Source organism: Mus musculus, chromosome 3 (assembly GCF_000001635.26).
Source record: "Mus musculus strain C57BL/6J chromosome 3, GRCm38.p6 C57BL/6J".
NCBI lineage: Eukaryota > Metazoa > Chordata > Mammalia > Rodentia > Muridae > Mus > Mus musculus.
Window position 1 is genome coordinate 100,377,794 of NC_000069.6, and position 72,089 is coordinate 100,449,882.

At 45.8% G+C, this 72,089-nt stretch overlaps 2 long non-coding RNA genes and 1 pseudogene across 2 annotated transcripts; all 3 read left to right on the forward strand.

Moving 5' to 3' along the window:
- On the forward strand, window positions 35,754-36,984 carry Gm12464 (predicted gene 12464; annotated as a pseudogene).
- Window positions 40,144-44,285, forward strand: Gm32471. Its single transcript, XR_375895.3, has 3 exons — window positions 40,144-40,453; window positions 40,683-40,776; window positions 42,159-44,285. It is a non-coding gene; the product is annotated as a predicted gene, 32471 (long non-coding RNA).
- A 4,326-nt stretch (window positions 44,286-48,611) lies between these two features.
- Window positions 48,612-59,961, forward strand: 4930406D18Rik (RIKEN cDNA 4930406D18 gene). The gene is made up of 3 exons (NR_040543.1): window positions 48,612-48,866; window positions 50,728-50,944; window positions 59,743-59,961. It is a non-coding gene; the product is annotated as an RIKEN cDNA 4930406D18 gene (long non-coding RNA).
- Window positions 59,962-72,089: the final 12,128 nt, after the last annotated feature.

Sequence of the window (72,089 nt, forward strand, 5' to 3'; positions counted from 1 at the left end):
AGAAAAAATACTTTAAATTTTTATCTTTTATGAGATTTCAATGTGTGTTTTTGTTTTAATGAGACAGCATGTCTCTATATAGCCTAGGTTAGTTTTGAATGCAAGATCCTCCCACCTCAGTCTCCTAAGTACTATGATTACAGGTGTGTCCTATCATGGCCAGCTTTGAACTAGCAGTGTGCATGACGATATGCCTGGAGATGCTGGACGGTGGTGGGAGCTGCAGATCCCAGTCAGTCAGTTATACAAGAACTGAGATGAAAAATGAAACTCTTCAGACCACTGTGTGCCTAAGCTATGATATCATGGATGTTTATATCTTTCTTTCCTGGCATTAGACACATTTTCTTTTTTTTTTTTTTTGACACATTTTCAAATTATGATCTTTTCAACTTATGATGGGTTTACCAAAATCTAACCTTTCATAACAAAGGAGCAACTGGATGTAAAAAGGGTAGTCTATCATGATTAGGTGAATGGGGCTTATTCAATGAATATAGAATAAGACTAACATTCAAAACCAATCAAGGTATCTACCATGTAATATAAACTCAAAAAGAAAAATCATAAAATCAACCAAAAGGCATGGGAAAAAAATAGAGAAAGGAAAATACTTATTTAGGGTACAAATTCTCAGCAGTCTAGATGTATAAGTGACTTTAGCCTGATAAAAAGAATCAGTCAGGGGAGGGGGGGTGTGATTAGCATTTAATTTTGAAAGACTAGATATTTCCCCTAAGACCATAAAAAGACGAAGATGTTCAGTCTTATCTCTAATCAGCATGTCCTAGCCAGCAATAAGCCAAGGAAAAGAAGTAAATGCATATAAATTGAAGATGTGAGATGGATTTATGTTGAAATTATCTTTGTTGCAAATCAAAACAACCCTGAGATTCCACCTCACACCAGTCAGAATGGCTAAGATCAAAAATCCAGGTGACAGCAGATGCTGGCGAGGATGTGGAGAAAGAGGAACACTCCTCCATTGTTGGTGGGATTGCAAGCTTGTACAACCACTCTGAAAATCAGTCTGGCGGTTCCTTAGAAAATTGGACATAGTACTACCGGAGGGTCCAGCAATACCTCTTCTGGGCATATATCCAGAAGATGTCCCAACCGGTATGAAGGACACATGCTCCACTATGTTCATAGCAGCCTTATTTATAATAGCCAGAAGCTGGAAAGAACCCAGATGCCCCTCAACAGAGGAATGGATACAGAAAATGTAGTACATTTACACAATGGAGTACTACTCAGCTATTAAAAAGAATGAATTTATGAAATTCCTAGGCAAGTGGATGGACCTGGAGGGCATCATCCTGAGCGAGGTAACCCAATCACAAAGGAACTCACACAATATGTACTCACTGATAAGTGGATATTAGCCCAAAACTTAGGATACCCAAGATATAAGATACAATTTGCCAAATGCATGAAACTCTAGAAGAATGAAGACCAAAGTGTGGACACTGTGCCCCTTCTTAGAATTGGGAACAAAACACCCATGGAAGGAGTTACAGAGACAAAGTTTGGAGCTGCGACAAAAGGATGGACCATCTAGAGACTGCCTTATCTAGAGATCCACCCCATAATCAAGATTTTGCTGAAAGGACCCAGATATAGCTGTCTCTTGTGAGACTAGGCCGGGGCCTAGCAAACACATAAGTGGATGCTCACAGTCAGCTATTGGATGTATCACAGGGCCCCCAATGGAGGAGCTAGAGAAAGTATCCAAGGAGCTAAAGAGATCTGCAACTCTGTAGGTGCAACAACATTATGAACTAACCAGTACCCCGGAGCTCTTGACTCTAGCTACATATGTATCAAAAGATGGCCTAGTCCGCCATCACTGGAAAGAGAGGCCCATTGGACACACAAACTTTATATGCCCCAGTACAGGGGAACGCCAGGGCCAAAAAATGGGAATGAGTGGGTAGGGAAGTGGGGGGGAGGGTATGGGGGACTTTTGGGATAGCATTGGAAATGTAATTGAGGAAAATACGTAATAAAAAAAATAAAATTATATACTTCAGAAACCTTGAGGAGTCTACAAAAAAAACTTACTGAAAATAATTAATCAGCTTAGCAAAGCTCAAAGTAAAAGCTTAATATATAAAACATTGCATATATTATATATATATATATATATGCCATTGAAAATGGAAATTAAAAGTATGTTTTACCGTAGCATTAAAATATGAAATATTTTGGAACTCCTTTAACAATATACATGCAAGATGCAAGACCCATACTATGTTTTCACTATGTTGAAAAGAGAATTTATAGACAACCTAAAAACAAACAAACAAACCAAAAAGCACAATACACCCAAGCCTATTGGGCTGAAAGGTCTAATATATGCATCCCCTATTTTACTGTGCTTCACCTTATTAATTTTTACAGATCATGAGCTGTTTTTTTTTTCAAATCAAAGCTTTTTAGTAAACCTGTATTTATTCATACCATTTTCCAATAGCACCATTCACTTTGTGTTATGACTTAGTAGTTCTCACAAAACTAGCAAGCTTTTATTATTATTCTGTAATGGTCTACTGTGGTCGATTATCTTTAGTATATATTGTGATTGCTTAGGAGCACACAAACTATATTCATACAAGGTGATGAACTTTGCCTCTTAGTGTGTCTCTTTTCTCACTGCTACACTGACCAGTTCCCACCCCTTCCACTTCTTACTCTCTTTCTCCTTGGGCCTTCTTATCCCCTGAGACACAATAAGATTTAAGTTGGGTCAGATAATAACTCTGCAGTGTCCTTCAGGTATCCACATGAAAGGAAGACTCTTTAAATTCACAACTACAAATTATTAAACTCAGTGAAGAATGTGTCTCAAGAGCCAAGATGGGCCTCTTGTGCCAGTTGGCCAACCTATGAATGGAAAAGAAAGGTTATGAAGGAAATGTAAAGTGTTATTCTAACTATGCTGGTTGGTTTTATCGAGTTGACATAAACCTAGACATATCTGGGAAAGGAGATCTAAATTGAGAAAATGTCTCCATCTGGTTGCCTATAGACAGGTCTGTAGCATGTTTTCTTGATTAATGAAGGCCCAGCTCACTGTAGGTGGTGCTATTCCCGGGAAAATGGGCCTGGGTTCTATAAGAAAGTAGGCTGAGCAAGTCATGAGGAACAAGTCAGTAAGCAGCACCCCTCCGTGTCTTCTGCTCTAGTTCCTGCCACCAGGTTCCTGCCTTGAGTTTCTGCCCTGACTTTTCTTAGTGATAGAATAAGACCTGATAGTGGTAAAATGAAATATTTATTTTCTTACCCATGTTGCTTTTAGCTGTGGTGTTTCTATCAGATCCATGGAAAGCCCAAATAAGACAGGAGTTAACACAGGAGTGTTATGAAAGAGAAGTGGCCTTGTGGATGTTGTGGAGAATACTTACTGATCTATATCACACCAGCTACAATCTTCCCACAACCAAGGTCTTATCCAAAGCAAAGCTCTGGCCTTTAAAATTCTATGATGACTGAGAGAACCAAAGGAGCTGCAAAAAAAAAAAAAAAAAGACTGAAGACTAACTGGCAACCAGATTGGCTCTTAGGATTTCAAGAAAGACACAGGGGTGCAAGTCAGAGCAGCAAATGTTACCGTGGAAGCTACAGCAAACTACAAAGGAGACTCTCAATGTAAACCAAAGATGAAGAAGGATGCCATATAGCCCTACACAAGTTCCAGGGCACAGGCTGACTCTCTTGTTAGGGGTTAATACAACTGGTGACTTTAAGTTAAAGTCGTTATTCATTTACCATCCTGTAAATCCTAGGACATTCAGTAACTGGTCTGCATCTACTCTGGCAATGCTCTCTCTCTCTCTCTCTCTCTCTCTCTCTGTGTGTGTGTGTGTGTGTGTGTGTGTGTGTGTGTGTGTCACACTAAAGCTCAGATGACAGCTCACCTCTTTACAGCATGCTTTATTATGTTAAGTCCACCATTGAGACCTACTTCTCAGAAAAAGATCTCCTTCAAAATATTACAACATTAACAATGCCTCTGACCACCCAAGGGCTCTAGTGAGAATGTACAATAAATTATATTAGTCCTTTTGATGCCTGTTAAGGTGATATACATTCTAATCAAGGACTAATGTTGATTTTCAAGACATTATTTAAGAAACATACCATAAGAAAATAGTTTATGGATGACGACTGATCTGGGCAAAGTAAACTGAAAGGCTTCTGAGTAGGAATCACCATTCTAGAACAGTCGTGAATATTATTAAAGAACTTTTCTGACTCATGGCAAGAGGTCAAAATATCAGCCTTAGGAGGAAGTAACCCAGCTCTCATGGTTATCTTTGAGGGGATCAAAAGTACCATGGGAGAAGTGACCTCCGATGTGGTAGAAGGAGCAAAAGGTGGGTTCTAAATATGGAGCTGAATTGCTGCAATCACAAGCAGAAAACTTCATTAGCTAAGAAGTTGCTTCTCATAAGCAGAGGGAGCAGCCTCTACAGTGGCTCTACGTGAGGACAGGACTCTTGGAGGTGGAAGAGGTACTGAGAAGCAGCTTAGGAAGCTTAGCTCATTGTCTCCTTGGTTACCAATCCCAAGAGACCTCAAGCAAATCCCCATATTGCTTTTCAAGGTTTGTTAGTGTGGCTTTTGGAGATATTGTAATGCAATACTCTGCTTCTTCTGAGCTGTGCATAACACCATGATTCTCTCTCTGGAACACATCTGCAGTGGTCTTCAGTTGTGGTTGTGGGTTACATTTGCACTACAAAGGCTGTTCTAAACCTTAGTGGATTTCAGTCTTGTGGAAGGTTTTATAATCCAACAAGAGCTGGACCCACTTTCCAGAGTGTCTGGAATATAGCTCAAAAAAAAAAAAAATCAAAGCTTTTAGGAAATAATCAGAGGACACTCATGCTGTTGGTCCAGAGACCTCATTTGAGAACCTAAATCACCTCTCCACCTACACAATTGACGCAACATAGAGGGTTTGCTCTGTCTCCTTTATCTAGATAAGAATTTAGCAGAAGGGATAATACTTTTTTTTAATGTTTTGGGATGTTTGCTTGTATGCCTACCTATGTACCCCATGTGTGACTCACACCTGCAGAGGCCAGAAGGAGGCATTGAATCTCCTGTGACTGGAGTCACAGTCACTTATGAGCCACCATGTGGGTTCTGCAAGTAGAACTTGAGTCCTCTAAGAGAGCAGTCAGCATTGTTAACACTGAACCATCTCTCCAGCACACCCTGACCCTGCTGCCACCATCACCAAAGGATAAAACGTTGAGACGGAATATACTCCAGACAAATATGCTGCAAACACTGTTGAATCAGCAATGGAAGATTTAAAATTTTACATCAGTTTCATTGATGTAACAATTGCTTAAGTTCTGGAAGACGTTTTGCTGCAGGTAAGCAATATTACATGCCCGAGAAAAACCTTTCACTAAAGAAAAAAACCAAGCAGTGAAATAAACGTGAGTGTAATATTCTTTTAGGAAGTTCCCAAGACTAGGAACAAAACAAAACAAACAAAACAAAACAAAACAAAACAAACTGATGACTTCCTAAAGGCACAGCTGACAGCAAGCTATGTTTGAAGCAATAAAGCAGTTTAATTGAGACATATACATTGCTTCCAAACATACTTTAAATCATACTTTTAAATGTGTAAACATTGCTTCTGTGTGAACTGGAAAACAAGAACAATTGTGTGACTAGTTATAGTGCCACATTTTCTTCACCTTTACTTGTTTGGAAACAAATGAAGAATACATCTGAGGTATGCCTGCTATATTGTTAAAATGGCAGTTTTCATAAACATCTACACATTTAAAAACAACTCCAGTCAAAATCCTGTTTGAGTTTTGTTAGAAATTAACAAGTATAAAAGTTATATAAAACATAAAGGACTTAAGCTAACCAAAACAATTATGAAATGATAGCACAAAAATGGGGGGGCGGGCTTCTATTGCTCAGTCAAAGATGTGTTTTAAAAGTATAATACATAAATACATAAAGATGCATGATAAATATAATTATCATGTCGGCATGACACCAACATCAAGTCATACAAACCAGTCAGTGGAACCAAATAGAGACACCAGAAAATCAATCCATAAACAAGGTCCTCTATCCAGACTTCAGTATCTATAGGTTCATATCCAGAGACTTGAACAACCCAGGGGTTAGGTATCCACGGGAGGGCTGAATACCAAGAGACAACTTGAACATGGAGCTAGATGACTTTCAATCAAACCTTCAAAGGCAATGTGCTATAGAAAGGCATCTTCTATGGAAAGATCTCCCATGCTCATGGATTGGCAGGATCAACATTGTAAAAATGGCTATCTTGCCAAAAGCAATCTACAGATTCAATGCAATCCCCATCAAAATTCCAACTCAATTCTTCAACGAATTAGAAGGAGCAATTTGCAAATTCATCTGGAATAACAAAAAACCTAGGATAGCAAAAACTCTTCTCAAGGATAAAAGAACCTCTGGTGGAATCACCATGCCTGACCTAAAGCTTTACTACAGAGCAATTGTGATAAAAACTGCATGGTACTGGTATACTGACAGACAAATAGACCAATGGAATAGAATTGAAGACCCAGAAATGAACCCACGCACCTATGGTCACTTGATCTTCGACAAGGGAGCTAAAACCATCCAGTGGAAGAAAGACAGCATTTTCAACAATTGGTGCTGGCACAACTGGTTGTTATCATGTAGAAGAATGCGCATCGATCCATACTTATCTCCTTGTACTAAGGTCAAATCTAAGTGGATCAAGGAACTTCACATAAAACCAGAGACACTGAAACTTATAGAGGAGAAAGTGGGGAAAAGCCTTGAAGATATGGGCACAGGGGGAAAATTCCTGAACAGAACATCAATGGCATGTGCTGTAAGATCGAGAATTGACAAATGGGACCTAATGAAACTCCAAAGTTTCTGCAAGGCAAAAGACACCATCAATAAGACAAAAAGACCACCAACAGATTGGGAAAGGATCTTTACCTATCCTAAATAAGATATGGGACTAATATCCAACATATATAAAGAACTCAAGAAGGTGGACTTCAGAAAATCGAACAACCCCATTAAAAAATGGGGCTCAGAACTGAACAAAGAATTCTCACCTGAGGAATACCGAATGACAGAGAAGCACCTGAAAAAATGTTCAACATCCTTAATCATCAGGGAAATGCAAATCAAAACAACCCTGAGATTCCACCTCACACCAGTCAGAATGGCTAAGATCAAAAATTCAGGTGACAGCAGATGCTGGCGTGGATGTGGAGAAAGAGGAACACTCCTCCATTGTTGGTGGGATTGCAGGCTTGTACAACCACTCTGGAAATCAGTCTGGCGGTTCCTCAGAAAAATTGGACATAGTACTACCGGAGGATCCAGCAATACCTCTCCTGGGCATATATTCAGAAGATGCCCCAACTGGTAAGAAGGACACATGCTCCACTATGTTCATAGCAGCCTTATTTATAATAGCCAGAAGCTGGAAAGAACCCAGATGCCCCTCAACAGAGGAATGGATACAGAAAATGTGGTACATCTACACAATGGAGTACTTACTACTCAGCTATTAAAAAGAATGAATTTATGAAATTCCTAGCCAAATGTATGGACCTGGAGGGCATCATCCTGAGTGAGGTAACACATTTACAAAGGAACTCACACAATATGTACTCACTGATAAGTGGATATTAGCCCCAAACCTAGGATTCCCAAGATATAAGGTACAATTTGCTAAACACATGAAACTCAAGAAGAATGAAGACTGAAGTGTGGACACTATGCCCCTCCTTAGAATTGGGAACAAAACACACATGGAAGGAGTTACAGAGACAAAGTTTGGAGCTGAGATGAAAGGATGGACCATGTAGAGACTGCCATATCCAGGGATCCACCCCATAATCAGCATCCAAACGCTGACACCATTGCATACCCTAGCAAGATTTTATCGAAAGGACCCAGATGTAGCTATCTCTTGTGAGACTATGCCGGGGCCTAGCAAACACAGAAGTGGATGCTCACAGTCAGCTAATGGATGGATCACAGGGCTCCCAATGGAGGAGCTAGAGAAAGAACCCAAGGAGCTAAAGGGATCTGCAACCCTATAGGTGGAACAACATTATGAACTAACCAGTACCCCGGAGCTCTTGACTCTAGCTGCATATGTATCAAAAGATGGCTTAGTCGGCCATCACTGGAAAGAGAGGCCCATTGGACACGCAAACTTTGTATGCCCCAGTACAGGGGAACGCCAGGGCCAAAAAGGGGGAGTGGGTGGGTAGGGGAGTGGGGGTGGGTGGGTATGGGGGACTTTTGGTATAGCATTGGAAATGTAAATGAGCTAAATACCTAATAAAAAATGGAAAAAAAAAAAAAAAAAGAAAGGCATCTTCTCAGCAAGCAGTTCTCAGTCCATCCACTCTCTGCACCACGGCAACAGTTTCAGTCGATGACCTCATACCCTCTCCAAAACTAACTCAAAAATGAGCCCCGGAGAGAAATGATCTGAATAGAATTGAATGCTTCAATAGAAAACTCGGAAGCAGCTCAGACAAAACAAAAGACAAACCCTTTTCTTTCCAAGATCTTCAGCATAGAAAGGAATAAACTGTATAAGCATTCAGTACTGTAGGTGAATGTTAAGTCTTCTGCTCAGAAGAGGGCAGGTGGAAAAGAACTAGATCTGTGGAAACAGGAATCTGATCAATGGTTGGCGGCTGGGGAGATGGTTATGTGGTTAAGAGCGCTTGATGCTCTTCCTAAGGACCCAAGTGTGGTTTCCAGGCCCCTATACATCATAAGGCTCACAACTACAGATAACTCTAGATCCAGGGGATCTGACACCCTCATTTAGTCTCTGCAGGTACACCACACCACCCACACACACACACACACACACACACACACACACACACACACACACACACAGACGATAGATAGATAGATAGATAGATAGATAGATAGATAGATAGATAGATAGATAGATAGATAGATAGATCTTTAGAATATAAAGTGAAATGTAAGAGGCTAGGTGGGTGAAAGAGAGGGAAAGAGGGATTAGACAGGGAAAAAGACAAGTGTTTGTGTAAGAAGGATGGATATGCTCACTGACATAATTGTAGTAATAGTCTCATGGGCATGTGCTCAGACTAAACCTTACCAACATACTAACATCTATAGCTTACTATATGTTAACAAGCCATTAAAAACACATGATATATACAATATTCTAAAATACAGGAAAGAAAGGAAGGAAAGCAACCCTGATAGACTCACCCACCCTGTGTTGATTCTAGCTGTCATGAGGAAGAGTCAGAGCACGTAAGGCTGGCTCTTGCTAACAGTAAGAATGCTTCTCTTTCGACTTTGAATCTTTCTCCCCAAAAGCAGCTGCTCCAGTGTCAGGCTGGGTGTTCTATTTAGTGTCAATAGTCACTGCTAGGAAGTCTCACTGAAAGAGAGCAGGCCTAGAATATTTGTACAGATTCTGAAAGCAGCCCAAATCATCCGAAGCTCATCTGAACCTCTTTGATTTTTCTTTTTTCCTACAAAAGTACAAAGATAAATGGCTTTATAGAAACTTTAATAGTTTCAAAATATTAGACTACTACTCAACGTATCTTTTTTTCTTTGTCTTAATAAAAGTACTATTAAATCATACAATATTTTAAGTAATAAACAAAGTTCGTACCTACAATGCAGGACAGAACAGCACTACCTAATGTAATGCTAATTACTAAGTTTTGGTGAAAATAGTTTCATTTGTATCAATAACATACTAAGAATGGTACAGTATCTGAAAAGGACAATAAGGTTCAGATTGGACATGCAATATAAGATACTTGAACTAAATATGTAAACAAACCATTCCATACAAAGTTCTTTGACTATTCTAAGTAGTCCAGTAAAATAGTTTATTAGACACTTGAATAAATATGTTTATAATTAAAATGACTGATATATTAATATCAGGTAAAAAAAATATATATATATATAATGAAGCTGGATCCTTAAATACAAAAAATCCCAACCCCCACTACCGTCTTTATAAGCAGTAAATACAGACTGTTCTCATTTATAGAACTAAAAGCAGAGCTGTATCATTTTACATAAACAAGAAAGAGATCAAGCCCCAAAGATAAGATGACTCAAACAGGTTTCAGTTGGAAGCTAGATGGGAAGGGGTGAGGGTTGTTTACTGTGGATACAATGGATATCCTCTGACATCCCTGGTACTGGAGCAACAATGGCATGTTTCCACATACTACTCCAGGGCAAAGGCTAGATGCACAGGCCTCCATGTTTAAGTGTGGCCCAGATGTCTTCAGGATGCTAACATGTTGTTTAGCATGTGAGAGCAAGCTGCAGGGCCATCATAAAGAGTGAGTGTGGGGACAGTTCCTGGATCAGTGGATACTAGTGGCATATTATTATCAAACACTTCAGGAGTCAGTCTTAAAGTGAATACCAAAAGATATTGGTATCTATGTGTTTGTAACCATGAATCCTGCTATTGTATGATGTCTTTAGCAGAGCAATTATATGAGGACTGTTCTAGAACAGCTATTCTCAGATGCGGATGTTTGCAGACAACCATTGGACTGAGCACTGGACCCCAGTGGAGGAGTTAGAGAAAGGACTGAAGGAGCTGACAAAGTTTGCAGCCCCATAGGAAGATTTACAGTATCAACCAACCAGAGCCCGCAGTGTTCCCAGGGACTAAACCACCAACCAAAGAGTACACATGGAGGGACCCATGGCTCCAGCCACATATGTAGCAGAGGATGGCTTTGTTGGGCATCAGTGGGAGGAGAGACCCTTGGTGCTGTGAAGGCTCGATGCCCCAGTGTAGGGAAATGCCAGGCTGGGGAGGCAGAAATGAGTGGGGGAGTAGGGGTGCACCCTCATAGAAGCAGAGGGAGGATGAGATAGAGAGTTTCCAGGTCAGGGGGACCGGGAGAAGGGATAACATTTGAAATGTAAATAAAGAAAATATCCAATAAAAGAAAAGTAAAATAGAATAGCATATTCTTTTCAATAGGTGTATTGAACTATAAGGGCTTTTATGTGAGCAATAATAAAGTCAGTGGGGAGAGAATGTGAATGGGACGGTCAGCTTTGTTTGAAGTGTATGGCTTCGTGCAGAAATGTCATCTGAAATTTGCCTACGCCTGCTGAAGTGTGGATACTTGGACTGCCTTCTCTCGTCCCCCACCTTCCACACTGCCTCCCCAGCCACGAATGAGCCCCAGAGACCAAGTGCAGGCAAAGGCAGGGAATCGGGAGCCTCAGGAAAGTCCTGATGGGCCGCCAAACTTGGATTGGTGAAAGTGCTCTGATTTGATGCAAAAGCAAACAGAGTAAAGCAATTGGGGCTCGAGCCCAATTATCATCATAGCAGGAAGCATGGCAGCATCCAGACACACATGGTCATGGAGAAGGAGCTCAGTTCTACCTCTTGTTCCAAAGGAAAACAGGAGAAGACTGGATTTTCTCCATGGCTCCTGCTTTTGTTTTGTTGTTGTTGTTTTGTTTGTTTGGGGGTTTTTTGTTTTGTTTTGTTTTGTTTTCCCTGACCTCCCTGGGGATGGGCTGTGATGTGGAGGTGTGAGCCACGTGAACCCTTTCCTCCCCCAGTTGCCTTTCGTCATGGTCTTTAGCCCATGAATAAAAAGCAAATAAAGACACAGACCTATAAATATGAACAATAGCCAGTCTCATCAATGGCTTTTCTTGCCTTCATTAGCCTTTCCTTGCTAAGAACAAAGAGGTATTCTTTCTTCCTTTGAAAGCTTGGTCAACTTTCCCACAAGTCAGTGGGCTTCTAGAAACACTCTGGCTCCAAGAGCAGAACCTACTTTTGAGTGTCCCCTGTATGTTTGTAGCCTCTTTACTTCTCTGAGCCTTAAGCTAAAAACCTTCTCTATCTCAGAGAACAGAATGTAGTTTCTAGTTCAAGATGAAAAAACACCAAGGCCATGACAAAATAGCACATCCTTTCTTCCCATGTTAGATCACAGTATACTTTGCATTTCTGCTCATTCTCTTCTCCTCTCCTCTCCTCTCCTCCCCTCCCCTCCCCTCCCCTCTCCTCTTCTCCCCTCTCTTCTCCTCTCTTTCCCTCCCCTCCCTTCCCCTCCTCTCCCCTCCCTTCCCCCCTCTCTTTCTCCTCTCCTCTTTTCTTTCTCTCTCCCTCCCTCCTCCCTCCCTCCTTCCCTTCCTTCTTCCTCTCTCCTTTCTTAACTCTCTGTCTCTCTTTCTGTCTCCTTCCCTCCGTTCCTCCCTCTCTCCTTACACTCCCTTTGCTTAGCACCTTTTTGCCCCCATCCTTTCATTCCAGGATTGGCAAGAAAAGAGGGCACACTTGAAAGACACTAGTAAAAATTTATTAAGCTTCTAAGCCTCTATTTACAGAGATCTGGTGAATAGTACAGGAAGTACCTGGAAACTAGCACCAGAAATGACCAATAACATCCTCAGGTCCAGATTGATAAAATGGGGAAAAGGTGTTGTCTGAGCTAATGGAAGTGGGTTCCATTGTAAAGGAAATAGAAGCTCTATATATACAGAAACATGGAATTGACAGCTCTTTTGCAAGGTCAGGGGAAATGGGGACATTAAATTCTCTGTCCTTTACTGTTCTCCAGATGCAAGTAGTACCTATGACTAACTGAGCCCAAAGGGAAGCCAAGGGATAAAGAAACCCAGAATTTTCAGGCCATTGAGATCAGCCTACCTGTGGGCAAATGAAAACAAACAAAAGACAGTGCAGGAAAGTATGCAATAGGGCCTGGAAAGAAACTCCAAGTCTCTAGATAGGACCCAGCAGCATTCCCTTGTCCACACATCCTCCCAGTGCCTTAGCACGGCATGGGCAGAGGCACTGTCTGCTCTGGGGAGGGAGGTGGACACATACTGTTGCTTAGGAGCCTAAGGTTGGTCTCTCCAGTGGAAGACATGAAGTGATGAGGATCCCAAGATGCCTGAACACAAGCTAGTGCCCCCAGAAATGTCTGTCCCTGCAGCAGGACTGTCTGCAAAGGTTTTCATGGATCACTCTTTATAGGAACCTTCCAGTCCACCCTGAACATACCAACTGCAGACATATTTGGGCTTGGGGTAACTTGTAGCACTTAAACAGGGATAACACATTAACCAGGTGTAGTGGCTATTCCTGGTTGTCAACTTGACTATATTTGGAATGAACTACAATCCGGAATTGGAAGGCTCACCAGTGACCCTTATCTGGAGGCTTGGAGATCCTTATCTGGATCTTGGTTTGAAGATCTTGAGCCATAGTGGCTATGGATTCCAGAAGATTGAATCTCCGAGTTTAAGGAACACACCTTTAATCTGGGCTCCTTTCATCTGGGATTAAAGGTGTGGTGGAACACACCTTTAATCTGGGCTACACCTTCTGCTGGAGACAATATAAGGACATTGGAAGAAGGGAGTCTAGCTCTTGCTCTTGCTCCTTCGCCTGCTTGCTTCGTGAGACTGAGTAACTGCTAGATCCTTGGACTTCCATTCACAGCTGCGACTGAACAATTGTTGGGAATTGGGCTGCCGACTGTAAGTCATCAATAAATTCCTTTACTATCTAGAGACTGTCCATAAGTTCTGTGACTCTAGAGAACCCTGACTAATACACCAGGCATTTGTAAGAAACCTAGGCTCTAGCTCAGAAGGAGTGGCAGTGACCACAGAAGCCATGCAGAGCAGCAGCCTGAGACTTTCTTGAGGACAGGGACAAGGACCACAGTCCTTAACCTTTCAATGTATGGGTGATGTCATACACCAACAGCGTCAGGGCCTTTGGGGAAGTGTGATCGCCCTTCACACACAACATACCAGAAAACCAGCCATAAGGATTTAAGGTTTCTAATAGGTTAAAGATCTTTTTATTTTAACTTTTTATTAATTCTTTGTGAATATCATTCATATTATGCACCCCAATCCCACTCATCTCCCTTCATATCTGCCCTCTGCCCTTTGCAACCTGCCCCTCAAAGAAAATTTTTAAAAAAATAGACAAGAATAAAAACAAAACAAAACCTCATTATGGAAGCTGTAGTGCATCACAGTGTGTCCCACAGTATATTCTTTTGTCCGAAGATCTTTACTTACAAATGTTCATTATAGTGAGTCATTGGTCTGGTTTGAGACCTCTGGTTTCTGCTACACCATCAATACTGGATCCTCACCAGAACTCCTCATGTTATTGCCACGTGTCATGGAAATCCTGCAGCTTTGGATCTGTAGGACCAGCCCCTTCCTGCATACCAGCAGTTCATAGATGGGGTAGATGTTGGAGTGGGCCAACACAAAGCCCTAGATCTTGGTCTGGGTCGTAGCTGAGTTGGCCAACTCACCAGCTCTTCCACACCCACACCACCAGGGCAAGCTCTCCTGCACTGCCCTAGCTAGCTCACCCAATGCTACAGCTGGCAAGAGGCATCAATAGCTCTCCTGCTCTCATGGCCTTGAGACTGGCTCACCTGCACCCACACACCACCAAGCCAGATCTACTGTGCTGCCCAGGCAAGGTGCATTTCTGCTCTCCCAAGTACTGCATCTAGTGAGAGGCAAAGACAGCTCTCTTACTCTCATGACCCTGGGACCAGCTATCCCACCTGTTGCAGGTGGTGAGGAGCAAGGAGAAGATAGCATCTCTTCCAAGTGCCCTTGGGCATCAACATGGTCCCAGGCAGCAGCCCAGACCACGGATGCCCACATGGCGTTAGGTGATAATATGAACCACGGACATTGACACAGAGCCCTGCTGCTGCATGGCCATATTCCCAGGCATGGCCTTCAGCATCTAGAAAATGCACCTTGCCTGGGCAGCACAGTAGAGCTGGCTTGGTGGTGTGGGCACAGGTGAGCCAGCCTCAAGGCCATGAGAGCAGAAGAGCTATTGACGCCTCTTGCCAGCTGTAGCACTGGGTGAGCTAGCTAGGGCAGTGCAGGAGAGCAACTCACATCAAGTTGTTCCTCTCTAACCCTGTGTCTCCAGATCCACCTCTCTTCACAGTGCATAAACCATTCTGCTTCTCTTTCTCTCCCATCTGTCCACCGCACACTTGCTCTTTGTAGTGGCTTTCGGTGAAGGCAGGCCACATGATGGGTGGACCTCTGGGTGTTTGTTTCTATTGTTAAAATCAGGGAAAGGAGAAACCACACCCACATATGAGTACAGGTGCTGACAGAAGCCAGAAGAGGGTATCAGATGTCCTGAAGTTGCAGTTACAGGTAGCTGTGAGTCACATGATCAAGTACCACACTTGGATCCTCTGCAGTATTGAATATATGCATTGAGTATAACCATTAAGCCATCTCTAAAACTACATGAAATTCAAGAAAACACAGAAAAACAAATCAGCACTTCATCACAGACATTTAACAGAGCGATTAAAGTCATTTTAAAAAATAATAATAAAATAAAAGATGGAGTCCTTTTTTCTCTCCTGTCTAACTTCTTTCATGTTACAGGCCACACTTAGAACAACACTGGTTTACTGAGGCTTCCTTGACGATGTCACATATGGGCAGTTCTCTTGGAACCAATGTGTATGCTAGTACTATATAGCTTCTCTACACTAGTATATACTTGGGGACAGGAGATTGCCCTTCCATGTCTGAGAACTGTGCATTGAAATCTTAAAGGACAGTTTTCATCTTATCCATATTTCCCTATAATGCAGATAGCTGCAATTTTTGTATTGACGGGATACTTCCATTGGTTCATATGCATGCAGAAGGGAGGGTGAAGTTGCTAAGGATGTCTGCTCCAAGTGTTCTTAAAACTTACACACATACACACATACCTACATGCCACTTATGCCCGCAAACTCTCATGCATGAACACAAATGTACCCTATCTGTGACCCTCATCTCCACCTAACTCAGTCATTTTCTTTACTCTCCTGAGCCAAGACAAGGAACTCAGACATAAGGGAGGGAACTGGTCGACCTCCAGATTACTGAGCATCAACCTACTCCATCTTCATCCCAACTGCTTCCAAAGAAGTGTAGGGGAGGCTAAGACTGTGTTAAGGTCTTGGTCTTTGGGCTGACTGAGTCAACACGCTAGCTGATTCCCAGTCCCAGATTCCTGTTTCCACCCCTTCCTATACCAACTGTGCTGTTTGTCTACCCAGAGTTGGTGCTCCTCCAGTTAAAAGAGAAGATTGTCTGTCCCAAGGATGCCTGGAACTGTTACCCTAATGCACAACTCACAGTGGACAGAGAGCCCTCTTCCCAGTGGAGAAATGGTCAAATGACTGTCTGCTGTCACTGTCTGGGAGAGGCACTCACTCTCTTATTGAGCTCTGTTTCTTCCCAGCTGCTGCTTCTGTGGCCGTTCTCCTCCAGACATTTCCCTACTGCCCTTTCTATTCCCAACCTAGTTCACCACAAAAACTTTGTCTACAAGTCCAGGAAAAGAGGCAGAAGCTGCCAGCATCCTTCCCTCTGAGACTTTACAAATTTCTAGATACAAATAGATGCACCAGACTACACAAGGTGGTAGCAAAGACCCCAGTGCCAAAAGAAGCAAAGGGAGTGGTATCTAACACCCCAGCCTCTGGTGGCAAGCCCTAGAGCACAAATTCCCCTGAAAGAGCCACGCCCAAAAATCTATCCATGACCACAGCTTCTGTGCCTACAAGTACTTTTCAAGACCATGGGAGTTTCATGGGCTGGTGGCTTTCCAATCCCACACTCAGCATCTGCTCATTAAGTCTAATTAGTTAAAGACCTCAGAGCAGGTCACTCCCAGAGTCCACCTGACAGTGTTTAGGAAGCTATTGATTATTGCAGCAGAGACAAGGCAACACGACCCTTAGTCTCCTCAGGAAATAGAGGGAATGATCCTGTCCCACTCAGGAAATTAAAGGAAAAAAAAAAGTTCAAGAATGGGCAGTTGGGTTAAGTTACCAGATTTAGCAAATAAAAAAGCCGGGTGTCCAGTTAAATTTGAATTTCAGATAAACATGTACTTTTTTTGTATAAGAATATCCCATGTAGTATTTGGGCAGCCTGTGTTTAAGCTGGCAATGTCATTGAAGGGCTCTACCAGCTACTGTCACGCCCACTTAGTGCTCACTGAAGCCACAGAACCACATAAGTACCCCTGGCCAGCCTGGGATTTTTACCTCCCAGCCCAAGGGCCTGCAAGGTAGCCACAGGTTGTAGGAGAAGGCTTTGTGGATGTGAACCACCCAGCTGCAGGGGAAACCGGAGTAAACAGCCCAGGGCTGGATGAGAAGTGATCGTTTCCAGGAAGAGACTTGAGAAGAGAAGATGCAGGCTTCTGCTTTTACGAGGAGGGTCACGCCCAGTGTGCTTGCCTCTGGCTTTAACAGTTTGCATGTGTTTTTCTTGGAGGAACACTTTGGAAGCCTTGCTCTGTGGTGTGCATACTCACCCAAGGAATGAGAAGTGTTCTCGCTCCGGCACACATTTTATAGAGTGGTTTCATTCCTTTAAACTCCCAAAGTGTTTGTTTCCCCCCAGTGAAAGGGAAAGGAGGTGGGAGCTAGAGAGGAGACAGCCAGACCAGGAGTCCAGGAGGCTGCGGTCCAAATGGCCTCAGCTGCTGCTGCCTGGAAGGCAGATCACTCACAGGAAAGAGGCCATGGCCAGGGCAACCTCTCAGGAAGGGCCTCCCTGCATCCTCCATATGGCTCCTTAGGGATTTCCAATATTTTCAGACTAAATGACCTGGAAAGGAATGATAATAAAAACGTACCTTAAAGCTAATGGATCTCTTTCCTAGACATTATCTCACGAGGCCCTTCCAACCACCACGAGAGACAGGAAAGGCTTGCTTTCAAAAGGGCATATGCTGAGCTTTACCTGAAAGTGTTTTTATTAGGCATAATAAGATGAGTAAACAATTGCCAGGGAAGAAGTTTAGACTCAGAGATCTTTAGAAATGAAGGGCACAGAAATAGTGTTGGTCAGGAAGTGAAAGCTGGAGAGACTAGAGCAGGGGACTGGGGGGACAGAACCCTTGCTGGGTTTTCAGAAGGCAGGTGAGCTCGGTCAGGTGTGTTAAGGAAGCTTGGACTGGGTAGTTCGGATCATTTCAACTATCCTAAGCTGTAATGGGGTCTGTTTTCCAGCACCCAGCCCTGGCGGGCTTATGGTTGGTGTATATTGGCTTGGTGTGTGTGTGTGTGAGTTTGGTAAAGGAGGAGGTAGGAGACCTGAATTTGGGATTGGTTGGTTTTGCATATCAGAGGCAGGTTCTGAATACAGTCATGCTGTATTTAGGAAAGGCAGTGCCTTCAACTCAAGCCTCCGGATGCCATGGCATCAAGGATACAGGAAATAAGAAACTGCCTACTTCAGGAAGCTGGAGAGCCAGCGTGCCAAGAACACCAGGCATCCTGGAGGAATGCAGCTAAGACGCCAGCCCAGGAGCTCTAGCTCTGTGCTCTAGTCCAGAAATGATCCCAAGACTCTCTGAGGCTCTAGTGCTCCTCCAGGTGGCCTGACAAAGAGAATAGCCAACTCTCTGACTCTACCCAGGGACTGGAGGGGTCTCAAGATCACAGGATTGTCAGTGCTAATACCAGGTCAGCTCCAGGCATACTAAGATAGTTGGTCTCCCTTTTCAGGAGGCAGCAGAGGCTCTCTCCTTGACTTCTCTCCTTGCAGTGCTCCCTCTGACTCCAATCACCTAAGCAAGAGGGCCTGAGCCTGGAGCCCACAGAATTGGAAAGAAGGCAGGAGGAGAAGTGGGTTGAAGACCACCTAGTCTTTATTTCCAGGTCATTAATCAAGCTGACCTTTCATTTAAAGTCCTCCACTCTCCCAAGTGTCCTCTCCTCTGCTGTATTCACTTAATTTGAAAATTCCTTTCAGATTCCCTGACAGGAACCAGCATACACTTTTCCCAGGAACCACCCAGATATCCCCAAAACTGTTGTCCAAGTGCTCCCTCCCTATCAGTGTGGCTACTGCCACAGTTGGGCTAAACTTCTCGTGTTGATGTTGTACATTTAATTGCCCCCCTTCTTCCAGTAAAGAGGATGTTGGTGAGGATCATATCTTCGCGCAGTTATTAGATTAGCAAACACTGGTTATGTCCTGTGTGTCAGAGCTGAGACCTGCTATTTTGCATCTATTGTGATACGGTGGTGATGAACACAAGCCCATCCCTCTTTCAAAGGAGCTTGGGCTCTCTTACATTAGATAGGTCTTAACCGAAGAATCACACACACATAAGGATCTGGGAGATGGCCAGTGGGTAATGTGTCTGCCATGCAATCACAAAGACCTAAGTTTGTACCCACCAGAACCCACAGAAGAACCTAGATGTGACTGAGAGCATCTGTAAAGCTAACATAGAGGGGAGAGGGCAGGAAGTATTGACACAAGGATCCCTAGAGTTTGCTGGCCCACCAGACCAGTCAATCAGGGAGCCCTGGGTTCAGTGAGAGACACTGTCTGAAAAACTAAGGTGGAGAATGGTAAGGAAGGACACACAAGGCCAACCTCCTGCCTCCATACATTCAAATACATATGTGCATATGCACCCATATGTACATGTGTGAACACACACATATACTATGCATCTATGCATGTGTGTACATAATCATACAAGTAAAAGCACAGCAATAGCAATATTGTTAGCCACTTGTTGTGACTACCATGAAGTAAGCACTGCATGGGAGGAATATCCAGTAGTAAGAGAGCTCATGGGTGGTGGGATACCAGAGAAGCAGCAGTAACCAGAAAGCCTTGGTCAGGGATGAAAAAAGATGGAGCTTGTGAAGCTGAGAAAGGGTTGACCAGATGCCGGCAAGGCCTGAAAAGGCTCATGGGGAAAGGAGAAGCCCAGTCCCTTAACTTAGGACTGAATTTTTCACAGCAAAGATTCTCCACAGTATCTAGAAGCTGAAGACACTGCATAGTAACAGTAGTACACACGGCAATCTTCTGTGGCAAGGGCTCCGAGGGCCAATGGAATTTAGGGAGTGTGGAGGTCAGCAGGGGGTGGGGACTAAAGGTCTTGTAGGTGTAGAGGCATGATTGTATCAGGTTATGGGAACAGAACAGACTAGAGTAAATGCAGAAAGACCAAAGAGACAATGGTACAGTCAGCTGAGCTGCTAATGGTGGCTCAGTCCAGAGCTTCAGTGTAGAAGAGGGAAAACAGTGGACAGATTCCTCAACACTTTAGAAAGTCATATGCTAAGACTTGACAGGGACCGAAAGGGTTAGATGGATCCTATTTCTATGGATACTACGGATAGTTGGTAGTAACAGCTAACACGTTATCCTCTACACAACAGCTCCTTCGGTCCTGGAAACCCTGTGAGGAAACAGGCAAAAAGCAACACACTCATCCAAAGGTTTTAGATGCAGTCCATCTGTGTCTGGTGTTCTCCACAGCTCTCCACGGCCTCTCCACTCAGCTGAGAGACATGGGATGGGAACTAGGCTTGAACCAAATCGTGAGTCACAGTGGGCATGCTGAGCTTGAGGTTAAGTAGGAGAGCAGGAAGCCCAGAGATGCATTTCCTCACAACTCTCCCCCAAGGCCTGTACATCTGCCTCGTAGCAGGGCCTCAGGAGTAGCTGTTGAGTGGGAAAATATCACTTACGGAGGCTGTGTGATGACCATTATGCAGAGAACATTGAAAAAGAACTCACCATAGGGACCTCACATAGCTAGAGAAAACACAAGAGCTTCCAGAGCCTGGAATGCCACTCAGCCCTAGTTAAAAGCCATTCCTCTCAATCCTGTGCTGTCTCAGGGCCTAGGAGGGCAAAACCTGTTCCTACAAGAGAAACTCTATGAGATCCCCAGACTCTGAGGAGTCAGGATATCTGAAGCCAAAGAGCAGTGTACCAACATACATGGGAAGAAACAAAAACCAACCCGAGGTGTGTGTGGCCATGCATACACACTGATCTCCTCCTCAGCTCCCCTGTGTTCTCTCTCACCAAGCCTGAGGATGACCTGGGTTGGCTCCCTGGATAGAAGGAGAGAACTGCCTCTACGCAGTTATCTTCAGACTTCCACATATGTAATGTGGTAAGTACACACATACACCCAACACTCACACAACACAAGTAAGGAGAGAGAGGGGGCGGGTTTAATGAGAAACTTCAGTGATTAATTAACTAATGTTTTAAAGGAGAATGTTAAGATAGCAGAGCATTTACCAAGCATGCGCTTCTGAACACAGGAAGGAAGCAGCTACCGTAGTGGAATGAGGGCTGTTGGAATGGAGCTGGGGAACATAGCAAGAGCAGACCTCTCTCACAAAGGGCTGGGAGGTGTCTCAGTCAATAAAATACTTACATGCAAATGATTTTGAGCTCTGGAACCCATGACAAGAGGCAGAGGTGGTGGCACAACTTGCAATCATAGCCCCAGTAAAGCAGAGACAGGAGGATTCTTGTGACATGTTGGCTAGCCTGTTTACCTTATTTGGCAAGCACCAGGTCAATAAGAGATCTTGTGTCATAAAAATTAGGGGGATGTCACCTCAGGAATGATACCCCATGTTCACCTCTGGCTTGTGTGTGTACACACATGCACACACATGCATAAGCACCTGTACACATGTGAACACATTCACATATGCACATAAAAAAGAAGTAAGCCCTGAAGAGCAGGACACAGGTTAGTCTTCACACTCCAGCTTCCAATATAAAATCCCAATGGCCAGGAACATCTTTCTCCACGATGCTTCTCACTACCTGTTTGGGCTTCCAGAAATGTTGCTCTTGCTGTCCAGTTTTCCTTCTTTCTTGAACCAAACAAGTGTTTCTTGAGTGCCTGCATCTCCTTAGCCTAGCTCTAGGTCCTAGTGGATTGCACAATGCAGCCAGAATGTTTAAAAGACTGGAATCCCACCCTGCAGGTGGTAAGCAGCTATGGTCCCAAGCCATACTCTACTTCCCTTGTCTCCCAAAATCTTTGCCATTCCAGCCCCCTCTTCCACATATCCAGGGCTGCTCAAAAGTCCAGCCACCAAGACACCTGCACTAACCTGTGGACAGATTTAGTCCTGATTGGCTATGAAGCAAGAGCTCTCTCTCTCTCTCTCTCTCTCTCTCTCATCACAAAGATGGTTAATGGTATGTTCGCGTATGAGAGCAGAGAGAGTGAACAGGGAACATGGCACGTGAAGACTTGGAGCAGCGGGGTTCTACACAGGAGGAACATGGAGTATGAAAGGTCCCTGACTGGCATCAGATGCCAAGTTCAAGGTCATAAGGAGGTCTGAGTGGAAAAAAAAAAAAGGTGAGGTCTATAGCAAGCACACCTCAAATAGCCTTGCAGGTTAGATAGCCTGGAATCTGAGTTTCACTCCAAGTATGATGAAAAGGGAGGGCAGAATTTGGAACACAAAAATAACAGAAAGAAGTTCATATGTTTTTATGGGTTCTTTAATTTTTTAATTTTATTTTTGTATATATGTGAGCCGAATGGGTGTCATGGTGCAGGCAAGAAGGTCAGAAGATAAGCTGTAGCAAGTAGTAGCTACTGTCCCAAGCCATCTCTACTTCCCTTGTCTCCCCAAATCTTTGCCATTCCAGCCCCCACTTCCACATATCCAGGGCTGCTCAAAGGTCCAGCCACCAAGACATCTGTACCAAACCTGTGGGCAGATTTAGTCCTGGTTCTCTCCTTCCACCATGTGGTTCCAGGGAACTAAACTTGGGTTTTAATTTTGAGGCTTGGCAACAGGTGCCCTTACGCACTGAGCCCCTGGCTTCGACAGCACACAGTGACAGGTTTCATGATGGCATTTCCAAACAGTTTATTTTTATTCTTTAAGTGTTATGTGCATTGGTGCTTTGCCTCCATGGCATGTGCCCAAGGAGACCAGGAGAAGGTATTAGATCCCCTGAAACTGGAATCACAGATGCTTGGGACTCACCATGTGGGTCCTGGGACTCGAACCCAGGTCCTCTGGAAGAGCAGTCAGTGCTTTTAACCCCTGAGCCATCTCTCCAGCCCCATGTGGGTCAGGTTTTGATGCTCCTCCTTCCATACTCCTGTCCCCTGCCAGTGCCCTGCCTCACCCCAGTACCCCTACTTTTGCTTTCATGCTACACTTATTCTGTCTTCCTCCCCCACTCCCTAAAGACTCCCTCATGGTCCCCTTTCTAGTTTTAGAGACTGTACAGATCAGAAAGTGGACAGTAGGTGGGGGGACCTTGGCCTTTCCAATCATCAGTGGCTATAAAACAGGTTGCCCATGGGACACCACCATGCCTCTGACTGAGTCTTCTGAACTGAAAGAGATGATGGGATACCATAGACTCCCATAAAGCATGAAAAATGGAGTGGACAGGCTCAACCTTGCCTAACTTCACAAGAATGCTTGTCCTCAGAAACAAACATGGCTTCTTTCTAATGGATGAATGTTTAAGTACATAGACACAGAGCGCTTTCTTTAGTGGAAATCTCTTAACAGTAAATCAACACATGGGAGACTTGTGCTCACTGACCTTGTGACACTCAAGGACAATGTGAAGTGCTCACTAGAGCAAGTAACTGGTTTGAATTTTTTGGCAATGTAGAATATTTGGGGTTTTTGAGCCTAAAATTCTCCATTTACTAGCTAATATTTGAGTATTATCAACTAAGTCTTTGTCCTTAGTTCAGATTTTGCTTCACCCTCAGCATTTAATACTTATCCTAGATGCTGTAATAAAGGGGATCAAAGATATGAGAGGGAGAGGCAAAGAAAAACAAAGTCAAACATAAAATTCATGACATGGAACTGCAGCATACCGACACCCCAAGGCAGAGGAAGGCAGATCTCTCTGAACCCAAGACTAGCCTGATCTACACATTGATTTCCAGGACAGCCAGGGTGATGTAGAGAGACCCTATATTTCAATAAACAAAACAACAACAATTAATTAGTGACATGTCTGAGGAGACAGCTCAGTGGGTAAAATGCTTTTGACCAAGCATGCCGGCCTGAGTTTGGATCCCATGTAAAGCTGAGTATGGATACATACATTTGTAATGACAGCACTGAGAGGTGAAGACAGACCCCAGGCTCCTTGGCCAGCCTCTCTAGCTGAAATAGTGAGCTTCATGTTCAGCAAAACTCTTTTTCAAACAAAAAGGTGGTAGGGCAATTGTGAAAAACAACTGAACATCAACCTCTGAGCCCCACATACACCTGTAAGTGCATCCATGCACACAACGTACGCCATACACTCACAACCATGTTACATCACACACATACATATACTACAGGCTACACTACACACCATCACATACATACACACACATTCACACACAGCGAGGGGTTTGTCATATTTCTCCATTATGGGACACATTCTAAAAGGATATATTTGATATAGGAGCCTAAATAACATATAATGTGCCATCTTGTGATTTCTAAGATCTCTAAGACGCTCTAGGGTACCATTGTCTGAATAAATTTACAAATTAAAACATCACTGGATACACCTGCAATCCCTGCACTCAGGAGTCAGAGCCAGATAGAGCTCTGTGAGTTCAAGACCAGTCTGGTCTACATACTGAGTTCCAGGCAGCCAGGGCTACATTGTAAGACCCTGTCTCAAAAGGTGTGTGTGTGGGCGTGCACACACACACACACACACACACACACAGAGAGAGAGAGAGAGAGAGAGAGAGAGAGAGAGAGAGAGCTTGCAGTTTAAATACCAGACGCTGTCTATTTTCTTGTCGAGTCCTAGATAAAGCATAACTTCTGATCTGCAAAGGTGTCCACTCAGTGCATACGTCACCCTAATTCTCCACCAGCATCTTCATCCTCAGAGAAACAGAATGTGCTGTGAGAATGCCTCTTTCACTGGTCCTTAAAAGGGAAACCTTTCTAGCGTACGTAGAACTCCTTGTCCGATGTGTTAATTGAGAAAAAAGCCGGTGAGAGAATCTTCAAGCAATGTTCCTCCCTCACAGCAAGATGAACTGAACTGCCAAGCTGTCCTGGGCTCCTCTGTCTCCCTGCCTCCCACTCCCAGTGGGCTGCCAAGTGCCTCAGTCCTGCCCTCACAGCCTCTCTCTTGGATGCCTGCCCCTGCCTCCTCCCAGCCTTGTCTTCTGCTGCAGCTTCCCTACTTGGTTGGCCTCCTAGCTGGCACTCTGGTTTCCTGTCAGTTTTCCCCCACCTTGTCACCACATTAGGGACAGACTCACTGCCCATCTGTGCCTGGAGCACCAGCATGCTTGCTAAGACAGTTTTTTGATCTGCAACTCTAGACAGGCCCTAACCTGGTGTCAGGAAGTGCCACTGTCACCCCTGCCACCATGGCAAAGTGTCCATCCCAGACATGCCAGAGGATGACTTCTCGTGCCTTTCTGCCCCCTGTCCCTTGCTCCTGCTGTTATATCCACTTATAGATCCCTTTACCCCACATATGACCTCACCTGGAAGACACACTGCTAAAATGCAAAGCTCATTATGTCTAACCAAAAGAGGGGTGAGACTGGACATAGGTGGACAAACACCTGCCTTTGCCATACAATCACCTTTGCTCAAGGTGATTGCAAATATTAAATGTGAAGCACATAACATGCCATGTAGCAAAATTAATATTCATCCTCTCTTCGTTTCTATCAGCATTCTCCACTTGCCTAGCAGCCTTACATGCAGCAAGCTCTCATTATATTTTTAATGAATGAATACTTGAAGGAATGAGTTAATTTGAAGACCCACCATTGCTAACTAGTTGATAAACTAATGGGATCATGTTGAGGAGCCGTAGACCTCAGAAAAAGTCTCCCATCGGGAAGATCTAACACTCTCAGAACTCTCCTACTTAGCAGGTGATGGCTGAGCCACACTATGTAGATCCATCCCTGTTCTATGTGCTGGGGTCCAAAGCAATTCCTCGTATTCTCTGTTTGAGCACCCATGCTTCCCCTGTCTTTAGGGACACTAGGATGGAGAAGTGGGTGGGGAGGAGGGTGGAGGGTTCTTCTCTTCTGCAAACTTGGAAGAAGCCGAGAGTCTCTGGGAAGCCATTCATCTGGAGGTCCTCCCTAGCCCGTGACTCTCCAGTAGGAAACGCACAGAGAAAGAGCTCTAGTTTGAGGTTGCTGTGTTGTGTCTCTTATGGGATCAGCAGGATTCTCCCAGTGACAAGCACTGGGCAGGCTCAGAAGGAACTCTCTGCTTTGGGCCTGTGTCTAGAACAGCAGAGACCATCTCAAGTGGTGACTCAGCAAAAGACTTGTCCTCTCTAGCAATCCAAAGAATGCTCTGAGACTGAAAACACTGGCCTGAAAAGAAGCGTGACCTGTGGGTCCTGAGGGCTGCTTCTCCTAGTCCAAGCAAGAGAAGGTGAGGGTGCAAACAGTGCCCGGTGAGGACCCACCCAGCTGACCAGCCAGTCAGAACTGCAGCTCTATTAGCCAGCATGTACCGGGCAGCTGGCGAGCCCAACACTGTATCCTCTAGGCTGGTTGCTTCCCTATTTCCCTTCCTCTGTCTGCATTCTCCCTCTCAGACATCTCCCCGCCATCCCTTTGATCCCTCTTAGTATTGAGCTCTTCTGAACGTTCTTGAAACCTCAAGATTTATATTCTAAAATATTTTCTGAAATTGGACTGTGCTACCAAATTTCTCACACGGTAATCTTTGCTAGCTAATTATATTCTACTTTAGGAAAAAGATTCCTTTAAACACTTTTCTTTCTAGTTGTCTGTATGTGATACTGTGTGGGTGTCAATTTTGGTTATAGGTAAACATGTATATATATATATATATATATATATATATATATATATATATATATATACACACACACACATACATATACATATATGTATATATGTATGTATATATACACATATGTATATGTATATATGTATGTATGTATATACACATATGTATATGTGTATATATATACATATAGATATATATGTATAAATATAAATATACATTGACATTCTAGTACTGTGACAAGATACTTGAGATAAAGGATGACATTTATCTTAACTCACCGTCTCAAAGGTTTGGTCATCTCCATGTGCTCTGTTGGTCCACGGCTTGTAGTGAGGTGGCACCTCATGGTGAGGAACATATACATAGGCTACAATGATGGTAGCCAGGGAGGGGCTATGATCCCAATATCCCTGCAAGTGCACTACACAGGAGCCAGACCGCTTACACTTGGCCCTGTCTCCTAAAGCTTCCGCTACAAACCAGTACTGCCACAGGCCAGTCACGTCTGTAAACTGGCTTAATGTTTCAAAATCCCCACTAAGTTCCAGGCACTGTACAGAATCTGAGGATACAGCAATAAAGACAATAGGCTAATTCTTTCCTTGGAGACTGGGGAGGACCTGTAATATATGTGTGCAGTCGGTGAAATGTAGGAGTCTGTGCGCTATGTGTGCACACACAGATACACAGGGAGGCAGGAATAGAACAGGTACCCCATAATCAGATGCCCATTAAAAGTAATAGGTCAATATCTATTGGTTATTATAAGGAACTTTCTGAGTTCTTAATCACCTCATATGTTGCAAGCTCTGATGTGCAGTTACAAAGAGTAAACTGAGGCACAAATCGTTCAGCCCGTCATTCACTCAGTGATAACATGAACCTCAATCCTGGACATGCTCACGGAAGCCTCACTTGTTATTCTTTGTCTTGAAAACTGGCTGCTTTGTAGAAAGGCAGGGTGTTCACAGCTACAGGTTCTAGGAAGACTGAGTTTGGAGAAGCGGGAGATTTAGAAGCCAGTTAGTTAGCATCCCAAGGCTGTGATTTCCTCTCCACATCTGCTTCTATCAGACCACGTGGAAGAGGCAAAGGTGCATTCTCAGCTAAGTCACAAATGCATCATTTTCAGTGTCTCTTGTTTAGAAAAAGAAAGAAGGAAAGACAAGTGTGACGGTTTGTATATTCTTGCACCAGGAAGTGGCACCATTTGGAGGTGTGTCCTGGTTGGAGTAGGTGTGTCACTGTGGGTGTGGGCTTAATACTCTCACCCTAGGTGCCTGGAAGTCAGTCTTCCACTAGCAACCTTTGGATGAAGACGTAAAACTCTCAGCTCTGCCTGTGCCATGCCTGCCTGGATGCTGCCATGCTCCCATCTTGATGATAATGGACTGAACCTCTGAACCTGTAAGCTAGCCCCAATTAAATGTTTTTTATAAGACTTTCCTTGGTCATGGTGTCTGTTCACAGCAGTAAAACCCTAACTAAGACAACAAGTTAAGTGAATGAACACATTTTTATATCACACAGTCCCTGAGGGCATGGTGGTGCTTAAAGCCCATGAAAGGCAGAGGTGAGGATGGGCGCCTGATTGATGTCCCTCTTCCTCAGTCTTTTGAAACCAAACAGACTAAATCAGAACCTCCTAAGTTCTGTGAGTCAAGATGTACTTTGGTGGAAGATTTAGCCTAAAAATTAATTTAAGTGAGTTATTCTCTAACTTCTCTATTCTGTTTCAGTTACTGTTTATTGGGTGTGTACTGTGTGCAAAGTAGCTTGCTAGATCTCTGGTAGAATCACACTTAGAGTTGAAATTGTGTAATCTGATTGCACCTGAATAAAAACCAGCCCTTGGTGAGGGATTTATTAGTGGTGGTGGTGGTGGTGGTGGTGGGGAATCCAATTCTACTCAACAGAGCAGTGATTGGAATCTAGTTCTAAACAGACCAGCAACTTTCTACACATTCACCACTGTGCAGCCAATGAAATGTTTTTAAATAAAACTCATAAATAGGAAAATGCAATTCTCTCTCATTCGTGCCTATGTTAAACCCTTCTGTCCTATTTGTCATAACTGCCATTTTGAGAGAACTATCTTTACATGTTTCAGAATGTAGAAGGACAGGCTTGACAATGGACATTAAAAATGGGCACTGTAATGAAGTGATGAGAGATAAGTTGGGTGTGTGTGTGTTTTTGTGTCTGCATGTGTATGCATGGATGTGTGTACATATGTTAGTACACATCTGTGTGTGTGTTAGTAGATATTGAACCTAATGTCTTACACATGCTTGGCAAGGACTCTGGCACTGAATTCTGTCTTAAGGCCATAGAAGAATATGATGTTGTGGTGAAATGAGTCTAAAATTCACTTGAGACAATAGGCAGGTGACATGGAGACTCAAGAGGTGAGGGAGTAAAAGCCTTGCAGAAATGTTCAGTATATCAGAAACTGTTGTAGTAAATATTATTTTGGAGTTGCTATCCCTCCTAGACCATATAGTTACCAAATAAAAGACCTTTGTGTTTAAATTTATGTTTATGTTTATAATAAGCCTTACAGCACTAGAGCTAGGCAGATATGCTACTTTGTCTACCTCCCTGTCAGTAACCCCGAGATATCACTTACTGGGTGGCTCCCACTCCATGCATTCACGATCCACCCAGCCCATGGCACCTTCTTCCTTCTTCTTCCTCCCACTCTTCCTCATGATCCCAGCCTGAGACCCCAAGCTTGGGAACCTTTGCTCACTCACTCTCCTCTGCCCAGCCTAGGCTGTAGGTACTTTTATTAACCAATCAGGGATAACTTTATACAACAAGAGCTGGTATTCATGAGGATCTCCTTGTCCTTGAGAATCTCCTCATCAGGGGGCAATCGGATCTTGGGGTACAGAATTCAGCATATGAATATAAGCAGCATCAGACACATTTCTTACAAGGAACCTTAGGAAAAAAAATATAAAGAGATAAATTGTGCCCTCTGGGGATTTTCTTGTTTGATAAAAGATCTCATCATGTAGTGTTTGTCTCTAGACCAGGCTGGCTTCAGACTCACAGAGACCCACCTACTTCTGCCTCCGCCTCCGCCTCCGCCTCCGCCTCCACCTCCGCCTCCGCCTCCGCCTCCGCCTCCCAGGAGCTGGGATTAAACATTTGTGCTACCTCTCCCAGTTTGCTGTTTGTCTGATTGTTCATATTTTCCTTGTTGCTGTTGTCTTCTGGGGATCTCGAAGTGTACTTTAGGAGATGGAACATGCAGATGGGAATGTGTAGAATAAGGCTAGAGCCAATGCAACAACATATGGGCAATTGAAGTTCATTACATACCATCTTCTTTGTCCTCTAATTCTGGATCTTCCTCCATGGCTTTGAGTGTTGTTCACTAATATCCACAGGCCTTGAGCCACGTTTTAGCTGTTAAGACCACAGATGATGTGCAGTTAAAGCCTGCAATGTGCTAGTGTTACTCTCAATGAACTACCTGTGATCTACTGGTTCTTCCTCAACTATATACAGTTCACAATTTCGTCCCTAAACTGGTCATTCATTTTTTGTTTGTTTGTTTGTTTGTTTTGTTTTTTCGAGACAGGGTTTCTCTGTATAGCCCTGGCTGTCCTGGAACTCACTTTGTAGACCAGGCTGGCCTCGAACTCAGAAATCCACCTGCCTCTGCCTCCCGAGTGCTGGGATTAAAGGCGTGCGCCACCACGCCCGGCTGGTCATTCATTTTTTTTAAGGTTTAATCAGCCAATCAACACTGTGAAGTAAGCTGCACCTTGTCTGGGCAGAACGTCAGAGCTGGCCCTGGTGAAGGGGGCACAGGTAACCTGGCCAGAGGGTGAGAGCAAGGCAGAGCTAGCTGATCCTACCACTTGTCTGCCATGAGGTAGTGTGGGCACCCTCTCATCCCTTGGCACCTGAAGCCCTGAGATCATGAGAGTGGGAGAGCTGTCCATGCCCCTCACTGACTGTAGCACTCGGGGAGAGTAGGCCCTGCCCCTCAACTGGGCAACACAGTGGAGCTGGCTCTTGAGGTGTGGGCACTGATAAGCCAGCTCCAAACATGTGAGGGTGGGAGATCTAACCCAGCCACTCCCAGGCTTAAAGCACTTGGGAGAGTGGGCCCCACACCTCCCCTGGGCAACACAGACTCTAAAGGTATGGGTGAGGGTGAGCCAGTCCCAAGGGCATGAGAGCAGAAGAGTTGACCCTGCCTCCTGCTGGTAGTGGCATTGAACGGGTTAAATGGAACAGTGCTGCAGAGCTTACCCTAGTGATACAGATACAGGAGAGTTGAGTCCACAAGCTGATTAGCTCAGCTACCACCCAGGCTCAGAAACCAAGGATTTGAGATAGCTCACTCCAAAATCTACACCATCTGTGAACTGTTGGAGTGAGTGAAAGGGCTGGATCTGCTGATTCAAAACTGCAGGATCTCCATGACACAGGGCAACAACAGGATAACTGGAAGGAGTCTGGGTGAGAATCCAACATAGATGGTGTAACAGAAGCCAGAGACCTTGAACCTGATTAATGACTCATTGCAATGAACATTTGCACGTGAAGGTATGTGGACAGAAGGATATCCTGTGGGACACACTATGACATACTACAGCTTCAACAATGAGATGTTTTCTATGGTTTGTTTTTGTTTTATTTTGTTTGTGTGTTTGTTATTTTCTTTTTTTGGGGGGGGGAGGTTGCAAAGGCAGAGGACAGATACGATGGGTTGAAGAGATGAGGGGGACTCTGGTGTGTGATGTGAAACTTGCAAGAAAAGTCAATAAAAAGTTTTAAAAAAATTCAATCTGCCAGTCAACATTGGGAAATGAGCTGTAGTGTGTACAAACAGTGGGGAACACAACAGAACAACAGTAATAAAGGAGGAAGTTGTGACTTCCTCCCCAGACCTGACTATATGTATCACAGAGGCTGCCAGTCCCTGAGACCTCCTGACATGGGGATTCCCATCACCCGCAGCCAGCAGGCCTTGTCTCTACTTCACAGTACCGTCTCTGGCCACAATCAGGAACCACTTCCAAGCAAGGCCAATTACAAGTTCTCTTCTAAGCAACACTGTAACTTTATTTTTTTTCAAAGCCTACTTTTAATAATGGTTCTTAAATGTTTTAGCCCACCACCCACCAAAGGCAGTGAAAAAGAAAAGATCCAGAGGAAGTGAACCTGTTTAGAAATGGTTCTTTGGAGCAAATCCCAGCTGTGTTGTCCAGAAACCATCAGTTCAGTTCACAGGTCAGCAGCAGCAGCTTGATCGATTGGAAAACATTTCACAGGTATACCAGCAGTCCAGTTTGTTAGTGTCAGGATAGCAGCATCCATCGGAGATACGACCTTCCAGGAATAACCAGGCCTCAACTGAATCGGCAGGAGTCAGTCGGCAGGAGGAATTTGAACCAGCAGGAACACAGGGGAAGTGCCTCTCTCAGCAAAGATCAGAAAAGACAAGAGACCAACAAGCACTGAACAGCTAACTCTCCAAGCAAGCCTCTCTCGTAGTCTGGTGAGTCCTATTTGTACTCCCTCCAAACACCACATGTCCTCCATGGATCTTGCCTCCACATGTGAATCTGTCTCAGCTGACATCACTCTGCCAATCTGCCTGAGTCCGAGGAAGTGACAAGAAGCCAAAACATACCACCACAGGGTTTTTTGCTGCATCCCAACAAAAGGAGCTCAACTACACAACGTAAGGTGGACCATTACATTCATGTCGTTAGCGAAGAATCCTTCATCACAAGTCCTTTCACATTCTTGCTTCAGCAAAACATCCTTTCACCTGTGTCTGCTTCAGTGAAATGTTCCTTCCTGAGTCCTTAATAGCCTTTCTTTCCCCTTCAGCAACATGTTCCTTTACATGTTTGCCCCAGCAAAACACCATCCAACACAACTGACTTTCCAAAGAACCCTTACGTTTCCACTTCACAACACCACCTGGTTCTCATTACTGAGAACTCCTACATTGTTAACAGGGTTCAACAGCAGATCTGTAAGTCCTTGTTCCTGAGGCCTTCAACACAGCCTTGATTTCTCCCCTTCCCATGACTTGGTTGTTTACCCAACTCTTTTCCCTCTGTAAATGCCCTTCTCTCCTTATTATTTGCCCAAACCAATCCTACTCAGTGACATGGATTGAAAAGAAAATTACATTATTCATAAACTGGTTTTGTTGAGCATGGGAACCATTTTAGGCATTTCAAGGAACACAGCATATGAAGGAGGCAGTGAAGACACTGAAACTCTTCCCTATATTTGGGCAGACATAATTAAGGAATCCTTGGTTTTATAAAAAAAAAAAAAAAAAGGTTCAAACAACAGTGTACACATTGGAGGTGATTTTGGTGGTGGTGGGGGACCCAGTGAGTGCCACAGAAAGCAGATTAACTGAGGTGAGAAAAGCTGAACTGAAGAGAAAGCTGGTTCCTTCTCAGTGCATCAAGATAACTAAAGATAACAGCAACTGTGCCAGGAGTCTCCCCTGTGGACATAAAATTAAAGTCAAGGTCTCACTGTGACCAAATTAGCCTAGCCTGAGGTCACTAAAACTCAAGTCCAGAAATTGGTACCCCAAGCTACCAAATAAGGCTCCCACTTACACTTCTCACTGGGTGCCATGTAGGGTTCTATACCATCAGGAAATTGTGGAGTCCCGGCCAGTGACACTGAGCTATAGGAAAAAGACCAAAGGAATTGAAGACCTAAGCAATGTATTAGCCCTTCCAAAATTCTCTCTATTGTACCTTTCTCTCACCAACTACAAGAAACAACAGTATAACCTGCCAGGATCCCCCTACTCAGCTAGACGCACTGTATGGTCAGTGTTTGAACTTGATGTGGACTGAAGTGGGTCATTCAGAATTGACACAGAGAAGCAAGTTACACACAGGGCTGGCTGAGGAGTAAGTACTGTTAACATGGATGAATTGTGTTGGCACAGATTGTGAGAACGGAGTGTGTCGTTAGTGATTTGTTTTATTTACTAAATAACCCACCAGCTGATGGCTAGCAGATGGTTTCTCAGTCAAACTATTGAACGAATGAAACTCACTCAGCTCTGTGGACTCAGATGTGACTTAGTGGCATTACAGTAGCTGATGTGACTTGAATTATAGCCCATTGCATTTGTGGTTATATGTGGCCATGTCACATCATGCAAAATAGAAGCATCTTGGGCATGTGAAATGAGTGTGTGTGCGTGTGTGTGCCAGTAATATCCACTACACACAGTTGCTTGGAGCAACAGTGCCCACCTCTCCTAAGCACAACCCTCAAACTAGCATGGGCCCTTGAGGTCTTTATCTTATATGAACTGGATCTTATATGAACTCGTACATACCACCCTCCCCACTCAGGCTACAGCAATGCTGGATGCAGTGGTCAATCAATGAGTGGGCAAATGAAGCAGTCTGCCCTGAGTGCAGGCAAAGAGAAAGTCTGTAGAGCTTTTAAAACCAAGAATATAACCAGCTAGAAGCCAGTCTGCTTTTTATTATCCCCATGTGCCAGCAGTTGCAAACAATGTCAGTCAGTGACAAAGCATTCCATGAAAATAACATCTGTGGGTCTCCACTGTAAACAGTCGCTGTGTCACTGTTGGGATTTAATACTACGCATGGAAGCTCCGAAGTAACACAGCCTTCATTACGTAAGCTTCATACTTGCATTCTACATGCAAGCTCATTTGAACTCTCCATTATGTGGTCACGCCTCCATACACATGGACTCGGCCATTTAAGTTGGTTTCGGGTAAATTCCAAACAGTTGGGATTACTCAAGCTCACTATGCATGCAACCCTGAGGTACCCAGAGATTCTGCATCTGAACGGGAGATCTGCAGCAAGCAATGGCAGCAGAGTGGTTAAATAAGCGAAAAAGCAGAGCCTTGAAGATGCCACTCCTCTGTGGATGCCAGAAGAACTGATGAAAGTTGTCAGAGGTCCAGTGGGTAGTTTCTTTAAACTGGGCTCTTGATCTCAGCAATAAGTATACTATAATCTTAACTATGCTAATTCTGATTTTTCTGCAGAACAAAGGCTGCGATTTTTACCTAAAAATAATACATATATGGTGACATTTTTATCTTACCAGAAACTTTCCAACCACGTCAACATTTGTAAGCTTCTAGAATGGATGTCTATGGCACAAAGCCGTGGATGATAATTATGACTCAGGATTTAGTGCAAAATAGTTCTGTGGCTCTCTACTAGATTTATTCTTATATTAAGTTTTTTCTTGTTCATATGTTATTTCATTAAAAAAATTAAGCTTTACATTAAAATGTGTTATTCAGTCATCCATGAGCAAAGACAGATGGATATATTCTACTGTTCATCAAACATAAATATACAAAAATTAATTCCGATGAAATTAATTAGAACTGTGTAGAAGTTACAAAAACAGACGTTGCCAAGCTCTAAATTCATCACTGCATGAAGCCAGAACTTGTCTAAGTTTATTTTCCTTTTTACATATCAATATAACAAAAAACTGTTACTTTTATTTATCATAATATACTATTTGTTTTATTTTGCACTTTACTTATTTGTCATTTAAAAAAACCTATTGCTTCTCAGCCTTTTGGCTAAGATCAAGTGTAAAAAAAAAAAAAAAAACCTATCTTTTTAAATTTCCACTGTGTTTCTTTCCTGACATCATAATTATCATCATTAACAACATTTCATAATTATAGCTGAAAGTAACTTTGAAGAGAGGGCATGACACAGGTATCTAATATCAACTGTGACCAGAACATGTAACTAGCTCACCCTTTATGGACTGACCCACTTATTCCACTAGGAAAGGAATGTATCACCTTCCCTATTTGGGGATAAAGAAAAATCAAAGCTGATCAGGAACTAACAATGTCCTAGAGAGCCAGGGAGCTGCCCAGATAGAAAACTGGCTCTGCCCATTCCACAGTCACTTTGGATTATATAAGATATTCCAGGATGGTTCTCTGCTCCTCCCTGTTCCAGAGACAGCCTCATCTTCTTGTTCATGCCAGCTCCATCCTGTAGACAAAATGGTGAAGGTCGGTGTGAAAGGATTTGGCCATATTGGGCACCTGGTTACCAGGGCTGCCTTCTGCTCTGCACTTGGCAAAGTGGAGGTTGTTGCCATGAATGACCCCTCCATTGACCTCAACAACATGGTCTACATGTTCCAGTCTGACTCCACCCACGGCAAATTCAACGGCACAGTCAAGACTGAGAATGGGAAGCTTGTCATCAATGGGAAGCCCATCACCATCTTCCAGGAGTGAGATCCCGCTAACATCAAATGGGGTGATGCTGATGCTGAGTATGTTGTGGAGTCTACTGGCATCCTCACCACCATGGAGAAGGCTGGAGCCCACTTGAAGGGTGGGTCCAATAGGGTCATCATCTCCACCCCTTCTGCTGATGCCCCCATGTTTATGATAGGTGTGAACCATGAGAAATATGACAACCCACTCAAGATTGTCAACAATACATCCTGCACCACCAAATGCTTAGCTGCCCCCCCCCCCCGGCCAAGGTCATCCATGATGATTTTGGCATTGTGGAAGGGCTCATGACCACAATCCATGCCATCACTGCCACTCAGAACACTATGGATGGTCCCTCTGGAAAGTTGTGGCGTGATGGCTGTTAGGCTGCCCAGAACATCATCCCTTAATCCACTGGTGCTTCCAAGGCTTTGGGCAAGGTCATCCCAGACCTGTACGAGAAGCTCACTGGCATGGTCTTCCATGTTCCTACCCCCAAAGTATTTGTTGTGGATCTGACATGCCGCCTGGAGAAATCTGCAAAGTATGATGACATCGAGAAAGTGGTGAAGCAGGCATCTGAGGGCCCACGGAAGGGCATCCTGGGTTACACTGAGGATCAGGTTGTCTCCTGTGACTTCAACAGCAACTCCCACTCTTCCACTTTTGATGTTGGGGCTGGTATTGCTCTTAATGACAACTTTGTAAAGTTCATTTCCTGGTATGACAATGACTATGGCTACAGCAACAGGGTGGTGGACCTCATAGCCTACATGACTTCCAAGGAGTAAGAGACCCTAGATCATCCACTCCAGCAAGGACACTGAGAGCATGAAAGAGGCCCTCGGTTGCTGAGGAATCCCTATTCCAACTTGGTCCCCAACACTGAGCATCTCCCTCACAATTTCCATCCCAGACCCCCATGATAACAGGAGGGGCCTAGGGAGCCCTCCCTACTCTCTTGAATACCATCAATAAAGTTCACTGCACCCAAGGGGGGAAAATTATTTTTTTTTTCCAGGATGCTTCTGATAAGTAGAACTCCTAGAATTAGGACCTGTTTCTACTTCTGCAAGAATATTTTTCCACATGGGAGGATGAAGTGGAAACTTAAGGGTTCTTTGGAGAATCAGTTGTTGGATGGTGTTTTGCTGGGGCAAACAGATGAAGGAGTATTTGCCGAAGTGAACACAGGTGAAAGGGCTAAGGCAGACTGGTGAACGAATGTTTCGCTGAAGCAGGGACCAAGGAAAGGATGTTCTGCTGAAGCAAACATGTGAAAGGACACGTGATGGCTAATGGCATGCACATATTGGTCCACCTTACATTGCATAGTTGAGCTACATTTGTCAGGACTCCATAGAGAGAAACACACCAAAAAACTTCTGGTGGTATGCTGCAGTTCCTTGCCACTTCCTTGAGCTCCGGGTTAATTGGCAGAGTGATATCAGCTGAGACAGACTCACATGCTGAAGCAAGACCCATGGAGGACACGTGATGTTTGAAGGGAGTATAAAAATGACTCAGCCAGTGAAAGGAGCTGAGCTAGGCTTGCTTATAGAGCTAACTGTGCAATGCTTCTTGGTCTTGCATCCTTTCTGGTCTTCACTGAGAGAGACACACTGATAACTTTTCCTTGGTGTTCCTGTTGGCCCTGGCCCCTCCTGCTCACTTGTGCCGAGGCTGAGGCCTGGCTGTCTCTGCAAGGTAGTGCCACTGCTGCTGATTCAGTTTGCTATTCTGACTTTACCAAACTGGACTGCTGATATATCCGTGAAGTGTTTGCAAGTGGATCGAGCTACCGCTGCTAACCTGTTAGAGAACTGCTGACTTCCAGACAAGACAGATGGGAGTTGCTCCAAGAACCATTTCTAAACAGGTCCACTTTCCCCCACATCCTTTCTTCTCCGCTACCTTTGGTGGGTGGTAGGCTAAAAGGGACACTAGAGTGTATAAGAACTATCATTAAAAATAGGTGTTGAAAGAAATTGAAGTTACAGGAAGATGCATTGGCAGAGAAGGGAGAGAGGGATGAGAGAGGCACAGCACAGAGATTCCTGTCAGCCAACGTGTCTGCTGACGTGAATATCTACGAGGCTCTCCAGCTCATGTTGTCAGGGTAACCTGCAGAGACACTGCCAGGGCAGAGTGGAAGACTTGTGGGAAGAATGAAAGTAAAGGACAGGAGTAGAGAGAGAAGGAAATCAAAGGACCATCTAAGATGAAGGTGGAACCCTGAGAAAGCTGACAGTAACGTCAGCCCTAGGATGGCCTCTCACATTCCATAGATGTCTACTGCTCTGCTCTTAGCACTGCCAAGTGAGGTGAGTGTATCCTGATTTCTTTGTGCCCCACCCTAGAGCCTCAGCTAACTGATAATAGTTCCCAACACACTGAACCAGCAAGCATCTGCAGAAACTTCTAACTAGTTATTGAGAAAGCCGAAGTCACACTGGGTCCTGTGGCAAAACTATTGTCAGTCATGTTTCCAGCAGGCCAAGACTGTCATAAAGAGACAGGCAGAGATGAACAGAGAAAAATATAATAGGTGGTGCTTGGTTCTGTTGCTCTAGTGACGTCAGCACTGTTACCTAGCTTGGTTGTTCTGCTCTGCTTAGGACAGACAGGCATTTCCCTTTGTGCCTTTAGAGGAAAGGGTCTGACTCTAGGGTAAAATGTCTGGGCCCACTTCCAGGTCTGAAGACTGGTGAAAACCCACCACTCTCTGAGCACAAAAACCCACCAACCACTGAACAGGAAATCCCACCAATCCCTGGGCTCACTCCAAGCTCATGACTTGAAATCTCATCAGTCCCATTCAGGAAATCTTCATTCTGGAAAACTCCTCCCCAAGAAACCCTATATAAGCCTGTTCCCTGAGGCTTCTCGCCCAAGCAGAGGCAGCTACCCTCTTGTGTCTCCCCCAGTAAATCTCTTGGGTGAGGTTTGTTGTGTGGTGTGACTTGGTGGTATTCCTCGGCTCCCAACTGCCAGAACACCTTTCCCTTCAGAGCTGTAACACATAGGGATGATCTCTTGTGTACTGTGTGGAAGCACCATCTGTTAATAAATGCTAATGGCTTATTAGTAAAAGGCAAGAGGTAGAAGGTGGGAATTCCAATACAAAGATAGGAATTCTGGGAAAGAGGCAGGTACTAGAAGATTTGCCACTCAGATTCTGAGGAAGTTGGACATATAAAACAGAGGAGAGGTAACTAGCCACGTCTTAGGCATGGGATAGTTTCAACGGAATGATTGAGTTATGACCTAGTGGAGGAATAAGCCCAAGTATAAGGCCTAAGCATCTTACATAATTAAGCCTCCAAGTCATTATTGGAGAATTGGGGTGCAGGTAGAAAGCCCACCATTACAGTAACACTGGCACTGATATTTACAATCAGGTAGCACAGGATTGGTCCAGCAGGAGGGCTTAGCAGGAGAACTAAGTACTTGCTGCCAAGCCTGATGACCCGAGTTAGAGCCTGGGGTTCACATGATGGGAGGTGGCCTCCATATGTGTGCTTGGTCATATGCTCTCAACTGCACACACATACAGAGAGAGAGAGAGAGAAAACACAGGATGTATTTTATATTTGTTTGCACAGGGTGAGAAGACTTGAGTGGTCCTTACATGGTATCCCCCATCAGCTGAGACTCCTGTCCACACACTGCTGGGTTTGGTTGTCACCCACGCTTGGGCCAACCTATTCTGTAAGGATAGCCCTCTGTGCACACCTATCGTGCACACTCCACAGCAGTGTCCTTGGCACAGCTCCAGCCGAGACCCTCCCTGTCCAAAAACCTCGCATACCCTGTTGGTTTCCCCCATCTTCTCTCCCCAGAATCTGTCTCTCACAGGGAAGAATCCTCTATCCTGATCTAGTGGCAGGGAAAAAGTCTTCAGTGAGCTATAATCTGGAGTCCAGAGGAAAGGTAGGAACTGACCGCTATTGAGACCCACCATGTAGCAAGTATTTTTACACAGAACATCCTATGTAGCTCTGTTAGCAGCCTCCACGGATGGGTATTGGCAAACTCATTTTACATGCAGCCCAATGGCAGCCTGATTCCTCCTTCCTCTCCCATGCTGGTGATTAGCACGAGCCCTTGGCAGCCGCAGTTCTTTCCGTTTCCCACCCCCTCCTTCCCACTCCCACCCCTTGTTTTCCACATAAGAAGCAGCACACTGAGAGAGCTGCTGCTGTTTCTTGTGTACAAGTTGCCAAGGGAAGTCTCTATTTTCATACCGAACCTGGTTTCCTGGTGGGCACACTAATTGTTGCCTGCTAAAATCGCAACTCTGACAAAAATGTCTCTAATCTGTTTAGATGTGCATCGAATCGGGAGCTGGCCAGGCAGTTAAACCAACAGACCGTTTCTAATGAGCTGGAAACCAAACCCCTTTAAAAGAGACAGGCCCTGGTCTAGTGTCTCCAGCACAACTGGAAACATGCGACCTCTGGTGGGTTTATCTCCTCTGCCCCTCTCCACATCTCTCCCAAGCTTTTCTAGTTCCTTCAGTCCCTGAGAAGACTGCCTTTATCCTTATGTTCAGGAAGCTAAGGATACCATGGATCCTGCCCCAGCCAGGGGCCATGGTCTACCCTGAGGGAGCCCATCCTGGAGAAAAGAAGAAAACTGAGTTCTTACAAATGGCAAGCTCCCTCTTCACTTCCTCTGTCTCCTTCCAGCCAACACTGGAGTTGCAGGACCAGTTTCTGCAGCCATTATCAACAGAAGCCAGTAGCAAGGTCACCAACTCCAATGCCCTTGGGGACCAGGCAGGTAATGATAAAAATAGCCGGGACTTTAGTCAATAGGAAGGGCTGTACTTGCTTCCTTGGAGCCCCATGGGGTTCACTGTGCACCTCTTTCTCTGCCATAGAGGAGCACCCAGCCAGGCCTCCCTCCCAAATTGACTTGGAGTATGAGGGGGTGGGGTTGGGGGATGGGAGTGGGGGGTGAGGTGGGGCACAGTGCTAGGGATGAGCCTAGGGCAGTGTAAACAAAGCCATCTGACCCAGCTTCTGTTTTCTTTCTTGCTTTTTATTTGGATTCAAGGCTTTACTAAGTTCCCCAGTCTAGCCTTGAACTCACTCTGTAGCCCAGGGTTTATCCCCGATTAGCTGGGAATACAACCTTGCACCAGTGGGCTCAGATCCTCTCCACCCTTTTAAAGCTTCCCTAGACTGGCTCTATCCCCTCCAGCTGTGTTGATTGCCAGTCCCTCCCTTGCTGCACTCTACCGGAGCCAAAGGGCTGACAGTTGTCTGTTCCCAGCCATATTCTCAGTGCCTAAGACAAACTGGACGATAGCTAACCCTGTCAACACTCACCAACACACGTTAACACCCTCATTTAACTCTCACAACAAATGTGTGAGAGAGGCACCATTTATTGCAAGGTTGATAACACTGCCAACTTTATAGACAGAGAAGGAGGCTGCATGCAGCATCCAGATTGATCCAGAGCGCAGGCAGCCTCCCCATCCCTACAGCCCTTCTAGTACACTCTGCCATGTGACAGAGGCAGGAACTGGCCATTGAAAACGCATTACCCTGCCTAAAAGTGTTCTACTTCTCTAAAAATCCCATGCCAAACTACAACAACAAAAAAGTCTTGGTGCCTTATTTAGTCCTAGGCCACAGTTAGAGGAGGACAAACGTAGGGCAAAAATAGACATTTATTGGGTTGGAAGAGAATAGAAATTTAAAGAAAGGTTACTCAGCTCAACCTCTGGTGTCAGGAATCCATGGGGATTTGCAGCATGGCTGTTTGCCTTTCAGTAGTGAGGTCTCTGTCACGGAAGGATTCAGGGAAAGCTGCCAGAGTATCGAGCTGCTGGGACCCTCTGTATCATTAGCAACAGAAACAATTAAGAGAACCTTCCTGGGGGGGCTGGAGAGATGGCTCAGAGGTTAAGAGCACTGACTGCTTTTCCAGAGGTCCTGAGTTCAAGTCCCAGCAACCACATGGTGGCTCAACAATCTGTCATGGAGGATCCAATGCCCTCTTCTGGCATGTCTAAGAGAGTGACAGTGTACTCAAATACATAAAATAAATAGATACCTCTTTAAGAGAGAGGGAGAGAGAGAGAGAGAGAGAGAGAGAGAGAGAGAGAGAACCTTCCTGGAAAGCTGGTTAACTGCCCCTGCTTGATCTCCTAGGATACCAGTGACTTCAAGAGGAAGGGTCAAGCTACAGAGCTATGAACAGGAGCCGTGCTTTATTTAGTGTCTACCATGAAATGCGGGGACCTCATGGGTGCCCTATTAGGACTTCCTCAAACTTTTCTGCTTCTTAGGGGGTTGGTCAGTGTGTGGTTAAGACACCCACACATCCCGTCTGGCTTCAGATCCCAGCCACCTCACATTAGTGTGTCCAGTTCACGTGCACACGGAATGAAAAGGCCAGCCACAAGCCTTCAGAAATGTCCTCAGTGCTGGCACCCAGACACCACAAGTATTTGTTGTGTGCTTTGGGTCACGTTTGTATCATAATCCAGGCTTAGGAAAGAGGGCATTTTCCAAAACTCTTACAAAGCAGCTGCGACCAAATAAAAATTGCAAGCTAACTGCAAATGGCTGAAGTGATCTGTCCTTTTGGTGCTCTGGACCACCTGAGTTCCAAGTGTGTGCAACACTACATTATGGGATGGCATGCACAGACATGCGCAAGGCTATTCCCAAACAACAAGATAAGCAAGGTGCCAGACGTGCAGGCTGGAAGTCTGGGGAATGCAGAGGAGGGAACCTCTCCCTGCTTGGGGTATGCAGCTTATCAGAGGAAGAAACCAGCACATGAAATCCAAGTTGTGTAGGGTTGTTTGGAGTAAAGGAATCCCAGATGAACAGGTTAGGGCAGGAACTTCCTTACCGAAACAGATAGAACTATGATGTGATCAGTGTCCAACCCTAGCCTAGGCTGTCCCACTGTACAGGAAGGGCCCTTGAACCCAAAAGTATGAAGGAAGAATTTGGTCTCCTTGTATTGGGGCTGAGGAAGGAGTCCTGCGTCTGACTCAAGGTTAAACCCTGTGGAATCAGGCCAGTCACCTTCACCACACTTTGCATCTCAATGAGCTCCCATGCCGTAATCGGATGCCACTGTGCACTACAGATAGGATCTTACTTGAACTCTTAAGATCAGAGGTTTGTGGGTTCAGATTTCTGCCCTGCCACACTGGCTCTGTGGACCTCACACGGGTACAGATTTTTCTGGCATCTCTGTCTTTTGTAATGAAGAAGAGAATATTGTGGGGCTCGTGAGATGGCTCTGTGATTAAGTGTGTTTCTGTCCCACCCCGTGAGAGAGAGCCAACCCCTGACACTATAAATGACACTCTGCTATGCTTGAAGAAAGGAGCCTAGCACAACTGTCTCCTGAGAGGCTTCATCCACCAGTGGATAGAAACAGATCTAGAGACAGACCAACACCCAAACATCGGGCACACAGTAGGCACTTGGGAATACTTGTGAACTGGATAAACGAATGCCATCTCCGACTGAGTGAGAAGTCAGCAAACAAGAAGTGAGTTCCTGCAGTATTTGGCCAGTTCCTCACACTGCTGCTGCTCCAACGTGTGGATGAGGGTATACGCCCCTGCTGTCTCTGTCCAGCTCCATCTTGGATCTTGGTCTCTAGGCCTAGCTCCTTCTTGGTTCTTTGGCCAGCTGTAGACTGAGGGTGGCGTATGTGCACATGCCCACTCTTTCTAACATGTTCTTCTCACCACCTCCAGATTGGTGCTATTTTAGATCCAGGGGTGTCAGGGGTATAAAAGGATGAATTTTGGAAATTGTGGCTGCAACATGGACAGAGAGACCGCTGGGGCCTGAAATAGCTGGAAGGCTACAGAACATCTCAGAATAGCATCCGGCTTCACCACAATTCCAGGATAGAGCCTCACACACACCCAAGAGGGCCAGAGACACCGTTTGCACAGCAGCCTGGGGTATGCATGGAAAGTCTTCTGGGTGGAAAAATGAGTCACCAAAGGAAGCCAAATATTGTTCTTGTTCAGAGAAGAGGGCAGAGTCTTCAGAGGTTCCGATGGTTGTTCCAGAAGATGGTGAGAGTGTAGGGTGAGGTGCTAAGACCCTAGTGTGGTCACAGGGTCAAGAGTATCTTAGGCTTGATGAATGAGTGACAGAACTGGGATTCAAATGGCAGTTCATCTGCTTCTACATGTGGATGCTGGGCCTGGGCCCTTTGGGGGAGGAATGTCATAGCAAGGGTGGCATGCTTACAGCCTTTGAGTATTTAAGAATTCTCTCTTCAAGTTTCCTCCCCCCCCCCCCAAAAAAAAAGAGGCACAAATCAGCACCCAGGAGATGGGGATCCAGAGAAAACCTGGCCCTCAGAATGGTCTTCTAGCCCAAACCCTGCTGTGTCCAGGTTCCTACAGAGTTGCGAGGTACCAGAAATTAGAAGGGAGCCAGAGGAAGCCATAGATCTCACAGTAGCTGCTGTTGCTGTCTTTGGAGCCCTAAATGCCAATGAAAGCAGGTTCTAGATCCCCTTCCCAGAGTCCAAGACACTTTTCCTGTGTAGACTTTTCCAATGACCAGAAGGAATCAGTAGAGAAAAAAAGGTCATGTGACAAGAAAAACACCTCAGTTTTAGTCACGACCTAGCTTATCCAACTTATCCAGGTCTCCATTCTTGTCCTGATGTCCAGGCCCCTCATCCCAGCCAAAATGTCAACATTTCCAAGTGCTATCCTCTGCATCTCAAGCCAAGCTATCTCTCCAGAACTATGTAGATGGCAAAGTAATCCACCACTAGGGGGCGATATGGAACAACTCCCACCACCACCACTACCACCTGCTCTCTTGGGAAGAGCTTTTTGTGTGGGTTTTGTGTGTGTGTGTGTGTGTGTGTGTGTGTGTGTGTGTGTGTGTGTGTGTGTGTGTGTGTGTGTTTGTTGTTGTTTTCCTCCTGCAAAGCCTGAACAGCTACCAGAAGAAGCTTTCTAAGGAAATCCTCAGCAGTCACATGGAGACTCTATATCCCTTGTTTCATATGATAAAGTACAGGCGCTCTCTGAATGATCAATGGGCAACATGAAGCAGAACCTTAATGGGCATAAATAAATGAATTGAGGACCGCAGGCTGACACAGTGTGGAAATGATGTTTGTATGCCATAAAGGTCACATTACAGTGCTACATCAAGGCCTTGCAGCGAGTCCAGTTAGAGCCAGCTGGTGTGCTGTATATGACGAGCCAGAAACAATGGAACCGAATTTGAATGTCACTGCCCCTTGGTGATGGCCATCTGTTTTCGGCAAAACCAACACCTCCGTCCATTAAAGACACTTTGAACCTTCTTTATCGTGGTCTTTTGATGATGTTTAATCTCTGCATTTACTTTAGTCTCAGAGCGTATGATTAGAAGCTTATATTCAGCGTTCCATGTGCACCAGGTAAGTAGCATCATAAATTAAGTCAACACAAGTGGCCCGTGACACTTTACTTTTCTAGCAATTTATGTTACAGGTGCACTCGGACTTAAGCTTGGGTAAGAAAGATTAAGGAAAAGGAGGAACAGGAAGCTGGGGAAGAACAGGTAGGTGTCCTCCTTGGATGCTGATGTCACAGGAAAAATTCTGAACTAAAATTTGGATTAAAAAGAGATGGGAGGCAGTCTGGGTGTGGTTTCTATGGAAGGCCATTTTTTAATCTCTAGGCCACAGCTCCTTTGCTCGTTTGTTTTGAGACAGTTCCTGACTAGCCTGCAACTCGCTATGTAGATCAGGCTAGTCTCAAACTTCTAGAGATCCGCCTGTTTCTGCCTCTCGGGAGCTGGGACTAAAGGTATGCACCTCTATACTTGGACTCCACTTCTAAAGTTCTGGCTGTCATTTAAGCCATTGGCCACTCCTTGATGAGTCTGACAATAGGTTTGGGGCAACTAAACATCAGGACCTGGCAGGCTCCTCTTGGAAGAGATCAAGCTGGACCCCATTTGCCTGGAGCTTTCTACCTTATCAGTATGCCCAGTTTATTCAGAGGTATTACAACCCAAGGTTGTATGTTGGAACTGACTTCCTTTCAGGGGAAGGCATACAAGCAAAGTCCCTGTCAGCCAGGTGTGATGGTATCCCCTGGCTCCAACCCTACTCTGTCTTCAGGTTCATTGTTATCATTGACATCAATTATCACATTTGATGGTCTTGGTATTTTAAAAGAGATGATTACAGATCTTATTTGATAACCAAAATATAGTACCCTATAACAAAAAGCCCCAAGGCTTAGAAGTTAATATATCTGAGAACATTAGAACGTGGGCCCTGGATACCAGATTCCAGCTAGTTGGACCTGGATCCTTGTTCTTTCTACCACATTGAAAGTTTATAATTGTGCCTGCCTTAAGAACATAGAAACCCAGACACTTAGCCTTTTTGGTGTGTGTGTGTGTGTGTGTGTGTGTGTGTGTGTGTGTGTGTATGTATGTATGTGTGTGTGTGTGTATGTGTGAGCATGAGCATGCATGCATGCATATGCACATGTGTGTATCGCCTGCATTTAACATTGTATACCAAATGCTACCCAGACAGGCCCGAAGAGAGTGTCAGATGCCCTGGGACTGAGTTACAGACAGTTGTGAGCTGCTATGTGTGTGTTGGGAATCTTACGTGGGTCGTCTGGAAGAGCAGCCAGTGCTCTTAACCACTGAGCCACCTCTGCAGCCAAAGTGTTAAGGTTTTAAATCTCAGATTTCTATCTGCACTGTGAGATGCTATGCATACTGGTGTCCCTTTGGGCTCTTAGGCATAAATAAACACTCCTCAGTTTGGTTTTGACTAAAGACAATAAAGGCAGAGTTATTTGGCTACAGCCATTTTCTCTTCCTTAGAAACATCTTCTGCTTGCCTGTCACTCTCAAGGTTCCTTGGGCAAAGAACAATTTCATTCTACAATAGATATAGTGCTCGATCTCTTTCTGAAAGGGAAGGGTTGGAGGGATAATTACACAGAACTCAGGACTAGAGGAGAAAGAAGGAAGTAGGTTGGTACTCAGAGTTTAAACTACAGCCTCTTTGTAAATCCCAAGAACACACAACAGCTGTAGAACCTGAAGCCCCGCTCGGCTGATGGGTCTTGTACTTTACACTGGGGAAACCTGCACATGACCTTGCCCAAGTGAAGCCTCTCTCAGAAGCCCAGTAGGAATATATGCAAGAAAAAATGGAGGCTGTGGGTAGAAACTCTGGATGCCCTCCACTGTGCCACAACCCAGCTGTTCCTTCCCAGGGCTCCTGAGCTGCCTTCTTGGGACCTCAGGGGCACTGCTGGGCACTGTGAGAATCATCTGAAGCAGATCGTTTGCCAGCTGGGCTCCAGGGAGACCGAGATGTATAAGCTCCCATTCCGGAGCATCGAGGAGCTCTCAGATCATGTCAGTGCATGGTGAGAAGGGCTTTGTCAGAGGCACACTGCAGGGCAGAGAGAGGCCTGCTTCATCTGAGAGGACCTCAGGAGGAAGTAAAGCCGGGGCGGCTTTCAGAGCACATGTAAAACAAAAGTGGAAAGTTTTTAACTTGAAAAAAAGGAAGGAAGGAAGGAAGGAAGGAAGGAAGGAAGGAAGGAAGGAAGGAAGGAAGGAAGGGAAAAGAAAGAAAGAAAGAAAGAAAGAAAGAAAGAAAGAAAGAAAGAAAGAAAGAAAGGAAGGAAGGAAGGAAGGAAGGAAGGAAGGAAGGAAGGAAGGAAGGAAGAAAGAAAGAAAGAAAGAAGAAAGAAAGAAAATCTATGGGTGTCTAAAGAGTACATCACACTCCATGAGGCCATTTGCCAAAATGGCTCTCAGTCCTGAAGGGTAACCCAGACTCTCAAGAGTCAAGAGACCACGTGACATTCAGAGAAGCAACCAGGAGCTGCTCCTATGTCGATTCCTCCCCATGCTGCCATGCCTCAAGAAGTCACTTCACCTCTGGGCCTGGAAGAGATGAACATGTAACCCTTCAAGGTGGTTCCCAGAGAAGCCACTGAAGGCCATCACTTCCAGGGTTAGAAAGATTAGCAGAGCCTACTGAGCCAGCCACACCCCAGCCAAGCTCTGCTTAAGTTGCCTGCTTCTGTGATTCCACATATCCTAGACTTCAGATGTCCCTCCCGTGCCCCCCTCCCTCTATTTTAGTCTTTTTCCTCTTCTCCCTTCTCCTCTTTCCAACTCTTTTCCTCTCTTTAGACTCAGAGGTGGATGCGCCTCAGACATGAAGGAGAAGTGGGAAGCAGACGGCAGACCTGCCTCCCAAGAAGAGAAACCAGCTGCTTAAGCCATTTGGTCTGCTCAAATCCAGACATTCTACTTTGTGGGGAAACTCCTGGACTAGAACAGAGTCCAGGCTCGACGCCTAATTGATGGCGCTGCTTGGAGAAGATCATCAGAAGCAGGCTCGAACTGCCCTTGCTCACCTCAATTGCCACCTGACCCTTAGTGCCATCCAGACCCTACTAAACCTGTATGTGCCTTGGCTGGCAAGCCGGGACAGCCAGTTTACACACACTAATTGATGTGGGGACAGCAGGTTTTTTGGCTCCCAGCGACCCCCATCATGGTTCCGGCACGTGGGTATTCCGTATGGCCAACTGACTACTGGAGAATTGTGATGGTGTCACAATGGGGAGGGGTCGCCAGCAGACTGTACACAGACTTTTGTGGCTACACTTTTCTAAAGAGATGATACTGTTTTCCAAAGACCTTACTTAGTGTGCGCTCCAGGGTCCCTAGGTTATTAAGACACACATCCCTGGAGTTGAAGGAACGGAGGACAGAGACCTCCTCTCACACATTTGAAAACTGGACGTGTAAAGAAGGCTCACACTGAATTCTACAAGGCTTCCCAGGAAAAGAAGAAACTGGAACCCATAGGTAAAGTTTCAAGGGAGGCCAGTTTCAGCTCAGTGTAAGGACAAGCATTCGAGTGATGTAAAAACAGATTGTCGCCCCAAACACTAAGGTCCTTGTTGCTGAAGTATTTAATCAGCAGCTGTCCTCGGTGCTGGGGTGTGAGGCAGAGTGAAGGCCAGCTGCACCTGGCCCCGGCTCTGCCGTGGACTGACTGAAGGAGAGAGCTGTTTGCTGAGGCCTTCCCAGATGAAGCAGAGACAGGCCACCTCCAGCCAAACCTCTCCCACAGTCTGTCCTGTAGGAAAAGCTGGGGGAACTGTGTGTATAGATTGCTGCTTGGTCTTTCCTGTGCCCTTCCAAGGGTATTTCCACCAGGCTTGTAAAACCTTGGAGCCCAAGCCTCCACAAGCTCAACAGAAGCCTAGAATGTATCTGTTGCTATGACTCGGGCTCCTCCTTATTTGCCCTGGTACCTGGAGACCACAGAACGTGTCTTTGTTTACCTGAAATGTGGATGGATCTTTCTCCCAAGATTATGTTTTACAGCATAAGAAAAGTGTTAAGTTCATACAGTTTGTTGTAAGCTACCTGTTTTTAGAGAAGTTCTTACCATGTGCAAAAGCCCCCTGAGGTCAGGATTTCCAGACACTGTGCATTGACCAAACCAACCCTTACCCCCCAGGGTGCCCCTGTGGTTTGCAGTCAGAGTCACCAAAGCATCAGGGAGCCTGCCCTCACATTTGAGCGCATATTTTCTATTTTGTCCACATCCTTCATGTACGTTGTTTGTTGTTGTTGTTGTTGTTGTTGTTGATGATGATGATGGCAATCTTCATGCCTTTGTTTCTTTCGGAACACTAGAAAGAAAGTAGACACCAGAAGCTGAGTCCTTTGGGGATCCACCTTTCTGCATCAAATAAGCAAACAGACAGGGCACTTCAAAGGGAAGGTGGCTACCACAGCCTTTCATTTCTTAAAAAACTGGCACAGAAGAGCGGCTGGACAGGAACATGACTCTGGAACAGTCTCCTGGGGGTTATCTCAGCCCTATCGCTCTGCTGCTCACTTGTTTCCTAGAGGCAAACACTGCCTCTTATCCTGGCTTTCCTTATTTGTGAAGCGGGGCCCCACCCTCACTGGCCACCTGGAGGGAGCCGTCTGTTCTCAGCAGGCAGGACTGGTCCTGAGGGTCAGAATGGTCCTCCTTGCAGATCACTGCACTTAGAGAACAGCCAAGCAGCCCTGGTAGTTTGGCCCTATAGGGTCGCCCGAGTTGGTGGTTAACTAAGGTTGGTTCCTTCTGACTCTTAATGGGCCTTAGTGGAGGGTTCATGCATAGAGACCTAGAACCTAAAGAGAAGGGCTTTGTGGTGTAGTGTGGAGTTCCACTGCTGCCCAGGGACCCTGAGCTCCCTGTAAGCATCCCTAGGGTGAGGAAGTCAAGGACATACCCTGGCCAAATTTGATGCTCAGTCTGAGGGCTGAAAGTGTACTCAAGGCCACAGCTCCTAAGAGGCACATTCGGAGTTTGAAAGTGAAATATTCCAACGCAGCCTCCTTGCAGCCTCTCCTGCCACCTCTCAAGGTGGCAACCTTGCCTCTCATTCTCCCTCCCTCCCTTCATCTAGTCAATGGCATCCCTTGGTGAGACCAGACAGTTGACTATCACTCTAATACCTGTGGGACAGATATGCGCAGAGAAGCTCAGAGATGTTAAAAGGGTTGGGTCAGCGTTACAGAGCAAAAAGTGGCTCATTTCAACCATTTTCATCTGCCCTCGAGAATATTGACAAACATTCTCCCATCCAAGTATTAGTCAGGCCGGACAAACATTCTCAAAGTGTAAAAGTTTAATCCAGGTCACCACTGCTTTGGTTTGTAGGACTCTACTTTGTTCTCCCAGAAGCAGCTAGCACTGGAAGCAAGAGAGAAACCAGTATCCATGCAGAGCAAGCTCGACCTACAAGCTTCAAGGGACAAGGAAGGGGTTTCCAGTGGCCATGATGACCCATGACTGACCAGGGACAGGCTCTTATCTGGATGTCCTAAAGACCATTCCTCTGATGGAGAGAAGGAATAGAAATGCTGTCTGGCTCAAGGTAGAAAAAGAAATGTAAAAGCCACAAAGTACCTTCATCTTTTTAAATGATGAAAGACTCCAGGCTGCTCAGCTGTGAAAATATAGTAGCTGAGCAACCACTTTTATCATATACATATATGATATATAGCATATGTATGTAGTATGTGGTATATATAGTATATAGTATAAATCATATATATTATATCATCATATATTATAATATTATATATGTGTGTGTGTGAACAAAATAGCCTTGATAAAGCAAAAATGACTCACTTAACAGAGCCCCAAAGGGAGGTGAGTTGTGGTATGTATGTCTCTGTGGTTGCATAGTAGCACAAGGTAATGTCCTAAACACCAATTTGGGATGGGGAAAACAGGTACCGAGCAAGTCAGTTGCTCTCTCTGAGCCTCGGGGTCTTCCTCTATACAAAGGGCAACTCCTTGTGAGCATTTGACACATTGCTCTCGGGGAAAAGACAAGTGCCACCATCAACCGTCCGAACACTGGGCTCATGTGGCTTTATTTTCTGTTCACTTCACTGACTCTTGGTGGAGACCCTACTACCTCCCACCTGTGGTGGTCTATGAGTGCTGCGAGAATGAATGGACAGAGGAATCAATGAGCACGCAAAGCACTGTGCAGACTCTTTCACATAGATACACACATGGTTTACGATGTAAGGAGTTAGTCACCAAGCCAGAGCGTGGTTTAGTCTCCAAACGGCCAGAGTGCTGTGGGGGTGTGTGCTTCCCTCATCCCCTCTGCTTTGGCTCAAGCTTGGCCCATATGAGGCTTTGTTTCCTCGTGGTCAGCTCAGTAAGTTCTCTTAGGTTCCAGTGGGAGACCTCAACAAATCTCTAGCAAAACCCCATGGCCCCACCTCTCCATCCTGCTTCATAGATAGGGAAACTGAGGCCTGGAAGAAGCAGGGGCTTGGCCTAGCAATGGCTCAGGATGCCTAACCACGTGTACAGAGCTTTCCTCCCCAGCCCAGCTTCTCAGAGGCACGAGGCAATGAGCAGCCAACCAGAAGCTCTGCATGGCACAGAACACCAGAACTCCACAGATGGTCTGGAAGAATGCAGAACACACAAAGTCAGTAAATGTTTACTGAGCGCCTATCAATGCCAGGCACTGGGTTCTGAAGATAAAACATGAGAGTTCAGCGGTTTCCTGCCCAGGCTAGGCCATCTCAGACCAGGCACATGCTGTGCAGCTGTGTCTACCCTGTTCTTAGCATAGGGGCCTGAACAGGCAGGCCTTCAGCCTGATAACCCCTGTGAGTGCCCCCTTCCTCCCAACCTCTCTTTCCACTGCAATCTCTGGAACACACCCTTGAGCCAGCCTCCTCTCCCCTTCCTGGGACTGACCTTGCTCCTCCTCATCTTCTCTGGGGCAGCAGCAACCAGAGCCACCCCCACACCCCAGTCTGGGTATATAGCACAATAGAAAGGAGACGGTCAGACCCTGAGACACTATAGACAAAGCCGGCCTCCACACTTCCCTTCTGCCTGGCAGCCCACCAAACCTCTGACCAGAAGAGTCTCCTGTCACCCTGAGATCCTGGGGCCTTCCAGAGACCATGACCTAGAACAGAGTGGCCATGGCCCCCTTGTGCGTCAATGTGCTCCAAGCAAACAGATTTAACTAGCAGAGGCCAAGGAATGAATAGCACCAAGCCAGCCATTCTGTTCAGACAGCGGGGAGCGGGTGGAGGAAACCAGTAGGAGAAGTAGACACAAGCATGAGATGGAGCACAGGAAATGTCCAGAGACAGCCGTTCTTGGCTAGTTGCTGTGAGTCTTCACATGATCAAGACTGGATTTATGGCAAATCTTGGGGGGGGCTCAGTGACCATCTAGATACCTCTTCAGATCACAGCCCAGAAAGAGGAAGAAATCAGGCCTGAACTCCTTGGTGTGCTGGCCAGAGCCACACTGGATGTCCCACCACCACCCACCCATTCTCTAGTGCACACATTTGGGGCTGGCTGTTCTGGTGTCACCTCCCTCTGCTGTCTGTGCCACTCACCCTATTCCCTATTGGCAACAGAAGGGCAGCACATGATGGACAGTCTGACCTGAAAACCCAGTTGGTCCTGATCCATCCTTTATATAAGAATCCAGAGCTGGGTCCATGTAATGAGGTCTTAGCATGTGATTCCAGCCAAGAAGACGCCATGGGACCAGGCTGTGGGATCTAGGGACCTGTCTTCCAGCTAGGGATGGAGCTAGAGCCAAGGCATTTTACTGCTAGGTCCCTAGAGCCATGTTCCCTGCACACAGAGCACCTAGGGGGTATCCATGCCAGCTTTCTGACAGGAAGGGTTCTGCTCTGGCTTCTCTGCTCTGTGTCCTAGCCCAGTACTGTCACAAATATCTGTCCTTGCTCCCAAAGTGAACATAAGAAGAAAAGTGGATGTGCCTGGGTTGCCATGACAGTTGTGCCATGCGTTAGCAATGTGACCCGGGACCTTTCTCAGCCTCCTTCTTCTCTGTTGTTAGCATCATTACCTCCTCTGATCTTTACAGTCCTGGGCTCTTGGAGCCACTGAACTCCAGCAAGTCCTGCCCTAACCGGCTGGAGCCTGAAACATTCCTAGAGGTTCCCCCGAGTAATTGACCTCAAAGTTTCTAACACAGTAACCAGAGACCAAACATGGCAGGAGAATGCTGTGTCCTCACCCTTTACAGAGCCAGAATCTACTCTGTGAGAAGAGCACCTCCACCTCCCCCCCCCCCCCCGCTGTCTTGTGACTTTGTCTGGGGAACTTGTGGCTCTTGGAGACAATGAGCAAACCAGAATTAAACCAACTTTATCTGTAGAGGGAAGGGTTGTATTATTATTATTGTTGTTGTTGTTGTTGTTGTTGTTGTTGTTGTTGTTACATCTCAAGGGCTTCAGCAAGGAAGCCACTTAGGTTTTTACACTGAGGAAGCTGTGCACCTAGTGTTGAACACCAGCCTGTCCCTGAGCGCGCCTGTCCCTGAGCGCATCTGAGAACTGAGGAATAAGAGTCTGCACTATGATCCTACAGATGTGTCCTGTGTTTAGAAGGGAAACAGAAAGTCTTTCCTTCTCTCTACCTCCCTGCTTCCTGGTACCCAGTGCATCTCAGGCTGTCCCTGGCCAGGGACCTTTGTGTAGGAGACAGCCTGTGAAACTGGGCATGATAATCCTGGTTGCTACTGTGAGCTGTTTTGTGCTCCTCTTACACAACAGTCTCAGTTCTCTTTTCTTTGGACTTCCTGCCCCTGCTAGCCGACATAGGATCAATCTGTATGAGTCCCTTATAAAAAGCCAGGGGTTCAATGGAGACGGGTGAGCATTTTCTACCCACCCAACATCCGAGGCAGATGCATGCTGATCTTTGCAAAGCATATCACCACATTTTCAGTAAAAAGTGTCTCCTTCCATCCTGCCTAGGCTGCCTACACCCGAGACCTCCCTCCCTTCTCTCCCTCTAACCTGCACAATATGTATTGGTCAGCTTTAGTTACATAGCAAGTATCCACGGAGCTTTCAATAGTGTGGAAAGAGAATAGCTTTACTGTTCCTGGATTTCAGGTCACACAGGTGCTTTGGCAGACTTCAGCTTTGCACATCAAATGAGTATATCTGTTGGCTGGTCAACTTAAGTCAGCTCTAGCTGTGGCAGCTGGAGACAGTACCCTGCTCCATAGCTCTGGCATGCTCTAGCATACCAGGACAGCGGGCAGTAGAAGTGTCCTAGCCCCTTGAAGTCTGGGTTCCATCAGGCATTCTGCCCCTTTGGCCTCGTTATCAGCTTAAAGCCCCACTTCTATGGGTAGAGCTACAAAGTTGCCCAGCAGTAGGACACCAGAGAGCAAAGACTTGGGGTCAGGAGGGCATCAGGCCCGTGTGACCATAGAGTCCCCTTGTATATTCATCTGCTCCCTTCTGCTTGGCTAGCACCAGCTCAAAGTATGTTGAAATCTTCCCAAAGGGAAAAAAATACTATGCAACCCTTTGAACACATATCACCTTCCAGTCTTCAGGAACTGATCCTAAGAGAAAAGTAAAAGAAAATCTAGAAAGTCTACACACTTAAAAAGAATGTACGGTACAGAGCAATGCTGTTATTAAAGGTGACGTGGGAGTAAGGAGGCGTCAAAGCCAGGGCAAGCCTCTGCTACTTTAGGTAGACAGATGTTTATTATATAGCCACCGCAGACAGTGGTTGTAAAGATTTTATTGAAATGCTGCAGTAGCTATAGAGCCCTTTGAGACAAAATTAATTGAAGAAATAAAAGCTGTACCATACAAACAAGTCTACTGTGACTATGTATTGTAATCCTGCAGCTTTGATTTAAAAAAAAAAAAGTAACTTAGGAGAGAAAAGTGTTGATTTCCGTTTTCAGGTCACAGCCTATCGCTGAGGGAAGTCGGGACAAGAGCTCAGGAAGGGACCTGAAGCAGAAACCACAGAGGGACATTGCTGGCTGGCTCACTTGCAGGCTCGTGTTTAGCTAGCTTTCTTATACAGGCAAGGAGCGTCTGCCTATGGATGGTGCCACCCACAGTGGGCAGTGCCCTCCCACCTCAGTCAACAGCTAAGGCAATCCTCCCTAGACATTCCCATAGGCTAGTCTGATTGGGTAATCCCCCCATAGAGACCCCCTTCTCAGATGACTACAGGCTGTATCAAGTTGATAATTAATGTCGATTAGGACGCTATGTTAATCCGAAGACCCCTTGTATAAAATGTAGATGCTGGATGGAATCTGAAAATCATGTTGCTGTTATTTTCCTGGTGGGCTCTGCACTATCCTTATCTAACATGCAGCCACTGGGAGAAGCAGTGACAGGTACATGGGACCTTTCAGTTCTCCTGCAAATACTTTCAACTTATAATTGTCAAATAATAATAATAATAATAATAATAAGTGTTTTTGAAAGCCTCGAAGTTTACAGAGGGACATTTTTAATGGCTAATGTCTTGGGCTTTGTATTTTCCTGTTGCTGTGATAAAATACACAGGCAAAGAGATTTACTCTGGCTCAGGGTATAGGGGTACAGTCCCTCGTGGTGGGGAAATCAAAGCAGTGGGAATTTGAAGCATCAGGTTACAGCACATCCATGATCAGAACTCAGAGAGATGATGAATGTGCAGTGCTCACTTCCTCTACATATACAACCCAGGCCATCCAGTCAAGATAATCTCCCATTCTCTGAGGCAATTCTAGATTGTATGAAGTGGGAAATTAATAGTAGCCACCACAGGTATACTATATGGCAGGAGTATAGGATACTTTCTGTTTTAAACACCTTTTTCCGCTTTTAACACATTAAAATGTAAAGGGAGTGACCACTGGCTTTGTTAAGTTTGTTTCCACATTTGTTCAGTTTTCACTTTTTGTTTGCACAGTGCTAGGGATGGAACTCAGGTTCTGTGCACACTGGGCAGATGTTCTGAGCCACACTCCCAGTTAGCTACAGTATCTCAAGAGAGAAATGTTAGATTCCACCCTCATGGCCTCCCCCATGGCTAATTTACGTACCATATGCCTGGCAGAAGGTCCTCTCCTTGAGAGCAGGGGCCATGTCACAGTTGATTCCAAATATTTTCTCAGCTCCCTTTCCAGTGCTTAGGCCAAAGCATCATTTTAAAAGTACACATTCAACATGTTCATATTAAACCAGAACCTCTGCTGCTTGCCAGGCTTGCAGAACCAAGTGTCAAGATGTGTGGAAGAGTACACATCCTACAAACACACATTTCTATTCCTCATCTTCATATGACATCTTGTGTGAGCTTTAGTGCCCAGTGGAAGACAGAGGACTACTAAGGAGGCTATTAGTAGGCTCTTCCTTGTGCAGAAAATATGCACAAACTACACGAATCTAAGGCACTGTTCTGGGCATGGTGAGACCCGTGACAGCTTTCTACCTTTGGGGACTTCTTCCATAGCACAAGAAGACAGAACTCCAGCTGAGCTCAAACAGGAGAGAGGGTGGTGCGATGGGTTGCTAAAGCAGCTGAAATGGGTGGGCAGGACAAGAGAGATGGAGGGGCTGCAAATGAGATGGGAAGGGACGGGGAATCTTGGTAAGCATTTTCCATAGACCTTGGACTAAGGCCTGGGTGCATATGTACCTGGTAGGTTTCCAAAACCACCTGCAAGGTTGAGAGTGGGCACTAAAGATCTCAGTGTTGAATACTGGGGGCCCAGCCACAGTAAAGAGCTAAGCACCATGGGCACTCAGTGATCACCCTAGAAAGAGCACCTGGTTACTCCCCCCTATTTATAAGGGATACATCCCCAGACCCTGAAATCAGAAACAGAACCAAATCTATATTTTTCATATACATGCCTATAATAAGGTTTATTTTACAAATTAAATACAATAAGAGAGACTGGCACTAATACCTAATAATAAAATAATTATAACAATGTACTGGGAAAAGCTATTCAAAACTTGTAATTTTCTTTTCATTTGCTCTTTCTAAACCATGGTCCAGAGCAATACTGATGGAATAGGAAGTGAAGCCATTGGGGGAGGGGGGGGTATTTCAGGTGTGAGAAGGGGGCATGCTTCAGGACTAAGTTCAAAAGTGACTCAATATATGAAAGAAGAAAATACAAGCCTACTAAGACCCAAATCACACTCACACACACACACACACACACACACACACACACACACATATGTATGTGTGTGTGTGTGTGTGTGTGTGTGTGTGTGTGTGTGTGTATATATATATATATATATATATGAGATAATTTAACTCCTCAGAACAAACCTCACAAAATATCCAAGCTCCCTGCAAAGTACTATCTACAAAGTCAAATAGTTAATCAAAAATGTTTATGCATGTGATGTGCCAGGGCTATTAGCCTGTAGCTAGGAAGAACAGTAGTTAGTCCTAATGGAAACTGATGAAAAAGAGGAAACACATCAGCTGTGTTATAGAAGGACAGATTCTGTGTCCAGAGGTCCAGGGGCCACAGAAATGGTGGACCTCCCTCAACAGAGGAATGGATACAGAAAATGTGGTACATTTACACAATGGAGTACTACTCAGCTATTAAAAAGAATGAATTTATGAAATTCCTAGCCAAATGGATGGACCTGGAGGGCATCATCCTGAGTGAGGTAACACATTCACAAAGGAACTCACACAATATGTACTCACTGATAAGTGGATATTAGCCCAAAACCTAGGATACCCAAGATATAAGATACAATTTGCTAAACACATGAAACTCAAGAAGAATGAAGACTGGAGTGTGGACACTATGCCCCTCCTTAGAATTGGGAACAAAACACCCATGGAAGGAGTTACAGAGACAAAGTTTGGAGCTGAGACGAAAGGATGTACCATGTAGAGACTGCCATATCCAGGGATCCACCCCATAATCAGCTTCCAAACGCTGACACCATTGCATACACTAGCAAGATTTTATCGAAAGGATCCAGATGTAGCTGTCTCTTGTGAGACTATGCCAGGGCCTAGCAAACACAGAAGTGGATGCTCACAGTCAGCTATTGGATGGATCACAGGGCTCCCAATGGAGGAGCTAGAGAAAGTACCCAAGGAGCTAAAGGGATCTGCAACCCTATAGGTGGAACAACATTATGAACTAACCAGTACCCCGGAGCTCTTGACTCTAGCTGCATATGTATCAAAAGATGGCCTAGTCGGCCATCACTGGAAAGAGAGGCCCATTGGACTTGCAAACTGTATATGCCCCAGTACAGGGGAACGCCAGGGCCAAAAAAATGGGAATGGGTGGGTAGGGAAGTGGGGAGAGGGTATAGGGGACTTTTGGGATAGCATTGGAAATGTAATTGAGGAAAATACGTAACAAAAAATATTAAAAAAAAAGAAAGAAAGAAAGAAAAAAGAAATGGTGGACCTAGGAAGAGACCTGGGAGCCTGTCCAGAGGATCTTCTGATGGCAGTACAGGACATGAGAGGGTCTAGAAGAAGATGCCATGGCTCTCTGGGGTTTGTGGTCATGCTAGAGTCACAAAATGTCAGAGCTAGACAGAAGTAGCTTCCTGTCTGCCCCTCTGATCGCCTGTGAGAGCAGGAACTAGGATTGGGAGGGAAATAGGTGATTTCCCAAAATCTCACACCAAGATTAGAACCAAGCCTCATAATTCTCCTCCGTCACGCGGCCACCCTGTGACAGCCCTGGGCTGAAACGAGCTTTGAGATGACTAATTACACATATTCATCTCCCACTGTAGTCTCTGAGATAAAACCAAGGTGTCACTTCCTCTTTCTGCTCTCACATAGAATGGGGAGGTTTCCAGTAAGCCATCAGATAGAAACCAGGGAGCCACACACGTCCCCAGGGACCTGGCACTTGATACCCACTCATGTGAGCAATTGATACGTAAGCACTGGATTGCTAAGTTAAGCTTCACCAAATCTGTTCAACTGTTGCATAGAAACAATGTGGTGAGGTCCATGTACTATCAGCCCATTAATATCCACAGAGAATGAAAGAACATCCCATGCCTGTATGTCTGCTTGAAAGAGTGGCTCACAGCAACCCGGAGCAGCCAATGGAGGATCTCATTGGATAGACTTGTCCAATGCTGGTTCTGCAGCTCATTTATGTCCCAGAAGACATCCTCCTACACTTGCCACACATCCCTGGGTAATGTGTGTCCACTCCTTCCAGAAAGTTCTTTCCAAGTTCTTGGCGTGTCTGACAGGAAAGGGATTCTTACCTGTACAAGTCAACTCTCCCTCTACCCTTGTCACTAGAACTACCCAAGACCAGACTGTATATACTAGGAGTTAAGTCCAATTGAGATTTATATCCTTTCTCCAGGAACCTGCTGCTGGCTGGGACTCATCACTGCTCCTTCGCATGGAATGCTCCGAGGACAGAAGCCCAGCTGAGAGCTAGTTATGCCTTCCTAATTTATGGTGGGTCACAGAGGGAATGAGGCTAGCATTCCTAAGTCTCCCTGTGCCAAGTGACAAGCACTGGCCTCACGTGTGGCATCTCAATACTAACCAATCCCTGTGACACGGGAAGAAATCTTCATTTCCACTGTGCATTTTTTGTTGTGACTGTTTAGTTGGTTAATTGGTTTTTGCTTGTTTGTTGGTTTGTTTGTTTGTTTGCAGTGCTGGGAAGGAGACACGGGGCCTCATACAAGTGTTCTCCCATAGACCTATGTCTTCAGCTCTTATCTCCCAATATAATCAGAAAACTGAGACTCCAATAATTAAATCCCCTTTCGAGGCTCTACAGCTTGCCACCCATCTCCAGTGACGTGGATCGTTTTGACTCTGAAGACAGCCTCCTCACCCACCCCTGGAAAGCTTCTAGAATTTGTAACTGAGTATATTCATGTCACGAATCTTCTCTTCCAGAGAGAGAAATGTGTTACTAAGTAGAAACTAACTAACACATTTCTTTTCAAGTCCTGTGTTCTTGGTATATGTAAATTTTTACATGCAAACCATGGCAGATGGTCAGAGACCAGAATCAAAGGTGTGAAAGTGTATGTGTTTGTGTGTGTGTGTACCCACACATAGACATTGAATATAAGCATGTGTGCTGTGGTCCTATCCACACAAACATGAATGTGTATCAACAGATCCATATAAACATATCTCAACAGGCTAGAACTGTTTATGTCACTCTTCAGAGAAAAACAAAACCCAGAGTTCCCGGTTTTGTTTTCAAGATCACCTCCCAGGACCCATAAATGCTGTGACTTGCTACATTAACGCCTGTGTTTTCAAAACATTCTGTTAACCATGTGAAATGCATGAAGTAGCAACTTCTGAGCTTGGAGGGGCCAATCAGAAGGCTGCATGATGGAAGACTTACCCAAGTGAGCAGTAACTGAGAGTAACTAAGATCTGCACCAGTTGGCTTCTCGGAACACCCTTATCTAGACTCTGCATGTGTCAGGCTTGGGAAACCAGACCCACACTGTGAAGTCTGGGCATGACCTAGCAGATTGGGGGTGAGAGGAGGTTACCTTCTGCAGTCCTGATCTGAGCTTTCTGAAACTACCAGTGGTCAGCAGGACCCAGAGGTACTTAACTTACTGTTAGAAAAATCATTTAAGTTCTTCTCCACCAGTGCACCCACGTCATGAGGAGAAAACTCAAGGCCTAGGGTAAGAAGCACACACCCAGAGGCAAGTGAGGTCTGTTGAACAGCTGGGAGAACTGCCAGCTATCAACTGATCCAAGATATCTGCGAAGGACTAAGCAAGACTCAGCCAGGAGCAGACGAGATACACTGGCTTTAGACTTCTGACTCCCCATAACATGACTGTTTTTGCTGTCCTCTACCTCAGCAGAAAGAGGTACCTTATGTCTGTCCCCAGACCTGCCACATACCATGCTCCAGAACCCAGTCCCCAGCTCCCTGCTGTCGAAGAGACACTATTCAAACAGCTACTGCCTGTAAAAGGCACCTACCCCATGCTTCCTGTTGTACCAAATAATAAAATTTCCAGGGCTACCATAAAAGGCAACTGCCTCTTTCCCTAAGGGCACGTGAGACTGCAGTTGCTGTCAGCAGATGAAATTTTGCCCACCAGATGCGGACTAGGTAGTGACCTCATTGCACATGTGGGTCTGGGTGACAGGGACACACCATGACTTGGAGACACTGTAAGTTGGTGGCATTTGCCAACAGCTGACCACAGACACCACAACTGGCCTTCCTAAGAACCAGAGGTAGCCTAAAGAACTCTAGTTCAGTAAAGTCCCCTAGCCTCCAGCAGCCCTTGGAGGGGACTAGCATTGCCCCCAGGGGAGCCTATGTACTCTGCTGGAAGTGAGTTTGTGCTCAGGTTTCGATGATGAGTCGAGCAAACAAGGCATGAACCCAAAGTTCCCAGGGCTCTGAACAATCATAACTCTCGGGAGGAGACAAACACCTGCAGGGTCAGTGGACTCCTACTTTCCTCCAACAGTGGCCTGGGCTACCTGTGTACTGGGACTGTGAAAAAGACTCCCTTCATGCTACAGAGGGATTTAGATAAGCAGGTATGCTCAGCACAGGTCTGCTTTACACTGGCAAGAGGCGCCCTCAAGGTCAGACTCCCTCTTCTTATCAGGACCCTTTGTCCCTTCCTCAGGGTCCCTTGTCATTCTAGACTGTAGGCTGGTGCCATCCGGCCTCCCACATCTTTCCTCCCACACTCTCAGACGCAAGCCCACCCTCTCTAGCCTCACTCTAGGAATGACATGATTTCAGTGACCTTGTCTAGTAGCTTCCAACCCTTGGAAGAGTTTGGAAGCTTTCTCACCCACTCCCACCTCCTGCCAGGATATTTCTACACCGGGGAACAGGTAGCCTCCAGCAGAGTCTTCAATTCCTCCCTAGGCTGTATATTCTAGGGCTCAAGGGCAGTGTGACCAGTCAGCAGCTCAGGGACACTGGCCAAGAGCATCTTTCTAGGACATCTCGAATTCCTGGCAGAGAGCCAGGAGAGTGGTGTGAGGAAGTGGGCTATGCACTGTCACCACTGCCTTTAGACGCTCGGTCATTGTCACCATCTGTAAACACCCATGCAGCCTGGGTCAGCGTAAATCATGAGTTAGGTCTGCTGCCCAGTTTTCTGTCTGGGCTGTTCGACCAGCTCTGCTGGGGAAAGGGGCTGTCATTCATGCTGACTGATGCAACCCAAGGCCCAGTGATCTAACAGCCATTATCAGCAGAGACCCTTCCCAAAGGGAACATGTACTGAGAAGCTCATTAAAGTAAAAAGTGAAAACTACCCTGGGGAGCGAGTATCTGTTACGTTTACTCCATTAGTGGTCCTCGGATGTGCAACAGTGAAGCAAGTACTTGTTACATTTCAGTGGTCCTGGGATGTGCAACACTGACTCTTAAGCCCAAAAGGCAAGGATTTAAGGACGATATTTGCATGTCCAAAGAAAAAAAGGTAGTAGATTATTTCACATTTTAAATAAAGATTATATCATACATCTTTCTCTTGAAGCAGCACTTTAAAAATAGCTTTGTTTCTGCTCTAATCCGAGACCTGGACTAGGAGGGACTAACCTAAAGGGGTGAATGGGAATGTAGCCCACTCACATCTGCATCAGTTTGCAGGTCCACACTGCAGGAACGCCTGTGGCCAGAAGTGCCTATGGCCACACTTCCCTTTCTGTCAAGAGGGGCCACTTGCGTCATGAAACAGAACTGACAGCCAGATCTGTCTGCTAATAGGAAATCAGATGTTTAAACTGTCTGAAGGAATGGTATTCCTCTGCCCTGAGGTCACTTCAGGAGTGCTCATGTTCTCTGCTAAGAGCACTTAAGAACCTGCCACTAAGGCCTCATTCTGTGTGTTACTTTGGACTTTGCCCCCGCCTTTGCCGCTGCTGTTATCTTGACAATCAGCTAAAATGTTGCTTCTTCCAGGAAGTCTTCTCTGATCCTTCCCTGCCTCATGCTCTGAGCCCATCACTTAGCACATTGACAAGCCTCAGTGCTATATAGAGTCACAAGGTCCTGCTGAACAGGAACCTCCTTCCATGTCTCACCAAGGCCCAGTATTCTGCTTTCCACATGGCAGGCGTCAAGAACGTACTAGGGAGAATGGATGCAGAAACAGACCGTGGACAGGCTCCCCTCTTTGCTTCTTGCTCAGTGCCCAGACGTGTCTGACTCTTCATGAACACACACCTTCCCCCAAAGACACATTTCCGCTCTCCCATAGGAGCAGAAACAAGTGGAATTTGTTTGGTCAAATTTGTAGACTGAGCTATTCTTTAAGGACAGAGACAGTCAAGCTACAGCCTGTGAGTTAATGTGCTTTGCTGCAGTCATACGTTCATATGTTGTCCTCAGCTGACCCAAGAACTGAGGTGTCTCACTGCCGATAACATCCAGAGCCTGCCATAGGCACCACCTGGGTCTTCAACAGCAGCTCAGCCTGCATTTAAAATCTCAGTGCAGGCCGGGTAGTGGTGGCGCACGCCTTTAATCCCAGCACTCGGGAGGCAGAGGCAGGCAGATTTCTGAGTTCGAGGCCAGCCTGGTCTACAAAGTGAGTTCCAGGACAGCCAGGGCTACACAGAGAAATCAGTGCAGTTGAAGGCAGGAAAAGTCAGATGGAGGTGGAAACAAAAGAGAAGCAGCAAGCGGGCAGCAGGGCAGAGAGCAGGAGGCAGAGCAGAGGCCCTCGCTGGGACAGTTGCTTGTGGTTCTGTCCAGAAGGGACCTCTGAAAGTGTAAAGTGTGCTGAGAAGCGTGTGGAGTGGGGTAGCACAGAGACTTGACAAGTCATGCTTTCCTGGTGGCGCACTACAAGGTCTTAGGAGAGTTCCCTCACGGGCCCGAGATTCAGCATCCTCATCTTGAGATAGCAAGTGACCTTTGCAAGTCTATCCATTTTCCTTCAAATGTCGTTGCATGTTATGTCCGGCCAGTGGCTCACATGTCTGGGTTCTAGTCTGGAAAGGCATCTTAGAAACCTGGAAGAGAAGAGGGGCTAGGCGGTGCGAGATAAAGACGAACCAAGACAAGGCTCTGCCTACTGTTCAATTTTACTATTCCGACACTCCGTTATGAAGGAGGGGGAGGGGCCCGATTCCCGCCAAATAATCTTGGAGTAAGGTTGCAGGTGAACACGTGATGGCTTCGGAACAGCTAAGCAGCATGGTCCAGCAGTGGGCATGGCAGAACGATTGAGCAGCAAGCTCCACCCGTGAGCAAGCAGGTTTCAGGCTGGGGAAGGGGAGGCTACAGTTGCATTTGGTTTACTTTGTCTTTACAGGTGCATATAATTTCACTGTGTGTATGTATCACATTTTCTTGAGGCATTCATCTGTTGATGGGCAGCTAGACGGATCCATTTCCTGATTACTGTGCATAGATCAGCAATTAACACAAATGAGGCAGCATGTCTGAGGTGGCGCATAGAAGCCTTTGGGTAGATGCCCAGGAGTGGCGGTTCTTGGGTCATATGGAAATTCTATTTTTAACTTTTTAAGAAACTTCCTTACTGACTTCAAAAACGAAAGTATTATATTTAGTGTGGTAACCCAGACTCAGAAAGACACAAATCACATGTCCTGTCTCATAAGTGGGTCCTAGCTTCTAGTATCTATATGTATGGACTAACTGGCGCACTCCGGGGGGGAGGGAGGGGGAGTGGGGAGGGAAGGATCATGTGCACAGGTGTTGGGACCTGTATATCATGTGTTCTCACCTCTGTCACCGCAGCCTTTCCTCTTTACCTTGTCAGGAAAAAAGTGGACCAGCCTTGTGAGTGTGCATGCTTGCCCTGCTACTGTCTCACTGTGTGGCTTTGGACAGTTCTCACACTCGCTCGAGGTCACTAAACATTGCTCATAAAACACAGTGGTTGGTCTGCACTCAGTGCTTCCAGATTCTGCTGGTAATAACAATCTATGGGGAGACATGTGTGATGTGGCAGCTTCTCCACCCACATGGCAGAGTTCTAGAGGCCGGGGGAAGGGCCAGGCTGGAGTCTGTCTCCTATACAAGTGCATAAGGTGACTCTTGACATCAAGGCAATTTGGAAAACACCTGACTTAATGAGCTCTGAAATCTCTTGGACCTATAAAGGGTCCTGCCTGCTCAAGTTCTCAGACCCACAGCAAGAGAGAGACAGAGACAGAGAGACAGAGAGACACAGAGAGACATAGAGACAGAGTTATCTATTAAGCCTCTTGTGCCAAAAGGTTTTGACATGGTTGACTGGCCACAGCAAGATTATTTTGATCCTCAAGCATCCAGTGCCTAGCTATGATCTAGCTATAGACTGACTCACTTCTGACCATGTTCTTCTCTCTCCAAAAAGTTCCACACCTTCTGTCAGATCACTGGACCAAGGCCCACAGCTTGAATGGCCAGTCAGTCAACCTTGTAGGCTCCATTTGCCCAAGTCTCTAGAAAGCCCATCACTTTTCAGGCCCCACTCAGCATAAGCAAGGGCTCCAGTGTCAAGTACCGAACTCTCCCCAGCCATGTGAACCTACACAGTGCACACGCACCACACAGAGACACACAAAACTCATGCTTTTAATTGTACACTGAGGCAGGCAGACAGACCTGTCAATTCCCCTGGAGCCCCTAGCCTCACCTCCCAGGAGGCTTCAAGAGTGAAGCCTTTAGAAGCAAAGCCAGAAGGCAAGGGGGAGGGGGTCAGGGGGAGGGGAAGGACAGAGTGGGAGGGAGGAGGGGGGAGGCAGCTCTGTACCCAAGGCTTGCTTTCCTCACTTAAAAACACCTACACATGGGAACCTCCAGCTCCTTCTGAGAATTCAGTTAGGTCACTGGTGAGCCTGTTTTGTAAATAGAGAAACTGCTGGTGTCACCTACGCCACCATTTTCCAGTTCTCTTGAAAGCAGCACCTGCACACAGCCCGTCACTAGATTCCAGTGACTAAACCAGTTTCCCCTCACGCTCTTGGTCTGTGCAGATGCAAATAGAGGCAACATCTGGAGAGCAGTGACTTGCTCTGCCTGCCAGGTTACAACTGAGTCAGAGACAGGATGAAAATCCCCAGGGCCCAAGTGCACAACAGCCTTGGGTCTTGTGATGGGGAAACCCAAAGAGTGAAGAATTCCCTAGAGACTTTGGGTGACAGACCATCTGAGGCCAAGAACTAGGGATGGAAGGTCCAGGCACCCTGACTAAATGTTGCAGACATTTGTATCTGCCTCTGCTGTAGATGTGTGTGGCATGTGTCCATTCTGTGTGGGCACGTGGCTACGCAGAGAACCTCCCTTCCAGGTGTTGTCCCGTTACTCGGGCTGCTTCACCCCTTGAAGCCCATGTACTGAAAACAGAAAGATGTGGTTTGCATTCTACCTGCTTCTGGCTTTGCCCATCGGATCACAGAAAAGGCTTATCGGGAGCTGGAAAGAGTGTGATTGGTCATGCCTCTTCACGGACACCCCACACCTCTGCCATGATCACCGTCCTCCCCACCTTTTGAACCTCCCCAGTTTGTCTACACACATTGTCCTTTTAATTCTTAGCGTACATTTTAATAAGCACTAAAGATCAAAGACTACTGAAGCTGGAGATCATAGCAGTCCACTGTCCCCTCTCCCAACCTTATTCTGAGTTCACTCTAATTCCAAAGTGGGGGTGACTGGTATGAGATCAGGCAGGCAGCCCACTGTGGTGTTCATTTCTAGTTCTCCATGGGCAAATGTTTATAAGGTCCCTCTTATGAGGCTGACATTTTCCAGGCACTAGAAGAATCCATCAGGGAGCCTATCTGAGGTCAGGGTCAAGGACCTTCTGGTCTTATCTTATCTGAAGCCTTACTTATCTGAAAGAAGCATGAAAGAGAGACAGTGGGACCTAGGGAGGTCAGGAGAGCAGCCCAGGGGGCCAGCGAAATGGTTCAGGTTGCCACAAGTCTGACAACCAAAGTTTGGTCTCCAAGATCCATATGGAAGAAGGAGAGAACCAACTCCCGAAAGTTGTCCTCTGACCTCGGTGAGTACACTGTGGCATGCACACATGCATTTCAATAAATAAATAAAAGAGAAACTCCACACAGAGAGACTGGTATTTAGGAGCTTCAGAGATTCAAGGGTGACATCAGTAAAAGGGTTAGAGGCACCTAGGAAGGCCAAAGAGGTTTCTCAGGCATGGCCTTTTAATGTTATTCTTCATGAGAGGGACAGATGACTTGGGATCCCAATAGTCTGAATGTAGACTGTCCTTCATTTACACATTCATGTGTTTAAACACATGGCTGCCGGCTAGGGAAATTATTTGAGGGAGGTCATGGAGCCTTTAGGAAGTGGGGTCCCGTAAGAGGAAGCAGGTCACTAGGAGAAAGCCTTAGTTTTAATAGCCTAGCCCCATTCCCCACCTGCTTTCTGCTTCCTGATTTGATAGGCATGAGCAAGCTACCATACATTCCCACTATCGTGAAGCCACCATAGCTTTCTTGCCATGCTAGACTGTATCCTTGTGAGCCAGGAATCAAAATAAACCTTCTACCCTTAGGCTGGTTCTTTGTTGGCTCTTTGGCCTTGACAACAAGACAGTAACTAAGACAGAGAGCAGCATCCTTTGATCCAGTAACCGATCCAGAGAGCAGTAGTGGAAGGACCTGTTCTGGGCACTCTCCCTGTCCTGTCATCAACGGGACCCCAGGGTACCCACACAACCTGAGAGAGAGAGAGAGAGAGAGAGAGAGAGAGAGAGAGAGAGAGAGAGAGACGTCTTCCCTAGCCCTGAGACATGGAGACCCAAGCTAGTGGCCATGGAACTGTGGCTGTCAGCCCATAGTCTTTCTCACTGGGCCCAGAGCATCCCTCTGCTCATCGGTCCCCATTTGCTCCACCGCCCCTCACAACAGGGCTCTGTCCCTTTGCTCCACCAGTCACAGGATGTAGTCCCTGCATCCAGTTCGTGCTAACCACTGAGGCTACCACCCACTCCTCTCTGCCCGTGGAACATCATGCTCTCTGCTCTCTGGGTTCTCTGCCTGCCCTTCTGGCAGCCCTACTCAGACCTCCCGGCTTGTCCTCCTTTGCTGCATCCCTCTGAGTAGATGCTCTCTAAGGGACCAGCTCTAGGCTGACTTTTTCCTGCTGAGTGCTTTGACTATACAGGGCAGGCAGGCATCACTGTGACCCCGGCCCTCTCATACTCCTGAGCATTGAGACTAAGTGGCAAGTGTCACCACCCTTTCCGGAAATTCAGATGACGAAAGCACCCCACAGCCTCCTACCATGTTTTCTTCTGTTAGTTAATGACATCACACTATCCATCAGTTTCCAGTGATAGAAACTGATACCTCTCCTAAGACACCCAACACCAGCACTCCCGTTTCCAACCAGTTACCAGTGCTGTAAGACTAGCTTCTAAACTTCTTTCCAGTCTTTCTTCTCTGCGACTACTACCTTAACTCATGTCCTCATTAAACCCCTTGACAAAGGGGTAAAAAGGATTCAAGTGGAACCATGCTGAGAAGACCTTCACCAGGGCCCATCACAATGCAAGCATTAGTCTAGTTCAGAAACAACAGGCTCCTTCCATGAGGAGGCAACATTCTGCTCCTAGGGGAGATAAGATGAGCTGGTCCCAGCTTGAATGAGTCACAGTTTATGACGTATGCAGGTTTCTATTGGCCATAGCCTCTCTGCCCCTTCTCCCATACAATATGTCGTATCACCCTCCAGAGAGACCCTGCACTGCCTATCCATCATCCAACCTGCACAATGGCATCCACTGTTGCATGTGATGGATGGAATCTAAGCTGGCTCCCAGTGCCCCCACCTCCTATAATCCCAGAGTTAGACAACTCCTTCTCTTGGGTCTCTCTTTGGCTTTCTTGAAACCAATAGAACACAGCAAAGGTGATGGGTGTGCTGTTTCCTAAGTGGTTGACATACCCTTGCTAGAAGACTCCTTCTCAGCTCCCATGCTTCCATGAAGCAAGGACCGCTTTGGCATGCTCCACATTCGAGGAACAGAGAGCACTCTCTGCTTAATGGACATCACTGGCTCTCAACCCAGCAGCCTGCAAGGTGCTGAACTCTGCAACAAAGGTTGTGCAAGTGAGCCAACTTAGGGATTTAACACAGCAAAGATTTAAGTGAACAAAAAACTCCAGCCTTGTGGAAACCCTGCAACAATCTGCTCAGCCCTGTTCTGAGTCCAGCCACCGGGATCTATGACATAGTAAATCGAGTTTACACCAACTTGTCACATGCTGTAGGAAACAAAAACACTTACCGACATTTCAGCTTGAAGAAATGGAGCTGAGCCTGTTCTGCTGTAAGCATGTGCATACAGTCAAGGTGTACCACACTTCCCCAAATCCTCTGGGCCAGTCCACCTAACTGGTCTCACTTATGCATACTCCCAGACACCAACTTCTCTATCACTCCCTTGTATTTGTTCTTTGTTTGTTTACAGTTTGAAATGCCTACACCCCTGCCTTGGCTTCAGTCTAACTGAAATGACACCTCCTCAACGAAGCCTTCTAGATTGACTTCTGGATTGGATTAAACTTCTGGGAGTTTACTGGGAGTTTCTCTACGATGCACCAACGGCAGGGTCCTGTGGCTCATACTCACTCCTCACTCCTCTCTCCATAGCCTATTTATTATTGTATGCCAAGGACCTATTGGCCCCCATGGATGGGATAAGTCTGTACCAAATGCACGCCCTGCTCAGCATAGCATCCTTTGTCTACCAGGAATGTCAGGCTCAGCCAAGGAGCTACATATCTATCTGGAGCAGAAGACATGGTTTTGCTGTCCCTAGTGCCTCTCTTCAACAGTAGGATTATATGACATTTCTGTATGTGAGGAGAACTGCCTTCCAAGAAGAGTGGCCTGGGTGAATGAAAGGCCCTTTGTTGTGCTCACAATCAGAGCCAGGGAGAATTTGGATATGCAAACAGGAAGGACAGAAGTGGACAGGCCTGGCCACTGCTGGGGACCACAGAGGTAGCAGAGGTGACAGGCAGGAAGAAATCCCCAGCGGAGAGGATGTTCAGCTTGAAGTTTTGGACATTGTTGATGGGATGTCTAGTTTAGGGAGGGGGAGGGGGATGAGAGAGTGGGGGACTCAAATGCAACTGGGAGTTATCTGGCCACCTTGATCACTGCGACAGCCTCTCCTATAAACTTTCCATCAAGTCTGTCTTTAATGTTATGCCGTGTACACTTTAGACCGTTTTGTGGAAGAGGCTTAAATGAAGCTTTGGGAGTTGAGGAGAAGACCCAGGACCCAAGCTCAACCATAACTTGAGCAAAAACCACAGATTCAGCGGCTTAGGATAAGGCATAATCGCAATAGATAACCCAAAGCAGCAAACTCTTGAGAAGGCTTGGACCTTCCCAAAGGCAGAGACATGAATGAGTCTGCTTTCCTACCCCGCCCCCACCTCTACTAAGAGGGCTAGTGGTGAGGAATCCACAGAGCAGGTACAAAATCCTTTATGCTGTGAAGGTACTCTGAATGCCTGAGAAGAGTTGAACAGCCCCAGAGGGTACAAATGCACATGCGTGTTGTGCCTGTGCATCCTCCTTGGGGGAGGGCAGGGCTGGGTTTTCACCAGGTTCCCTAGAATGCCAGAGAGAATAAAGAGGTCACTGGATAGTCTCCTTATCCCAACTCTATTGTCCACAGAATATGACAGGCCTGGCTAGCCACTATGAATTCCCCCTTCAGACCCCAGCACCTATAGCTTCCAAGGCTCTACAAGAACCTGGGGTTAAATCCCTTTGAGAATCAGCCTGCATAGCCCCTCTCCCATCTCTATTACTTTTGAGTAAATAGCTGAAGAAGTGGAGGCAGAAGGATCACCAGGTTGAGGCCAGCCTGGGCTACACCTGGGTTGATGAGCTAGCTCAAAGGGTGAAGGTGCTTGACTAAACCTGACAACCTGTGTTCAATCCCTGGGACCCACAAGGTAGATGGAGATAACTCACTCCCACAGGTTGTCCTCTGACCTCCATAAGCTCACTGTGGCATAGGCATACACACTTACACTCAGAAAATAATAAATGGGGCAAGGGGATTGGGAATGGGCTCTGGAACCATCTCAGAACTAGATTCTAATGAAACTCCAAAATTAAATGAATTTTCCAGATATAAATGAAGAAAAATGAAGGAGCCTCTCATCTCATGCATTTGAAATTACTTTTTAAGTGTTCATTCATTTGGATTTGCCAGTGCAGAGTTAGTGATAACTTAGCAGTGGAGTGTGAGCTGCAAGATGGACAATGGTCCTGCCCCAAGGCATGCTGGGACACAGGTGTACGAGGGTCTCTTTCTTCCCTTGACCATTTAACTACAATTGGTCTTCCTCACATTTTGGGGTGGGGAATTCAAAGTCCAAGGCTTGGGGTTCCTGGTTGTAGTGCTTCCTACAGGAGCAACACCCCATTGGGTAGGATACCAGAGCCTCCTCCAATCAGAACACAGCTGCTTTGCCCTGCCTGCTGGGTGGATCAACAGTCAATGACTTCATGTAGCAAATGGGTTTTAATGAGAAAGGAAGAACGTAGAAAATCCTTTGGGATCATTTCCCCTTAATTAATAGATACAATATTTAAGCATAGTGAAATAACTTCTCTTTCCCAATTCTCCACTGCAGATTAGTCACTAAACCAGTGTTCCTCAGGCTTCTGTTCGGATCCAAGACCCTTAAACCCTGTGCTCTGCTTTCTTCTCCTCATCT